This window comes from Coptis chinensis, chromosome 9 (genome assembly GCF_015680905.1).
Source record: "Coptis chinensis isolate HL-2020 chromosome 9, ASM1568090v1, whole genome shotgun sequence".
Lineage (NCBI taxonomy): Eukaryota > Viridiplantae > Streptophyta > Magnoliopsida > Ranunculales > Ranunculaceae > Coptis > Coptis chinensis.
This window is the reverse complement of record NC_141464.1, coordinates 77,535,037-77,607,125: the sequence shown is the minus strand read 5'-3', so window position 1 is coordinate 77,607,125 and position 72,089 is coordinate 77,535,037. Positions and strand designations below refer to the sequence as shown.

The following is a 72,089-nucleotide window of genomic DNA, read 5'->3' as shown; positions in this document are numbered from 1 at the left end:
TGACTTAGGGCTATCGTTGAGGGTTTTGTAAAAATTAGAAAGAGGAGTATATGTTTCTTCAGCCATTAATGCAGGTGTAGTGTGTGGTATTCTAGATAGGCATGTGCATTGACGTTTACGATAGATCACCTTAGACGGTTTTCTCATACCAGACCTTAATCTCATGCAAGGCTAAGTCCAATATGAAAGAAATATTAACAACAGTCAAACAACAACCTAATATACTAGAATTTAAACTCCTCTGACAGAAGAGACAAGGAGTGAAAGAAGGAGAACCTTAGTACCTCCTTGCTACACTTATGAATAGCGTCTTTGATACGAACCTACTTGTCTTGTGGATGCTTGGAATACTGAAGAAACAATAAATTCCAACGAAAACAAAGACCGATAGCTAACCTAGATAAAATTGAACTTTCTTCAGAGGGGTGCGGCGCGCTCTGTAATAGAGTAAGCAAGGGCGCGGGCGCGCTCAGAGTACTGTTTTGAAAAAAAAATCCCAGTAACAAGAGGGCGGGCGAGCTCAGAAAATAGAGTTAAAAGGGCACGGGCGCGCTCCGAGTACTGTTTCGGAAAAAAAAATTCAGTCGACTTCTAGGAGCAAAAATCTTGATTTTTTAGAAACAATCACACACGGTCAGATTCGAACCAAAGGGTGGGTGAGTGAATTGGGATAGTGTAGACGTGAAAAACTAAGGGAATTTAATTCTAAAACAACTAAGATGGCAGTGGCGCCATTTGATAATAGGAAAATAAATGCTTTATACTCCTACTTAACTAATTAAACTTAGGCAGAAGTAAAAACTATATTTTTGTTTATTGTATCAAAGTTTCTACTCTCAATTATCGTGTAATAAACTTAGAGTAAAGATTTTGTTCCACACCTAGTTACTTAGACGTAACAATTTCTTTAACTTAAACAATTCTACAATATCAATGAGAGCAATAATTCTAATAAAAATAATATGGTGAAAATAACTAATTAAGATGTTCTAAATTATACTATGGCAATTTAATGAGAAAATGTGAATGAGAAGAAGAGATTAGGGGGATTTGATTCCACTTTGATTAATTTTTAATATGCTAGCTTTAGAGTTGTTGTAACCCTAATCTTTATGTTTTCACATAAATGTTAGGTCTTTTTATCCCTAATTATTCATGGTATCTCTACCAACTAATAATTAGCATGTGAGGCAATTGAAACCCATTCTCATGGTGAATTAACTACCTTCTATAGTGGAATATCTTTTTTTTTTCCGAAAGTTTAGAGGTTATGGCAGACCTCAACCTGCATTAGAAGAACATCTCAAGTACATAGTTCCTTTTCTATCCTCCTCCACAATATTATGTAACTTTAGATCAAGAGGTGGAGTAAAAGAAATGACAAGCTCATCCCGAGATTTGTACAACTTTGAAAGATAGTCAGCTGCCTGATTACCCTCTCTATATACATGCTTAAAAGTGCATTTAACAAAAAGCCTTCTAAGAAAAGCTATTTAGGCCACAATGTTTGCACAGTACCATGGGATTTAGCCTGAATCTTGAATGCTATGGATAGCTCCTGAAGAGTCTGAGTTCACTTCTAACTTGGAGATACCTTGCACTATCGCAAGTTGAAGACCATTTGCTATTGCGAGAAGTTCCTGATATACAACTGACGTTTTAGGTGAGCTGCCAGCATACGCCAATTTAACATTCCCAAGAGTATCTCTGATGATCCCTCCAAAGCCATTGCCATTGTCTTGGATAGAGCCGTCCGTATTGAGCATGTATGCGTCTTCCTCTGGTGGTGTCCAAGCGATCTAGTTGGAGATTGGATCCTTGAAACTTAGTTTCAGCCCCAATCTTGCTGCCAATATTCTAAGAGATGCAGATTCCTTCATGTCAGTTAGATTCCGCTAAAGATATAGCTGCATATTGGACATAATCTTGATACTTAACTGCAGCGCCGAAACCTTTAGATTTTTTTTCTTTCTTTGATTTTGCTCACACCAGATTTCATGTACTGTAGCACAAATACATACCTTATAGATATCAACACTAGGGGAGTTGATTCTACATAGACGAAAGATCTTGTACCATTCTTCAGTAGATCCCTTTACATCCCCTCCAATCCCAAGTCTCCTCTTAACAGATTCCCATATATTCTTTGAGTATTGACAATCAAAGAATAAGTGCTTGGAGTGCTCTGTCGAAGCATTACAGAGACTGCATTCAGAGTGTTGCAGCACTTTCTTTTGGATTAGCCTATCTTGCGTAGGAAGGCAGTTTGAGAGTAACTGCCATAAAGTGAATGAATGTTTTGGTACAGAGAGCTTCCCCCACACCACTCTATACCATTTTACCTTTGTTCTCACTTTTCTTAAAGAGGTATCGACTTCACTGTGAAATCCCTAGTGGTACTAGGGGCCCATACCACTTCATCCTTCTCCAGATATCTGTTAACTTCAGTCCCCAGGATAATATTCTTAATGTGTCCATCTGGGAGAGAGGTAATAGCTGAGGACCATTCGCCTTGCTCCAAAACATCACTAACCTTTGCTACCTTGTTAAGATTAAAAAGATTTCTTGCTTCCGATATCTTCCATAGAGGTTTGCTTGAGCACCATAGGTCATGCCAGAACCATGTATTAGTGCCATCTGCAATAATATACTTAATATGATTCCTGGCTATATCTCTGTGCTGTAGGATTCCTCGCCAAACCCAAGAGCAGCTGGAAGGAATTCTCATAGTCCAGAAATAGTGCTTTTTAATCTGTTGGCTCCATGTCCAATTTTCCCACAAAAAGTCATCTTTCACTGCAATTCTAAAAACCAGGCCACAGTATGCAGCCTTATTCCATGTTCGTGCATCCGTCATGCCCAAACTACCCTGTTCCTTTGAGAATCTAAGAACTTCATGGCTTGCATGATGCATTTTGTTTGTCATGCTAGGCCCAAACCAAAGGAATCGATTGCAAATGTTGGAAACCTTGTCAAGCACTTTCTTTGGGAGGACAAAAGTTTTGGACCAATAAACTTGAAATGAGGAAAGAACTGATTGAATGAGTTCAAGTCTACCTACTTTTGACAAAGTTTTATTCTTCCAGTTTGAAATTCTGGAAGTTAAACTTTCCACCAATGGGAGACAATCTCTTATTCCAAGTCTTGATGACGTCAGGGGAAGCCCAAGATAGGAGATTGGGGGAGATATGAGAGAGATACCCAATGCATTTGCTAAGTCTTCACCAGCAGCTGAGGACATACAACCAACAAGTAAAGTGGATTTGGCCGAGTTTATATTCAGTCCTGTAACTTGAGAGAATTTCTGGAGTATCTCCTTCACAGCTAAAATGGAGTCCATGTCTCCTTTGCAGAAAAAGTAGGGCATCGTCCGCAAAAAACAGATGAGAGATACTTAGTTTTTTGCACTTAGAGTGGGGATGAATCTGCCCTGAGATGAGAGCTTGCCTTAGTAGTCCAGAGAGGATTTCCATTACAAGAACAAACAAGTATGGCTAGACAGGATCACCTTGTCTCAAACCTTTTTCACCTTCAAAGAAGCCTTCAGAGGTGCCATTTAACATAATGGAATATGTTGGAGAGCAGTAGCACATTGTAAGCCATTCTACGAAGAGAGGGGGGGGGGGGAACCAAAGCTGTGCAGAATCATTTCCATGGCCTTCCAATTAACAGAATCAAAAGCTTTCCTGATATCAATCTTGATAGCACAGTTTCTAGATCCATGTTTCCTTGAGTAACCTCGAATCAATTCATGGGCCAGAATGAGATTATCTTGGATGTTTCTGCCTAGTACAAAGGCAGACTGAGCTCCAGAGATTAAGAAAGTGATGCAGTCCTTCATCCTTCTTGTAAGAATCTTAGTAACACATTTATAAATAGTATTACAACAAGCAATAGGTCTGAATTCATCAACCTTAGAAGGGTTAAGAGATTTGGGTATTAAGCATAGTAAAGTAGAGTTTGTACCTCTCTGGATGGCTTTATGTGAAAAAATATGCTTAATTGCAAGAATGAAATCATTACCCACTATGTCCCAGGATTTCTTGAAGAATAAGGCATTAAACCCATCTGGACCAGGGGTTGTCCTCCATAAAGAAAAGAGCTTCCTTGATTTCCAAGTCTGTGATATCCTTCACCAGTTTGTTGGCCATATCTGAGGTTAACCCAGGGAGATCGAGCTGCTCTAAGAACTGAAGAGAGCATGTAGATAGAGAGGTTTCACCCAAGAGATTAGAATAATAAGATATAAATGCTTGGGCTACATTATCTTGACCTTCCTGCATATCTCCTTGTGCATCAATAATAGACCAAATGTTATTTTTGGTCTTCCTTTCTTTGATAGAGTTGTGAAAGAATGCATTGCATTTGTCCCCAAAAGATAGTCAATCAGTGTGGCTTCTTTGTAAAAGATCATATTCTTCCATGAGCATGAGAGAACAGAGCTCCGACCTCTTTACTCTTTCAAGATTAAAAAGATGAATGTCTAGAGGTTTCGAATGCAGCCTTTTTTGTATATCTTCAAGATTTGTTTTTGCAGTGTTCACCAAATTCTGAAGATCTGTGGAGGTAAGTCTCGGCCATCCTTTGAGAGCAACCTTTAGAATTTTGAGCTTCTTAGACAGCATGTAAGAGGGATTTCCTTGTTGTGGTATAGCCCAACATTTGCTAAGGGTTTCCTTGAATAAAGGATTAACCAGCCAGTAGTTGCAAAAATGAAACGAATGTCTGCAGATAATCTTGTTAGAGAGGGTTAACACAATCGGAGTGTGATCAGAGAGTCCCTGTGGTAAGAACTCAACTCCAGAGGAAGGGAACATAGCTACCCACATTGGGTTAATCAAGCACCTGTCTATCTTAGACCAGTTTCGAAATAAACCATCTCCATTGTTAGTCCAAGTAAAAAAACATCCACTCGAGCTATGATCATAAAGACTTACAGTGTTGAGACAGTGAGCAAAGGGAGTAGTTTCCCTAGGATGCACCAATTCTGAGCTGATCCTTCCATGAGAGTAAAGGACATTGTTAAAGTCGCCCATCACACACCAAGGGACAGTGACTGTTCCATGCAGATTGATGAGGTCTTGCTGATAAACGTAAAATTGAATAGTTTTACTAATGAATAAAGCTACGAGAACTCTAAATGCTAGTAAAACTAAGGCTGAACTATACTCGTGATTATCAAAGATTTCTACTCTCGATAATATTGAAATAGAGTTGGAATAGAAGATTCGTTCCACTCCTAGTTCTTTAGCACTCGTTGTTTTCGTGTTTTACTAATCTTACCAAAGTCAATGAGAGATTTACGAATTATACTACGATGCAACAAATTATACTAAGTCGATACTGGGATTCAACTACGAAATGCTATGGGTTGAATCTATGATAAGGAATTAGGGGGGATTGAGTCCACCTTAACTCGACTTAATTTACTAACGATGAATCGTCGTAATCCGAATTGAACTACTTTCGTAGAACAATTGGTTCTTCCTAATCCCTAGTTGTTCATGGTAATCTCTACCAACTAACATCTAGCATGTGAACGATCAAACCCATTCTCATGGTGAACTAATCGGTTCTAGAATGGAATGGAAATTACGACTACTCTACGCTAACACAAATCAAGCTTCATCAAGGCTTTTTCAACCCCCTATAATGGAGGTTTAGCCTAGAATCATCATACTATCATTTCCATATGAAATTAAACAAGTCATGGAATAAAGATTTGAACTTTGCTTATTTAAACTCAAATGGACATTAATCATGCAAGAATTTATTTAAACTAATAATGACAAATAATTGAATCTAAGAATTTAAGCTAATAATTAATAGAAAATGAAACTAATTTATCAATAACTAAATATTTTATTGATCTAACAAATGAATAACAATCATTCAATACTGAAATTAAAACAAGAATCAAAACTACATTATTAATTTAAAACTAGATCTAAAACTAAGGTTTAATGGCTACTTTTCTACCTAATCTATCTAATGCTTAAGAGTTAAGTCTTGTGTGTGTAAATGGAGGAGACCAGATCCAAATTTTCGTGCATGGGCTGAGGAGCCATGTTTTGGGCCGGAAAATCGATCCCAAAGCCTAATTTCTTCAGTCCACAGGGCCCGTTTTAGCTGGCTTTGACTTCAGTAGACTTTTCGTCCACTTATGCATCTCTGATTAGGTCAAGGCTTAGACTATTGGAAAGCTCTTTCTGAGCCTGTCGTTTTGACATAAGGTAGGCCCAATTCCGAGGCTTGAGTCCAAAGATATGGTCTTTGGAAGTTCTGCTGACTTGTGTACTGTTTCTGCCCGCGTTAACTTTTCAGCTTTTGATCGGGCTTTACAAAGGCTTTGTCTCCTTGAATCTTGGCCTTTAATCACAGAACTTTCTAGAAACCAACCTTTGCTCCTTTATCTCGCCAAAGTGGCATATTTCTGCACATAATTGACTTCAATGCCTGAAATACATAAAAACACGTAATCAGCATTAACTCTTATTTATTACTCGCATAATTGGTCTAAAAGTATGATTGTTAAGGGGTTAAAACTACAGTTTTTGACTCTTATCAAACCAACCCCAAACAGCATTTTGCTTGTCCTCAAGCAAATATGATAAATTAGAATAAGTGACAAAAAATGGAGTTCTAACTACTCTCGTTTCGCTGAGTGCGATTATATTGACCATATGCAATAAGGCCTTAAACCACTAGGAATTCCCTAGTGGACAAGTTATAGCCTCGTGAGAGTTTTCCAGTGAAGGTACTCACAAACTTCATCTATATTACGACGACTAAGAAATAAAACTATTGTTTCCTTATTCATGCTCCAACTTATCTATACATCTCACTAGCAATGAATACAGAATAATCAAGTTGAAACCTAAGCTAATATATACATAATAATCAATCATCTACGAATAAACATATATACAATGAGTAATACTATGAAATGCCTAGTAGGTCCGTTTCTGAAAACTCGGAATAGCGTCCTTAAGTAGGTCCTCACATAAATGTCAAGACAAAAACCACTCTGATTTTTCTGCTCAAGTTTTACTACTCCAGTGTGCAGTGGGCACATTTTACCTTACAACTTAATGACACACAAGGAAGCCGGAGTCGATCAAACACATCTGCCACTTACTATCACAATAACCTATTCCTAATTGAGCTAGAGGTCTTTATTAGGTGTTGCAGGGATTAGGAGATGGTTTAAGAAGGAAGGAAATGGATATTCAAAAAGGATAAGTCTGAGATAATAGAGTCTTCATATTATGTAACTAGAGAAAACCTTTTTCTTTACTTTTGCTTCTACACTTTGTTTCCATCCTTAGCCATATTTTTCTTTTTCCTTGGCTTTTGACTCATTTGATTCTATTTTTGGAGTTCTAACTCTTTATTATTATTATTTTATTTGGATGGAAACTTCCTTTTCTTATTTGAAGCGACTAACAATTCTTGATTTCAAAGGTCTTTCTCTTTTCTATTCTTCATCTCTATTCTCATACTCATTCAAAGAATGGGTAGGCTGATTTTTATTTTTATTTTTATTTTGTAACAGGTTAAAGGATTTGCGGTTTATGAAAGGCTAAAGAAAGGCTCAGAGGGGCAACTAGCGGAAAATAATTTCATATGATTTGAATTTATGGCTATATCGATCCAAAAAGGGACTAAATTCTCGCTTAGGATATGGTATAGTGATCAAGCAAGTGGACGTGTGATTTCTCTATCCGGATTTTACTTCTCCTTTGTGTCATTTCTCAAATGTTTCGCTCATATAATGCTTTAAGCTATATTCTCACAGGATTTGTAGAATAAGTACTCTAGCCTAGGTTTCAAAAACTTACTACCAACAATCATAGATACTCATGTAATATATTTATAGATAGATGCAAAGATTATTACCTACATATTAACCTAAGTTTCTAAAGACTATTCTAATGCAAAAGCTACGTGAGACTTCTAGATTATTAAGAGCATAGAGAAAGAAAACAATACCAATATTCCTAAGTGTATAGCATAACTTTTATTTGTATTTTTAATTTTTTTTTGAAATTTTTGAAATTTTAACTAGAAAATAAGTGCATATTATACATATATATATATCCTACAGATGCCTTAATTACATGTGTTTCTATGCCCCCCCCCCCCCAAACAATAAGCATGCTTTGTCCTCAAAGTATTTTAAATAAAGAGGGTAGGAAAATACCATTGAAACGCGTGAAATTCTGGAAATCTGCAAAACAAGGTTATAACATACTAATATAGAAAATAAAACTGACGCAACTCTATAGGAGTTCCACCCGTTATGGGGTTAGTACAAAATAACTTGCTTGGGACATAAGCAGACACTAACTGAAACTAAAAACTTACCTGCACTCCCACTTACTCTTCCTCATTATCATCTTTGAAGAGTTGAGGTTCCTTCACGCCCTACCATGCCATGAGAACTTGCCAAGCCAGACGTCGGGTGTCATCAACACGTGATAACCTGTCGAGTGTTACTATGTCAGATGGGGTGTAAGGAGCAACCAAATGAGGTTGCACTTGCCATCCCGGCCAAATCATAACTCAAAATGAGCGAACCACCCAATTGGTGGGTCTCATGACTTCTACCCTTTTCAATCCATGAACTGGGTACATAATTCAGGTAAACAGCCACATATGATGCGGCTAACCAAAACAGGCATAAGAAGATACTTATGCCTCATGCTGTGGGCTCTCTTAAGACTAGACACTAATACTCGGGGAATGTCATAGCGGCGACGTCCCTCAGCTAAAGCAGGGAAAATATCACCCGCGGTAGTATTTGCAGAGGTAAACTGCCACTCCCCTAAAATATTCATCATAATGAATAACATGGTTGTGCCTACATTCAGGGATAGGCTACCAAGGGCTATGCTATATCGCCCTTGGTCCATTACTTGAAATACTCCTCCCCCATAGTACGCATGAAAGTATGCATAGTCATAGAGGTAGGCATTATCGGTAATATATCCCCACGTTTGCATGGGGTCAGGCAAGGGCAATCCCGAAACTAATGCTACCACCGACTTACAGAAATCTAGTGGCGTGCCATCAATTACGATGGAGAATTTTTGTTCTTCATCTTGGCTATAATAGAAATTTACATGGTCATAGAAATAAGCAGTTAGCTGAGGTGAATATAAGTCGTCATCACTTACCAGTAGATGGTGTCATCCTAACTGCAAGATCCTATCACGGAACCAATGCCCGTAAGAGTCACTCCCCATCAAGCCTTTGAAAGATTGCTCGGGTATGACTGTAGGAGTTGTCACCTCAAAACTACTCTCTGGAACAGCTGCAACGATCCTGGAACAACCCTAAAAAAATTGGAAATTTTTGGTGCTCACCGGTCGGTAGCCAGTGAGTGCTTCGGCGACACGTGGAGGGGGTGCACTCAGCCTGAGCCTGTGGAGGCATGGGGTACGCTCTGATAATATTGGACTTACAGTGTTTGGGGGAGGGGCTCAACCTATGCCTGGGTAGGGGGCGGGGCGCGCTCTGTTGGAAAACTGGAATTCCAGAGGTATGGGCAGTCGTCGCTCAGATGTGGCTTGACAGGGCACAGGTCCCGCTCAGGTGTGGCTTGACAGGGAATGTCTAGGGTGCATGTAGCGCTCCACTGGGGCGCAGGTGCGCTCGGGGGTGTTGTATCGCGGAAGTGCGAAGGAAAAATAAGGGAAATTTGGGAGTGAAAAGTGAGAGATGAATGTGAGAGATGTGTGTGTGTTGTGTGGAGAATGAATGAAGTTTATATAGGGTTGGGTTTCCAAAACGAATCGGGAAATTTCCAAAACGTTTTAAGGCAATTGCCGGAAACAGAAATTTCCAAAACCGGAAACGGAAACAAACCATATTCTTAATTCTATAACAACCCTAATATCTTTTATACTGGATTTAGAATAGTAACTTCTAAATTCTCGTAGATTTCATCCTACCACCACATCTAATCATAGGTATTCCAATTACGGCAATATTCTCAACCCTCACTCCAAAACAACTTCTATAATAGATGATCATATAACAAATCATGCTAGATTAAATAATAGCACCCCCAAACAATTCGGGAAGGTGGGATTAATGATAAATAACAACGCACAATTTGAAAATAACCAAATTATATTAAAATTGAATTCAAACAACATAAAACGACCAAATTTAAATTTAACTACGGAATTAAAAATTAAACAACCGAACTAAAATAAAAAGCAAATACAATAAAACAACTCAACTCATAAGATCCTTAAACCACTCACTGCTGGTAGTGGAAGGGACATGCTCAGGAGATGACTCCTGAGCTCTCGATGGGCCAGAGCCATCCGTCCTGTGGCGACGACGCTCATGCCTCATAGACTGCTCTTCAGTAGAAGAACCCCCGTGGGGTGGGTTGCATCCAAACATATCTTCTCGGAACTTGCGCTGTGCTTCCATCTCACCCTTTATCTCCTTCCAACGGTCATCCTCGCGTTGGGCATGAGTCTTGAAGTTCCTATGGATGGTTGCTTGTCGAGTTCGTAGGTCTTCGCAAATAGTATTGAGGGAACGCATGCCACTATGAATCACAGTCATGCGTTCTGCATCCGACCTACACCTCTCCAAGGCATCGACATCAAAACATGCCGTGTCGTTCTCATCCTCCGAGTCGGCCTCTTCTTGCACCATGTCTTCAGGAAACGTCCAAACATTCTATACACAGTCTGTATATGCTACGACATTTGTATGCATCTTAACCATAGTACGCTCAGTCTTCGGAGTTGCTCTTAATTGCATCATGATCTTCGTTATCAAAATGGGGAGAGGTGCAATACTCTTCCCAACTCCCCTAATCATATCGATCAAAAACTCCAGAATACATAATTCATCCTTTTCTGCTGCTGGAGTATCCAAAGAACGTGAAGACAGTTTAAACTGATGTCACTTACCTTCTCATTTCCCGTGACATTCCTACCAATCCACTGAGCTACAGCCAGCTGGTTGGTTCTCAGCGACGACTGGCGAACACAATGCGAGCTCGCATTGTAGTTCCCTTCCATAACAGTCGCATTCATCAAGGGCTCGATCCCAGTAAATTGGGATTCCTGCAATGTGGCATCGAGATGGCGTCTAGGCGGAATCCCCAATATCTCAGCCAACAACCTCCTCGTCACTTCACTCCTCTTCCCGGCCAACTTCAGAAAAACTCAATTCCCATCCAACTCTCTCTTCCTATAGAAATCCTCAACCAAATCTGAGTGATAAAAATCCTCAATCGAGTACCACAACCTACTCCAGTCCCTCCTCATCATCTTGTCACCGTAAAACGGCGCGAAGAGGTCGGCCGTAAATGCTTGTTCCGGCAAAATCCTTCGTCTTTGAGCCATTGAGAGTTTGGAATGCTTTGGGGGTTTAAATGGAATGGGGGGATGGAGTTTGAGTCAACCCACAGTTTGATTTTCTTTGAATTTTCGGTGGTTTTTGGCGGTTTAAATTGGTGGGGATGGTGGTGGGTGTAGTTTGGAGAAGATTTGGGGTGGATTTAATTGATTGGCGTGGGTGTAATTAGGTTTCTTTTTCTTTTTCTTTTTTTTTTTATTTTTATTTTAGGTTAGGTTTTGAAGCTTAAAACTTTGTTAATGGCAGTTTTGGAGAATGAAACGCGACTGTTGGTTGAAGAAGGAGACGCACGTGAGTTGCACGTGCGCGCGAGATTGGGCCCAAGCCCACTTTGATTTTCCAATTTTTTTTTTTATATTTTGAGCAACTTCAAACTAAATTTGTCGCTTCGTTACCGGCCCGATTTTTGCGAATGAGATATGGAAATGACCAGGAGAGAATTTCCAATCCAATGATCCATAAAACACTCTATTCCGACAGTTGGTGACATATAAAAAGATGGAAAATGCCTCGAAGTGCGTGCATAACGTAAGTTATGCGAACGAATGAAATCTAATTTTATAGATAATGTCAACCCGAATCGGAATACGATTAAACGGCCTATACAACACCAATGGAAAGTTGAACAATCCAGGACGGAAAAATGGACACCCCACCCCCAAACAAATTTTTGACAACAGAGTTTAGAAAATTTGTTTTTAAAAGTGGGTCTTTTAAAGTCAGATTCCCGAGACTTCTTAAATTACTATGTTTGTGATTTTAATAATTTTTATTTTTTTATAAATAATATTTAATATAAGAAAAATAAGAAAGCAATAAATGCATAATTCACACCATAGAGGAACGAATATGACTCAAAAACCGAGAAAACATGCAAGAGTGAAAATCGTGAATTATGTTAAATGTGGACTTAGGATCCGGTACTTACAGCCACACACTCCATAGGGAGGGCCCAGTTACCTAAATGGTGCACTTATCAATATATGGAAATAAAAGGAAGCACACCAATGAAAAAGGTCAGTCCTCATAGACAGGGGACAATAGCTCGTGAAAATATTTTAACCGTTGGCCATTGACTTGAAAGGTACTGTTGTCCTTGGGATTTACCAAGGTGATTGCCCCGTAAAGGGTGACTTCAGTAACTAGAAAAGGACCAGACCAACGGGTTTTTAATTTCCCTGGGAAAATATGTAAACGGGAGTTGTAAAGCAAGACTTTTTGACCTACCACAAAATCTTTGCTCAAGATTTGCTTATCATGAACACGTTTCATGTTATCTTTATAATCCTTCACAAGATCATAAGAATCGCTATGGATTTCTTCAAGCTCATTCAATTGCAACTTGCGCTTGACACCCGCCTCGTCAAAATTGTAGTTAAGGCTTTTTATAGCCCACATAGCATGGTGCTCCAATTCAACGGGCAAATGACAAGGTTTCCCAAATACAAGTCTAAAGGGAGACATACCTATAGGAGTTTTGAAAGCAGTCCTATATGCCCATAAGGCATCAGATAGACGCTTTGACCAGTCTTTCCTATAAGGATTTACAGTTGTTTCTAAGATCTTTTTGATTTCCCTATTAGAAACTTCTACTTGTCTGCTAGTTTGTTGTGGATGATACGGAGTTGCTACCTTATGTGTAACTCCATACTTTTTCACGAGAGATGCAACAACTCTGTTGCAAAAATGTGTTCCACCATCACTAATGATGGCTTTGGGAATGCCAAATCGACAGAAAATATACTCTTTAACAAAAAACACAACTGTCTTATGGTCATTGCTACGGCAAGCCATGGCCTCTATCCATTTAGACACGTAGTCCACGGCAACTAGAATATATATAAAACCATGGGAAACTGGAGAAGGACCCATGAAATCAATGCCCCATACGTCAAAAATTTCTACCACCATGATTGGATTTAATGACATCATATTACGCTTCATGATTCACCCAAGTTGTTGGCAACAAATACACGTCTGCAATGCACTTGGGCATCTTTAAAGAGAGTAGGCCAATAAAACCAACATTGTAGAATTTTAGCAGTTGTTTTCATACCACTAAAATGGCCACCACACTCTTTGTCATGGCAGAATGAGAGAACCTCATTATATTCCCACTGGGGAATACAACGACGAATAATCTGATCCGCACAATACTTAAAAAGTAGGGCTCATCCCAGTAGTATAGCTTAACTCTGGCCAAGAACTTCTTACGTTCATTTCTTGACCAATCATAAGGAATAACATCAGACGCTAAATAATTCACAATGTCAGCATACCATGGTGTAGAAAAAATAGCATACAAATGCTCATCAGGAAAATAGTCCGATATGGACTCAGAATCACTATCATCTTCGTTTGTAAGTCTAGATAAGTGGTCGGCAACTACGTTTTCGACCCCTCTTTTGTCCTTTATTTCTAATGTGAACTCTTGCAGGAGAAGAATCCATCGGATTAATCTCTGCTTAGCATCCTTCTTTGCGAGAAGGTACATAAGGGCTGCATGGTTCGTGTAAACTAGAGTCTTAGAACCAACCAAATAAGGACGAAACTTATCTAAAGCATAAATGACAGCTAAGAATTCTTTTTCAATAGTTGTATAATTCCTTTGAGCATCGTTTAAAGTTTTACTAGCATAATAAATAACAGTGGACTTATTATCTAGTTTCTGTCCCAAGACAGCACCAACTGCATAGTCACTAGCATCACACATGAGTTCGAAAGGTTTAGACCAATCGGGAGGCTGTATAATGGGTGCAGAAGTTAAGGCAGCTTTTAAAGTTTCAAAAGCTTGTTTACAATTAAAATTAAAATCAAAGATGGCCTCCTTTAAAAGCAGATTAGTTAGAGGCCTAGCTATTTTAGAAAAATCTTTGATAAAGCGCCTATAAAAACCTGCATGGCCTAAAAAGGCTCTAATATCACGGACAGTCCGTGGTATAGGTAGAGTCGCTATCTTATCTAGTTTGGCCTTATCAACTTCTATGCCATCACTAGATACAATATGACCTAGTACTATGCCCTTTTTCACCATGAAATGAAATTTTTCCCAATTTAAAACCAGACTCTTCTCTTCACACCGTGTCAAAACCTTAGATAGGTTAGACAAGCAGTCAGTGAAAGAGTCTCCATAGATAGAAAAATCATTCATGAATACTTCCATGAAACGCTCTACCATGTCACTAAATATATGAAGCATACACCGCTGGAAGGTACCAGGAGCATTACAAATGCCAAAAGGTATTCGTTTATAGGCGTATGTTCCAAAAAGACATGTAAAGATAGTCTTGTGTTGGTCTTCAATATCAATAATAATTTGGAAATAGCTAGAGTAGCCATCCATAAAACAGTAAAAAGCATGACTAGCTAGACGTTCTAGCATCTTATCTATAAAGGGTAAAGGAAAATGATATTTTCGTGTCATGGCATTTAAATGTCTGTAATCAATACAGATCCTCCATTTCATAGGACCATGCGTGACAATATATTCACCCTTGGCATTACGTACCATGGTAATCCCTGATTTCTTAGGAACTACATGAATGGGACTTACCCATTTGCTATCAGAGATTGGGTATATGATACCCGCATTGAGTAACCGTAAGACTTCTTCCCTGACCACTTCTTTCATGGCAGGGTTCAAGCGACGCTAAGGTTTGCGAGAAGTCTTTGTGTTATCCTCAAAATGGATACGATGAGTGCACACATTAGGGTCAATTCCCTTAATGTCTGCTAGGGACCAACCAATCGCAGAACGATGTTCCCTAATCACCCTTATCAAACGTGTCTCTTCATCCTTAGATAACAGAGAAGATATAATAACTGAATGACTACCATCCGGATCAAGTTGAATATATTTTAACTCAGGAGGAAGAGGTTTAAGCACCGAGATGGTTGGAATGTCAATAAATGCTTCTGGAGGGTCCTCATCTTGAGTAATGAATATTTGCTTAGGCAGCAAGTCTTCAAACTCAGTAGATGGAGCAATAGAAAGGTCTACGATAGGTGTAGACTCAAAGATGGTGTTGACTTCCTCTAAGTAGGAGTCATCGACAAAATCTGAACTTCCAAAAGAAATGAATTGATGCATTTGGTTTTCTGGAAACGTGTTATTAAAATAATCTTGAGCTAAGCTCTTGATCATGCTAACCTCCCCATCTATAGTCGTATCAGGTAACTGTCTTGTCATTTTAAAAACATTTATCTCAATAGAAAGATGGCCAAAAGATAAGGACATCGAACCATCGCGGCAATTTATAAGCGCGTTGGCAGTTGCCAAGAAGGGACGCCCTAAGATGATCATAACAGAGTCGTTAACGACTTCCGTATCGAGGATAACAAAATCAACATGATAGTAGAAATCCTGGACCTTAACAAGCACGTTTTCAACCACACCCTTAGGATAGTTAATAGACCGATCCGCTAATTGCAACGTCATTTGAGTAGGTTGCATCTCTTGTAGACCTATTTGTTTGTATAAATAATATGGGAGTAAGTTAACACTTGCTCCCAGGTCTAATAAAGCGGTCGTCGTGTGGAAATTTCCTAAGGTGCATTGTACAGTAGGACGACCAGGGTCCTTGTACTTCACGATTCCATTATTTTCTGATAAGGTTGGGAACTGTTCAGTTAGAAAGGCGTCTTTAGGCATATTAGTCTTACACCTAGTAGTGCACAACTCTTTAAGAAACTTAGCGTGGTGAGGTAATTTTTTAATTGCTTCGAGAAAAGGTAGGTTTATTGTTAGATTTTTGAAAACTTTCCTAATCTCGTCATAGTTTGTATCCTTGTTTAACATAGCTAATTTCTGGGGAAATGGTGGTTTCTCTCTATATTTAGCGTATGGATCAACTTGATATCTAACCTTGGCTTTCTATTTCTTATGTTGTGGTTTAACTGGTACCTTTACAGGGGTAGGCTCTTCAGTTTCCATCTCGGTATCTAGTACAATCTCCGGTGTAGGGACAACTGGTGAGGTAACTATAGGCATAGTTACGTTGTTATCAACCACTCTCCCAGAATGGAGAGTGGTGATAGCATTTAGCTCACCTACATTTGCATTTTCCGTACTAGTGTTACCGTTCACCTCAAAGGCTGTGTTTGTTGTTTTAGGGTTAGTTATTGCTTGACTCCGGAAACACACCTTTGGGTTGTACTTTCTCTTGTGCTAATTGTTGTAAGGAAAGTTGGATGGCTTGTAAAATCTGTTGTTGGGATTGCATAAAGGTATCAAAACGATCCGGTTGTGGAGTGGTATTTATTACAGGTTGTGTGACAGAAACTATGTCACATTGATTATTTATGGGTGGGTTGTGATAGTTATTATTATTAACCGGAACGATACCTCAATTTGCATTATAATTATTATTGTTATAATTATTATAATTATCCTGACCTTGTCCTTGTCGTGGTGGAGCTTGGTTATAATTGTTTGCTTGCCTAACATTTTGATTATTAAACCCCGGAGGTGTTACTTGTTGATTATTTCTCCAACTGAAGTTGGGATGTTGTCTCCAAGGGCGTTAGGAATAGGATAACTATTAATTGAGCAAACGCTATCTTGTTGTGATGTTTGTTGCTCGTAAGCTAGAGGACAATAAGAGTCTGGATGTTCAGGACTCAAACAGAAATTACATGGATTGGAGTTGACATTCATGATGAGGATAGACTTTTGTTGAACAGAAATAGCCTCTACCTTTTTAGTGAGAGTTTCTATTAATTTTTTTAGTTCAGGATCGGGTTTCATCTCAAACATACCGGTGGCCTTAACTGTAACGCCCGTATTTAAAATACGTATTTATCTATTAATTTATTTATTTATTTATTTATTTAAAATTTGATTGGATTGGATTTGGGATATGTGGGCCTATTTTCTGGGCCCGAGTCTGTATTGGGCTTAGGTTTCAAACCCAAGTATATATTCATATTGTTCTAGAGAATAGGGTTTTTTGATAAAAAAAATAAAATAAAAATGGAGGCGGCTTGTTTGCTAGAGCATTGGAGCGCGACGATTCGGACTATGAGGGATTGTGCGAGCTAGCTTAGGATTGATTCTCGTGCAGTTTTATCCTATATTTCTTTTTCGCGATACAAGTGAGTAGTTTAGTTTTCTTCTTTTTCTCATCTATAGTCTATAGTGTCTATACAGAGATAACAATTTTACTAGAGTACAATGTTTCTGTAAAAAATTTCCTACTCTTCATCGTCTGTGATCATTCCGCTTGTTATTGTTAAAACCGGTTAGATTATTGGGCTATTGAAGCCCTTCATTAAAACTGTTGGAACGGTTCAAGCTTTGGAGCTTTATTAATGGAGGCGCGATCCCCATGAATTGTACTGCCCTTTATTATGTTGTTTGTTTTGATGAAATGATGTTGGGTTGTAGTAGGAGGTTGGAATGTTGAAACTGGAAAGGGCTGTCAAAGCTCGGAGAAACCATTAATGGCTTCGCCCTTGTCTGATGTTGTTTGATATCTTGTCGTTTGATTGTTAAATTGGTCAGCTTTAATGGGTTGTTGGTGATGGGGTAGCTCGGGTAGTGTGTGTGAGGGCGGGGCAGCTGTTAAAGCTTGAAGAACCATTAATGGAGGTCGAAAATTATAGATCTAGTTTGATGAAGTATAGGGATTGAATGATTTGGGGTTTTTGCTTTTGTTAAAGTTGGTTGGTTTTTTATTTGGGTCAAAACCGATATGATGAAGAAGGCGAAGTTGGTGGTGGCGGTAGCTGGTGGTGTGGTGGAGGAGGAAGAAGCGATGGAGAAGATTTTGTTGGTGGTTGGGCTGGGATTTGGGCTTTGGGCCAAAGCCTTTAGATTTTAGTTGTTGGGCCAGGTTATTTTGTTTTGTTTGGGTCGGACCAGTTTGGTTTGGTTCTATGGGCCAGTTTGATTTGTTTTCTTTGGGCCAAACCAATTAAAGTTTTGGGCCGGTTTCTATATTAGTGGTTAGGCCAAATTCTATTATTTAGTGTTGGGGCCAGTTTCATTTGTTTCCTTGGGCCCGGTTTTAGTTGTTTGTTTGGGCCAGTTTAGTTTAAAGTTGTTGGGCCGGTTTCTGGGTTGGCTTTTATGTTGGTTCCAACTAGCATTATTTGAATTCTTTGGTTGAGTCACAGGCTTGGCTAGTTGGGTCTGAACCATTACCTTAGTCATGAGCCCATGAGCCATGCACTTTTGACCTTAGCCATGAACCATGGCTATGACCCTGAACCTGTTGAACATGGAAACGACAGTTTGACTTTGAAAATGATGTGTGGACTTTGACAATGACGTGTTGACTTTGACTTTAATTTTGACCGTTGACTTTGACCGTTGACTGTGGAATGTTGACTTTTTTTTTTCTAGTTTTTCACATATTTAAGAATATGGACAAATGTAGTAATAAAAATGTTGTCGAAAATTGTATAACTTTGTTTGTCATTATCTAATTAAGATTTGACGTGAGTAGTGTGTAAAGAATATAAGATTGGCACGTAACAAGAGGAAAATTCTTATAAGACTTAGATATATACTTTTTTATGAGAATTAAACTACATACGGACTTAGATTCATGGACTTTAGTTTTAGGCTTTTGACGGTTGATCAGTTTGTCTTAACTTGTGATTTGGACTCGAATAATTATGCGTGATATTTGGACTTGAGTTATTCTTCTTTTTTTAAAGTCGTTTCATTCTGACATTGGTAGAATGGACATATATTTTGGTTTTTTATATACTATTTATATTGTGCACAAATGGAAATAATGCGTGCCTTTGATGGTGACTTAAGTTCACATAAATATATTGAACGAATATATTTCATGATTAATTATTATTATGAGTTGCTACTTAAATGAATTGTAGTATGTATGAAGGCTTGAGATATTTCATAAGGTGTAGTGCAATATATTATTGGCATGTGAAATAATAAGTTTCGAGATTTGATATAGAGATACTTGGATATCGTGCAATGAATAGTATTGGCACATGATAATGTGGATTGTATTATAACGAGAAACGTTGAGCTTCAGTACAATTAAGTATACTGGCATGGGATAGAATAAGAATTATTCTGAGATATAAAGGTATGACACCTGAATAAATTACGTAACGAAAATCCTAGAACCTAGCTACCACAACTCATGTGATTTGGCCCTAGTGATGGGCGTATGTGATATGATTGGCCCTTTTGGCATTTCAGTGAATCTGAATAGCCCTTTGGGCGAAAGTAATTTGATTGGCCCTTCTGGCGTTTTAGTAAATCTGAATGGCCCTTCTGGCGTAGTCGAATGGTGGCTTGATTATTCCGTCCGCAAAATTAGAGCGAGGCAGCGATATTTTTTATGTCATTATAATGGCAATTACTCACATAATGGCTTTTCGTGTGAGGGTTACGGTGTCGCGCATCCATTTCGAGGTAGTAGTTACTCCGCGGAGTGGTTCATTATGTGAGGGGAGGCATGTGGATGTACATGTTCGGCGTTGGGTAGCGATTGTGGTAGCCAGGGAAACTAGGTAAGACATAGATACGACGTGATTTTAGGGACACACAAAGAAAGCCTTAATTAATATAATTATGGTAATATGTTGGTTAATGAAATATCTTTAGATAGATGATTATATATGGTTTTGCAGAAGGGTAGGTCAAACTAATTACTTGTGCAGAGACGACCCACTCTGTAATTGAGCATGAAATGCGGTAAGTATAGAATATGTTTGGCTGGTTATTAGTTTAGTTAGAACCTAAGGCGCCTCGGTGGAGGAACTAAATGCCTTTGTATTATTGTTGGGAAGCTAAGGCGCCTCAGTGGAGGAACTACCTACCTTAATTATTGTACTTAAGGATGTCGTATTAGTTGTTGGAAGTTAAGGCGCCTCGGTGGAGGAACTAACTGCCTTATGGGTTGTGTATATATATGTATAAGTATATGTTGTATTTTAGAGCTACTCACACCAGTATTTTTATAATGTTGACCCGATTTGCATGTTTGCTTATCGGGTGTGTTCATTAAATGAACATAGTTGATAAGTCTTGACAGGTTTAGTGTTGAAGAAGATTGGTTACTGCTTGTAGTTTGCGTTAGCGTCGCATTTCAGGATAATGTTTTGTTTTCCCTTGAGGTGAAATAGATTTTCAGTTGAGACAATGTTATTTGTATTTCATTTGTAATTTTAAATAAAGAGTTATTGAAAAGAGATTTGTAACCTAATCTTATTTGGGAATTTTTGTAATTAAGAGGACTTTTGTTTAATGTTAAATTCTTATTGGTTTTTAATTATCCGCATATTTAAACTGTTTATGGGTTTTTTGGAAGTTGAGAGTGCGTCACACCTCGAAAATCGAAGAGTCGGGAACAAATATTGTTTTTTTCGAATTCTGTCGAAATTCGGGGTGTGACATTAACTGTTGTAGAAGAACTAGCGGAACAGGAGATATCGTCACTACCCCTTCCCCCAGTTGTTATTACGCTTAGTTTGATCTTCTAAAAATTTATACGCCTCTGAGGCTCCTTTACTTAGGAAACTACCCCCATTCATTATGTCAAGGACTTCTTTATGGTGGTGTAGAAGTCCTTTGAAAAAGGCACGAACTAATGTGTCTTTCGCTAGGTTATGGTGTGGACACTCTATAAGAAGATCGGTGAAATGATTCCAAGCCTCTGAAAATGATTCATGAAGATTCTGTCGAAAGAAATGAATCTTGGAAAGCATTTCATCTGTCTTCAGGGGTGGGTAAAAATGTTCCATAAATAATTGAACAAGCTTGGCCCACGAGTCCACGAATTTAAAGCAGGCAGTTAACCAAGGCGCTTTATCGGCTAAAGTGAAGGAAAATACCCTCAATTTAATTTGTTCAGCACCCATCGTAGGATGGTGGAATGTTGTAAGGACTTGTTCAATCCTACGCATGTGCTAATAAGGTTTTTCATGGTCTAAACCATGAAAAACGGGTAACAAATTAAATATATTTGGGGGGATTCGGAAATCCCCCACTGGGTCTGCTAAAACGATGCAAGATTTTGGGCTATCGTTCAAGGCTTTGTAAAAGTCAGAGAGATGAGACTCTCTTTCTTCAGCCATTACTTCAGGTGGTGTGTGTGGTATATTAGGTAGATGTGTAGTGGGTGGTATACTAGAAAGGCGTGTTTGTTGACGTTGCCGGTTGATTACGTTAGGTGTTTTTCTTAGACCTGACCTTAGTCTCATGCAAGGCTAAGACCAATCTTAACTAACACGACAACACTCCAAGCAATCCTGATATACTAGTATAAACCTCTAACAGAAAATGCGAAGAATGGAAAAAAAGAGTACCTGAATGCCTCCTTGCTTCACTTATAAATAGCGTCTTGTTTACGCGTGTTCAGTGTATATAACAAGTTAGAACACTGAAAATCTTGAAGAAATGGAAGTTTGAAACAAACATGTGGAAATAGGGCAAATCCAAGTGAGAGTAGGCACGGGTAGCGCTCAGGATAGGGCTATGGTGGGCGCAGGTCGCGCTCCGTGTATGCCTATGGTGGGCAGTCGCCTTCGGGGATAGAGCTATGGTGGTGGGCGGTTATTTCGGGATAATCATAGCTCCAGGCCTTTGGGGGATGGGCGCGCTCTAGAGAGGGGGAGGCGCGCTCTGCTCCAGTGTTTTAAGGGCGGGGTGCGCTCTAAGTTTGCTAGCCCAGGGAGTGGGTCGTGCTCCGTGTGAATTTTGCTCGGAAAATTTCCGTTCTGAAGTGGACAACCACAGTTAGAATCAAACAAGGGTGGGTGGGTGTAATGAGACTTTAGGAAGACTAATTATACTACGAAAACAATGCTAAAGGGAACTAAGATGGAAGCGGCGCCATTTGCAGGTCGTAAAATGAATAGTTTTACTAATGAATAAAGCTACGAGAACTCTAAACGCTAGTAAAACTAAGACTGAACTATACTCGTGATTATCAAAGATTTCTACTCTCGATACTATTGAAATAGAGTTGGAATAGAAGATTCGTTCCACTCCTAGTTCTTTAGCACTCGTTGTTTTCGTGTTTTACTAATCTTACCAAAGTCAATGAGAGATTTACGAATTATACTACGATGCAACAAATTATACTAAGTCGATACTGGGATTCAACTACGAAATGCTACGGGTTGAATTTATGATAAAGAATTAGGGGGGATTGAGTCCACCTTAACTCGACTTAATTTACTAACGACGAATCGTCGTAATCTGAATTGAACTGCTTTTGCAGAACAATTGGTTCTTCCTAATCCCTAGTTGTTCATGGTAATCTCTACCAACTAACATCTAGCATGTGAACGATCAAACCCATTCTCATGGTGAACTAATAGTTTCTAGAATGGAATGGAAATTACGACTACTCTACGCTAACACAAATCAAGCTTCATCAAGGCTTTTTCAACCCCCTCTAATGGAGGTTTAGCCTAGAATCATCATACTATCATTTCCATATGAAATTAAACACGTCATGGAATAAAGATTTGAACTTTGCTTATTTAAACTCAAATGGACATTAATCATGCAAGAATTTATTTAAACTAATAATGACAAATAATTGAATCTAAGAATTTAAGCTAATAATTAATGGAAAATGAAACTAATTTATCAAGAACTAAATATTTTATTGATCTAAAAATGAATAACAATCATTCAATACTAAAATTAAAACAAGAATCAAAACTACTTTATTAATTTAAAACTAGATCTAGAACTAAGGTTTAATAGCTACTTTTCTACCTAATCTATCTAATGCTTAAGAGTTAAGTCTTGTGTGTGTAAATGGAGGAGACCATATCCACATTTTCGTGCATGGGCTGAGGAGTCATGTTTTTGGGCCGGAAAATCGAGCCCAAAGCCTAATTTCTTCAGTCCACAGAGCCCGTTTCAGCTAGCTTTGATTTCAGTAGACTTTTCATCCACTTTTGCTCCTCTGATTGGGTCAAGGCTTGGACCATTGGAAATCTCTTTCCGAGCCGGTCGTTTTGACATAAGGTAGGCCTAATTCTGAGGCTTGAGTCCAAAGATATGGTCTTCGGAAGTTCTGCTGACTTGTGCACTATTTCTGCCCGCGTTGACTTTTCAGCTTTTGACCGGGCTTTACAAAGGCTTTGTCTCCTTGAATCTTAGCCTTTAATCACAGAACTTATTAGCAACCAACCCTTGCTCCTTTATCTCGCCAAAGTGGCATATTTCTGCACATAATTGACTTCAATGATTGAAATACATAAAAGCACGTAATCAGTATTAACTCTAATTTATTACTCGCATAATTGGTCTAAAAGTATGATTGTTAAGGGGTTAAAACTACAGTTTTGGGCTCTTATCACTTGCCAAAGAATCTGCCTCTCTACTCTTTTATTGCTTGCATAGATACTTGTAAGATGAAACACTTGTGAAGAAGCTAGTACCATGACTTGAGCATGAATAAATTGAGCACTTTCCAGAATTTTGGAAACATATAGCTGAGAAGGATCCCAAGATATCCAAATACGACCAGAACGATCACTAGAGTAATTTTTCTCAAAAGACCAAGCAGGGCAGCAGACATTGCTAATACCTTGAAATTTTTCTATTTTAACTTTTGTTTCAAGGATGCAAAAACAGGATAGATTATTTCGAGTTCTGAAAATATTTAAATCTCTTGCTTTTTTCAGATCATTTATTCCTCTAACATTGTATATACATATCTTCATAAAAAAAAAAAAAAAAAAAACTATCATTTTTGTTTGTTTTTGTTACCTGAGCCCTTTGGCCTTCCACTGTTTCTTTTGCCAGATTGTTGTAGCTTTTGAAGTTGCGCTCTAGTAGTAACCTATGATGGCATACGCAGAGGTGTAGCTAGGTTTGATACCATATTCTGATCATCAAATGGATCCTCCTGCTACTCAGAGATATCATCATCTACTATGCCTTCTTCTTCTAGTACAAGGGCTGCATATGTGTTATTCTCTAAATTGAAGTGGAATAACTCCTCTTCAGTCAAGATGTTATCATCATTACTTGCTAGCTCATTTTGATCTCGAGTTGTATTATAAATCACAACTTCAGTCAAGAGTGGAATATCTTACTATAACTATTCTATACTAACTCATCAAGTCTTCATCAAAGCTTTAATCAAACCTCTCTAATTGAGGTTTAGCTATGATTCATTAGACTATCATAATTATAAGAATAAGAATAAGACATCATAAAAACAATAACAATAACTTGACTTTTATTAATGGTGGCTAGGCTAAATAACATAAACTAGGTTTAGACTAAAGAAAACTAATGAAAGAAAGCTTAATTAACTAAGGGCTTATATTCTTAGAGTTGTGCCTTAGTCCTCTTTATATATGAGAGGGCTAGGTTTACAATTTTGTGCATGGGCTTTGGAGCTATGTTTTGGGCCATTAAATCAAGCCCAAAACCTAATTACTCAAGTCTAAAAAGAGTTTCTCTGCTGAAAATTACTGCAACAACTTTTTCGTCCACTTTTACTCCTCTTATTTGATCAAAGCCTGGACCATTAGAAAGCTCTTTCCGAGCTGGTCGTTTTGACATATAGTAGACCCAATTCTGAGGTCTGAGTCCAAAGATACGGCCTGCGGAAGTTCTGTTGACTTTTATGCTCTATTTTTGCCCACATTGACTTTGACTTTTCAGCTTTGATTGGGCTTTAAAAAAGTTTTTTCTCCTTGAAGCTTGGGTTTTAACCATAGAACTTCTTAGCAACCAACCTTTGCTCCTTTCTCTTGCAAAAGTGACATATTTCTTTACATATTTGACTCCAAGACCTGAAATACACAAAAGCACGTAAACAGTACTAACTCTTATTTATTATAAACATAATTGGTCTAAATATAATATTATTAAGGGGTTAAAACTACAATTTTGGGCTCTTATCAATTTTATGTATGAGCGGGTTGTTGTTTATGAATGTTTATGCATTATATGATTTCCTACAAAGGAATGTGTATGTGGTTTGTGTGATATGATGGATATGGTGGTGTGACATGAATGTTGATATATTTGTGATATCTTAAGTCAAATTATGTATATTGCTGTGAGAATGAAGTCGTAGATGTATGATTTAACTGTTTATGTTTGGGAAAACTAACTTTGTTTTGCAGGAGGGTAGGACTTATTAATCTTTTATGCAGAGACGTTGTCCTATCCTGATTTGACGTGCTTGATTAAAGGTAATGTATACAATCTTTATTTACTAGTTAGGAATTTTATTGGTGAGCTTACTTGGAAGAAATTGCACGCCGTTTTGGGAAACAAAACTATCTTGACTTCCAAGTTAAATGGTTGGCCGATAATATTATTATTTATTTATTTGAAAGTTGAAGGTAGTACTATTTTATATTTAGTCTTACTCATACCAGCAAATTGGCCCATGTTTGCTTTGTTTTGCAACGTGGGTGTTCTTAGGATTATAGCTGGTGGAGTGCAATGGATTGAGGACCCTTAATTTGGATTCTCTCCTAAAGTCTTTCTATTTTTCTGAAATGTATGGTTTTGAATTGAGACATGTAATAGAGTTCGTTAGCTACTCATTTAATTTAATAATGTGATTGAAGGGTTGTTCTTTTGGTTTTAAATTGATCTCAGATTTAATATCGTGTTTGATGATAGATTATTAGCATTTGTCACTTCACCCTAGGTTTTCAGATGATTGAATAGGGAAACATTTGAGATATTTATATATTAAATAATCTCTATTTGATTGTCTGGAAATTTTGGGGTGTGACAATGACCTACTCTTTCATGCTTGCCAAGATGCAAGAAAACTAACCAGATGAATTAATAGGCATAGAATGCAATGTACTATCACCTATTTTGCACTGCAGTACCTTACATATACTACTAGTACGTATTTGTGCACTTTAGGACTATGACTCATTTCCAGTCAGTTAACCGATCACATGGCAATCGAAGCCAAACACGTGCTCGCTCATTTGATTAGGTGGTACGAAGACATTGGTAATTTGCTACACAAGCTTAAATCAATGCACGCAGAAACGTTTGAAACGTTTGACTTTAACTTCCTCCATCCCTTTTCTCTTGTCGATCTTCTACAACACCTCCATTAACTACACCCATCTAAGAAAACCAAAATGATGAAGAGATAATTGGTAACTAATTTCAGACTGGGATTAGTCTATGTATTGATCTTGGCTATAGGAGGATTATAGTGGCATCTGACTCACTAAGAGCTATCCAAATTCTTAAAGATATCGAGAATTCACCATAGCAGTGCTGGAATCTGGTGGCTACCATTAGAAGACTTATGCTTTCCTTGGTTGATGTCCTTTTGATCCATGTATTCAGAGAAGAAAATAGAGCTGCAGATCACCTTGCAAAACTCTCGTTAGGTGAAAATATGGAACATGTTTTTTTATCCCTCCTTTATATATTAAGTTGAATTCTATAGTACAGATGGGGATCTGCAAAATCCCAGCATCTTTAAAAAAAAAAATGGTAACTAATTTCTCTAATTAAAGAGCTTGATCAAATTCTCTCAAACCCATTTCAACTCCTTAACTACGAAAGTGATCACGTTAATTATTTCGTTAGTCAATCATGCATTTATTTCTTTTAGTTTATCAAGATCACGTTTTGGATATGTTGGTGGCTAAAGTCGGTGGTGGTAGATAGGAAGAAGATGGAGAAGATGAAGCTATGATTAAACAATGACCTTTACAGTATTATTATTATTATTATATGGTTTAGATTAGATTTTGGTCTGTGATGAGATAGGATCTTAACCATTTAACCATTAAATGGGGCAAATTAAATGGGACTGTGTAGATTTAATCTTGTTAGGTGATGATGTGTTTTGAGCAAGGCAAGAAATATCGCCGAAATATTGGAAATATCATCAATATATTTTGGTTTTTGGGTACCCGACATGGAAAAATTCAATATATCTCCACCAAATATTGAAGTCCTTTTTTGTTGATATATATATCGCCTTTTCCAATATATATTGTTTAACTATTTGACCAATATCACCAATATATATAATGATATTTTGAATGTTTGCCAAAAAAAGATATATATTTCTGATATTTCCGATATATACCCCGATATCCTACCTTGGTTTTGAGCTTGTATGGCTATACAACCAATGAATATATGCCACTTTAGCATAGAACTTGACACATGTGAGCACGTCAGCACTAATTGAATGGAAATTGTGCCATGGTTTCTGAAATCTCTATCTCTGCTACTTATAAGTGGCGTGACCTAGCTAGCCATATTGAGTTATCTATCGGTTTTAACAACCCCTTCTTTTACCGGCCTACACGTGTTCTCATTAGCTGATGAACCGGTATCGGTTCTAACACTTTGTATATTTGCTATGCTAGGTATCTGTTGTAACACTTTGTTTTTTTGTCCGTTCTAAAATTTTGTTTTTATTCGGGCAACAAACCATAAAAGCGTGTCTGTTTCAAGAATTAAAAACTGAAACTAGAAATTTGTTTTCTTTTCTTTTCGTAGCTAAGGTCCCCACGCATGTATAAATTTGTGCGTAACACGTGCACCATTCTAGTAAAAATAAGGTTTAGATTACTATTTGTACCCTAAACCCTAACAAACAAAATAACTTTAGATTACTATTTGAAATGAAAGCAACAAGTGTAGCATATAGTTTTTTTAAAAAAAAAAAAAGTGTACCATACATTCACGTCAATGTTTGATCCTTTTTTAATTTTTTTTAGAGCAAAATATACGACGAAGCACTGCCATGCATTAGATTGAAGTTTAATTTGTCCAGGGGCTTCTAAAGCAACATCAACGATTATTCTTATGAGAAATGGTTGGTTTGATGCTCAATTCGATCCTTGAGAATAGTAGAAAGCTTCAATTGAAAACTGATTTTAATACTTTTCATCTAATTTTCGAAGATTACATCATGTTTTTGTGCTTCTAATTCACAGGTAAATTTTGATTTCTTTTTTGTTTTTGAGTTTCAATTTTGTTTCCCCTTATGTAATTGTAAGACACCAATCTATCTCTATTTTTTGAGAATTTTTATTTTTTGAGAGTTTTTTGTTATGTTTGGTTATTTTAGTGAAGGGGTGATTTACATGTGTATTCAAGTGAGTTTAGAACATGGGCCGGTTGGAATGGGGCCTCGGAATTGATTGTATACTAATGTTATCAAATGTATTCTCTTCAGTGTACCGAAACTTTTTTAGTTTTACATTGTACATTTTACCATTTGACAAATGAATTTCCTCTAACGCCCACTGAAGCAGCAACGGTCGCAAATGTTACGTGAGCAACCATAAGAATGTATCCTATTTGTGAGCATCAAATTTGAAATCCAATATCATTCATTGCACCGTCAACGCCTTCTCAAATTGCATCTATTATAGGTTCAACAGGTTTTGTTAAAGGGTTGATTTTGTTAGGAATATACAACTTAATTGTACTTACTCTTTACCAATTACCAAACTATACAAACTTTTTGTCTTGTACGTATCTTGTACTTCTTAGTTAAATCCGAGCCTAGTGTAGATACACTATGTCCTTAAGACAGATTTTCTTCTATAGAAAGCAAGCACTTCAATTCTACAGAATCGGCGAACACAACATAGTATTTGACTAAGAACAGAGGGAGAAGAGAAAGATCAGAACTCTGTGTGATCTAGTGTGTCTTTCTCTCCAAATTCATCTACTATTTATAGGTGAGTGGTGCCTCTTCGAAACAACAAAGTGACTCTTAGAAAAAAGTAAGCAACTCTTTGAAAAGTCACATGTTTCGAAAGGACACACCATTTCGGCATAAAGCACTGTTCGAACCAGTGCCTATTTCGAAAGGTCACACATTTTGGCATTATGCACTGTTATGAACCAATGCACATTTCGAAAGGTCGCACCTTTTCGACATAATGCATTGTTTCGAACCAGTGCACCCTTTCAAAAAGGTTTTTCTCACTTTACGTGCTGTTTCAAGAGAAACCCATTTCATCTCAGTGGGGTAACTTGGGAGACAAATTACTCATTCATATCTCAATGGATTTCTGCAAATCCATTTTTCTAACAATCCCCCACATGAATGAAAATTTGGCTTCTTCTATCATAAACATCGGATTTCTGTTCTTTTACAAATGAAAAGATACCACATCAGGTCAAGTAGCATGGGAGGCCTTGAACTTGCCTTAGTGAAAGACGATCGGATTTAATTGGACGATCAGTAGACTTCAATTAATGTCCTTGAACTGTCAGCCATTTGTATAAACCTAGACAATCATCTTCACGCAGTACCTTCTCGAATATTGTTGGTTATCACGTTTGTGTTCATTTTTGCCTTGAACACTTCTTGGTTTCAGAGAGTGCTTTTGAGACATTTTTCTTAAAATTCTCATAGAAGCGGCCCCACTTCACACTCACATAGGTGATTTCTATAAAGAGTATCCTGCAATACTCCACTTGGATAACATAACTTTCCAAGATATAATAAATCATTAAAAGCTTGACTTATCCTGGGTCTCACGGCAGATATGCATTGTCTTATATAGGAATGGGTTAGAGTATATTATTACTTTCCAGTGCTAATTGAGTCACAGACATAATTCAGCTGGTCCTTTAAACCTAGATCTTGGGATCTCCAGTCAACTAGGCTGGTTTTTCCATTATGAGGAACTCTTGGTTGATTATCTCAAAGGCTTTAAGCCCATTCCCCTTGATAATATTTCCACTTACTCTCTTGTTAAACCTTTTGTAAGCGGATCTGCAATGTTATCTTTTGACCTTACATATATAGTCGATTGAGATAACTCCATTTGAGAGCAATTGTCTAACGGGTTTATGTCTACGACGTATGTGTCGAGACTTCTCGTTATACATGCTACTATGTGCTCTACCAATAGCAGATTTGTTGTCACAGTGTATACACACTACTGGCACAGATTTAGCCAAATTTAGAATATCCTCTAAGAAATTTCGAAGCCACTCTGCTTCTTCTCCAGCCTTGTCCAATGCTATGAATTCTGATTCCATAGTGGACCTCGCTATGCACGTTTGTTTTGAGGATTTCCAAGAAACAGCTGCACCTCCAAGTGTAAAGACATATCCACTTGTGAACTTTGATTCTTTAGTGTTAGATATCCAATTAGTAACGCAGTACCCTTCTGGAATGGCTGGATATCTTGTGTAGTTCAGACCAAAATTCTGAGTATACTTTAAGTATCCCAAAACTCTCAGTATGGCAGTCCAATGATCTCTGCTAGGATTACTCGTATATCAACTTAGTTTGCTCCTAGAGTATGCTATGTCAGGCCTTGTACAGTTCATGACATATATTGAACTACCAAGTATACGAGAGTACTCTAGTTGAGATATGCTATCTCTAGTATTTTTGGCTAAATGAAGATTTACGTCAAATGGTGATCTTTTTGGTGTGATGTTATATTTCTAGAACTTTTCAAGAATCTTCTCAATGTAATGAGATTGTGATAGAACAAATCCTTTCTCTGTCCTAGAAATCTTAATTCCTAGGATAATATCAGCGACACCTAAATCTTTCATGTCAAACTTACTAGACAACATTTGTTTGGTAGATTTTATGACATCCATATTACTATCCAAAATTAGCATATCGTCTACATAAAGACAAACAATGACACATCCCTTTTGAGTGCTTTTGACATAGACACACTTGTCACACTCGTTTATTTTGAAACCGTTTGACAACATTGCATTGTCAAATTTTTCATGTCATTGCTTAGGTGCTTGCTTTAATCCATATAAAGATTTAACAAGCTTGCAAACTTTCCTTTCTTGTCCAGGAGCAATAAACCCTTCAGGTTGTTCCATGTATATTTCTTCATCTAACTCACCATTCAAGAATGTCGTCTTTACATCCATTTGATGTATCTCAAATCCATGTATTGATGTTATTGTTATTAGCATCCTTATGGAAGTTATTCTTGTAACTGGAGAGTAAGTGTCAAAATAATCAAATCCTTCCTTTTGTCTAAAGCCTTTGACCACAAGTCTAGCTTTATACTTGTCGATTGATCCATCAGTCTTAAATTTCTTTGTGAATATCCACTTATATCCCAAAGTCTTGGAACCTGATAGTAAATCCACCAATTCCCATGTATGAGTTTGAATTATGGATTCAATCTCGCTATTTATTGCTTCTCTCCAATAAGTAGCTTCTGGAGATAACATTGCCTCCTTGAACGTTTGAGGATTATTTTCCAACAAGTATGTTAGAAAATCAGGTCCAAAAAACGTTGACGTCCTTGACCTTTTGCTACGTCTAGGTTCCTCCTCAATTTCGCTTTGTGTAGGATGGTTACTAGTTGTAGCATCTAAAGTTCTCTTTGTTGAACTTGGCTCTATACACATGTTATACGGAAACGTATTTTCAAAGAATGAAGCATTCCTTGACTCAATAATCATATTAACATGTATATCTTGAATCTCTGATTTATGAACCAGAAAATGATATGCACTATTATTGTTTGCATATCCAATGAATACACAATCAATAGTCTTGGGTCCTATCTTCACCTTCTTAGGTTTAGGGACTTCCACTTTAGCATGACACCCCCATACTTTTAAGAATTCGTAGGAAGTCTGATGACCTTTCCACAATTTGTATGGTGTTTTAAGCGACTTCTTGTTAGGAATCTTGTTGAGAATGTAATTGGCGGAAAGCAAAGCTCCCCCCACACACACACACACACACACACAAATTCAGGGGGTAAACCAGAACTTAACAACATAGCATTCATCATCTCTTTTAGAGTTTGGTTTTTGTGCTCTGCAATTAATACCATTTGATTGAGGTGAATAAGGATCGAAGTCGTAGTTTGATGAATGATTCCATGTTTAGAACAGAAATCTTCAAAAGGTGATTCATATTCACCCCCTCTATCGCTTCTTATAGCCTTAATCTTTTTGGTTAGTTGATTTTTCAACTTCACTTTTATAGTGTTTGAACACTTCAATTACCTCATCTTTACTTCTCAACAAGTAAACATAACTATATCTAGTGTTATCGTCAATAAAAGTAATGAAATATTTTTTACCACCTCTAGTTTGCACGTACTTAAGATCACATATATCTGTGTGTATTAAGTCTAGAGGTTCAGTACTTCTTTCAATGGAATGAAAGGATGATTTGGTCAACTTGGATTCTACACAAGTTTTACATTTATAGTGTGGGTCTATTTTTATCTTTGGTATATAGTCCAAATTAATTAATCTACGTAAAGTGTCATAATTAACATGTCCTAATCTACCATGCCATACATGTGAAGACTTAATCAAGTAAACAGAAAATTCAACTTTATTGGCGCTCTTTGGCGCAATAGTAAAACAAGACATCCTAAAGAGCCCATCCTGAAGATAACCCTTACCCACGAATACATCATTCTTAGTTAGTACAAATTTATCAGAAACAAAGACTAACATAAAGCCATTCTTGCTCAGCAGCGACCCAGAAACCAAGTTCTTACGAATGTCAGGCACATAGAGCACCTCATTCAGAGTTAGTTCCTTCCCATAAGTCAACCTCATCACCACCTTTCCTTTGCCTTCAACCTTGGACGTAGAAGAGTTTCCCATAAAGAGTTGTTCTTCCTTTTCCACAACATGATAAGTGGTGAACATCGACTTGTTGGAGCATATGTGGCGAGTAGCACCAGTATCCACCCACCATTCCCTTTCATTTCCAATCATGAGACATTCAAAAACCACAGCAGATAGGTTCATGTTATTAACATTGTCAGAAAGCGGTCCATTGTCACATTTGCTTAAGTCTTTTGCTTCTTGTACTTCTTTAGCTTGCGACATTCACTTACCTTATGTCCAGCCTTCCCACAGTTGTAGCACTTGCCCTTGAACTTAGTAGGCGTACTACTCTCTTCGCCTTGAGCTTTGTCTTGGCGCTTCCTCTTTCCCTTAGCACTTGATCCTTCCACAACATTGGCCTTTGCCACCATGGGATCCTTGCCCTTCTTCTCAAATAGACGGTTATCTTCCTCTGTCCTTAGACGGACAATCAGTTCTTCAAGATTCATATCTTTGCATTTATGCTTAAGATAGTTTTTAAAATCCTTCCAAGATGGTGGCAATTTCTCAATCATAGATTCATAGCAGCCACTTGGAAATATTCTCCTAGGGTCATTCCTTTAGCAATGACATCATGGAGCATTACTTGAAGTTCTTGGATCTTGCTTATGACGGTCTTACTATCCGTCATTTTAAAATCAAGAAATCTGCCAACTATGAATTTCTTCATGCCAACGTCTTCACTCTTGTATTTCTTGTCCAATGAATCCCAAAGTTCCTTAGCAGTCTTGAACACACTATACACATTATATAATAAGTCAGCCAACCCGCTAAGGACATAATTTTTACACAAGAAATCAGCATGAAACCAAGCATCCTTGGCCAAAACCTTATCTTTGTCGGTTTCATCAGGAGCCTTATCCCACAGAAACCTTGCCAAGTTAAGGGTGGTCAAATAGAAAGGCATCTTCTGTTACCAGTGCTTGAAATCAGTTCCATTGAACTTTTCAGGCTTCTCCCCATGAGGAACAGAATGGGGAACAGCAGTCGGAACAGTAACAGCAAGTGTAACTGGTGGTGTTGCCATATTCTGAAATACAACCATACTTTGTTATTCCTTTAAACCAAAAATGAAAAGAAAATAGAAACAAATTCTGTTCGGTAAAGAAGAAGAAGGAAAAGAAATCTGTCTTAAGTTGTTAGGAATATACAACTTAATTGTACTTACTCTTTACCAATTACCAAACTATACAAACCTTTTGTCTTGTACGTATCTTGTACTTCTTAGTTAAATCCGAGCCTAGTGTAGATACACTATGTCATTAAGACAGATTTTCCCCCTCACGGTGCTTGAAGGTTGATGGGAAATTGTCTCCCAAGATAGAACGGATTTCCTTCTATAGAAAGCTAGCACTTTAATTCTATAGAATCAGCGAACACAACATAGAATTTGACTAAGAACAGAGGGAGAAGAGAAATATCATAACTCTGTATGATCTGGTGCGCCTTTCTCTCCAAATTATCCACTATTTATAGGTGAGTGGTGCCTCTTCGAAATAACAAAGTGACTCTTGGAAAAAATTAAGCAACTCTTTGAAAAGTCACATGTTTCGAAAGGACACACCATTTGGTATAAAGCACTGTTTTGAACCAGTGCATATTTCAAAAGGTCACAACTTTTCGGCATTATGCACTGTTTCAAACCAATGCACATTTCAAAAGGTCGCACCTTTTCGACATAATTCACTATTTCGAACCAGTGCACCCTTTCGAAAAGGTTTTTCTCGCTTTACGTACTATTTCAAGAGAAACCCATTTCATCTCAAATGGGGTAACTTGGGAGACAAATTACTCATTCATATCTCAATAGATTTGTGCAAATCTATTTTTCTAACAGATTTTGTACATGGTAATGGATGATTTAGTCATGATCCCTATATCTACAGTCTCTACCATTAACAAGTTCAATGTTGAGAGTGTGCTCTCTCTTGAGTAAAAGGTTGTGGAGATAGGAATGGCTGGGGTACGTAGTATAATTAGCTCTTCCCAAATTTTTTTGTTTCATCTTTGCTTGTTTACTAAGTGTTGATAGAATATTTTGACTTTGATGCTTGATTAAATATTCTCAAAACTTAAACATCCTTTGAAAGCCTGATCTTGAACGAAGTTGCAGATTTCAAATGGTTAAGTACTTGATGAACAATGGAACAAAAATGAACTATAGTGTATACGTTCTCTATGTAGTTACATGATACATGACCGTTTTTATTTTATTTTTTTCCTATTTTGTAACATGGATCTTAAAGTATGTGCAACATTCTATAAGCTACTACACATGAGCAGGTAGTAAAACATTAAAAGTATTGTACATTACCATATTTATGATCAGGTAGTCCCCATCCACCAAAAGCTATGGGATCCTTGCTTCAGTTGTGGTTTTAGTAGGTTGATTTGTTTTCTTAATTGTTTACTTCTCTTGCTTGTGTTGTAAAAACTTTGATGATTATATATCGAATGCTATTGGTGTTATTTGAAATTCAGTTTGGTATTAAAAGCTTAAGATAATTTCATTTACGCTTGCCCAGTTAGTTACTAACATGGGCGATGTGGATTCTAAAAATACACTAAACAAGTGCTAGCAATGTCTTGGTTTCATTTTTTCCCAGTTGTATGTGTTTGTTGACCAAATGAAATTGCAATCTAATATGAGGTACTCTTATTCTTTCATTCATAGTAGGGTCATGTTATTATGTTCTAACACGCCGCATGCAACTTGTGCCCTAGCAATATCTGGATGTTGGTTTTAAATTATGCATAGTTTCAAGAACTTGGAATTGCCAAACCCTCAAAAAGATACTCGACTACATAAATTTTGAGTTGAATAGTAAAAAAGTTATGGCATCTTGAAATTAAGAAAGTAACAATGTACAACAGTTTCTCTCATGCCCCGTGTATGAACGTAAAAGTACAAAACTATTTCTCTGTCCCGTGTATGAAAATGCGGAAATAGTTGAATGTGTAAGACTAAAGTTCTTTTGAATCTGAGTGTACGTGCAACACAATTAATTCGCTCTTATGGGACTCGGTGCAAAGTATGTTTGGTTAAGGTTCACAGAAACAGACTATTTGTAGAAAGAAGTACTTTTATGTTCTTTTTATTTAGTGTGTATTCAGGAGAATGATATTAGTTATCTTGATCTGACAAGAGCAGCCAGGATCTTTGCCTTTTTGTCTGGTCCTCCTGAGTTTGGAGCTGGGCAACTAGACGAAAAGGTATGTGAACAATATGCTATCAAGGGGGACGATGCATATCGCACTTTGCTTCCTGAGAAGACACCTTTCTACGAAGATCTGGTAATTTTTGTCCAGAGAAACTGACCTACTTTTTGCACAAACACATTTTTGCATTTTAGAAGTTTAAACAATATTTAACTTTTTTCAGGCTACCGTGACTATCCAAGCAGGTGTTTGTGTGGATATATTTGCTGTTACAAATGAATATACCGACTTCGCATCTCTCAAGTTTCTTAGCATTGAGCGTGGAGGGTCATTGTTTTTGTATGCAAGCGTCGATGATTCAACACTTCCTCAGGGCATGTAAGTCTTAACAATGCTTGGTCCAACAAATTTCAATGGTGTTTTTCCTGTGTAGGTTTTATAAATATATCAAATTGAAATGGATAAGGTCATGGATGGGGATTGGGAGTGGGGGTTTTTTTTTTTTGGCTACGTAAGTGCCTATTCTATTAATGAAGGAAAATGCAAAAAGTGCAAGGAGAAAGGAAAAGAAAAAATGTAGGTAGCAGAAACTATGACAAGTCATAAATTTTCAACTAGCAAATGTACCGTCTCAAATGTATATTTTGCATGATTGGCTCAAGGGATGCAATGAATGTGTTAAAACACTATTGCTTATACCATACGTGTTAACAACAATAGAATGGAACAATGATGAGGTTTTTCAATTCGTACAAATTAGTGTGAAGCAAAATATATATTGTACTTTGATGGCATTATGACTAGCTTCACACACTTTGCACTGAGATAAGTACATATTGATAATTATGTGTTGTTTCTCCTCAGGAGCTAAGGTCGTGATCTTCTTGATTTGCTAATATTGTGTAGAAATTGCACTATTTTATAATGTAGATTATTTCACTATTGAGATTGAAACTCGGTGCATCATAGTTAAGACCAAAATTATTTTATTAGCTGTAATTACAATATTTATAAGAGATTTGATGGTTTCTTATTTAGGTCCAATACCATTATTTGAGTGTCGTACATGCCCTATTTGGCATATCTCATCTTTGGTTGCATTCAAGAAAAATGCTCACAACATAATCAGCAGCATACATCTTTGATCGGTTAGGAATTATATATTATTTTTATTTTCCTAAAATGAGTGTTTCCGATTTATAGGATCGAAGTTGTAATGGAATTTAAAGATTTCTATCACTATTGCATAGGTTTGTACGTTGGTATTTTTTCTTCTTTTCTTACGATAGTATTCTGCATGTAGGATTAGTTCTTGCTTTCGTGAAAAGTATGCTTAATTGTTGACTATGATTGTTGTATGATTTAATCAGTTAAAAACTTAAAACCCTTGACCCTCACGTCCATTCCATTTGGACTACTGTTTTAGTCAACGAGAATGTTGCTGCATTATATTTAAAGGCTCGAAAATGAATGTATCCTTCTGTTTGTATTACCTTTTTTAAAATCCTCAATTTGTTATTTACTGATTTACTTCTTTGTCTATGTACTCACATGCCGCTATTAACATGAAAACATGCATGTCATTGAACTTCTTCATATTTGATTTAGGTATTATTTGAATTATAAATATCTACTTATGACAGCAGGTGCCTATGGCCCAAAGTTCATATTGTAATAATGTGCTTCTATTGAATTAAATATTTGTATCACAACCAGCCTTATGACAGAGCCTGGTTGGTGTAGCTAGCTTTGAATTTTAGGTCATAGTACTACACGCAACAGTACGTTTTTAAACTCTCAAGCAAAATAAAAAGAAAATAGCTTATAAGGGCATCTCCAATGGGGGGTGTAAACCATATAGAGTGGAAATTTTACACCCCAAATATAAAAAAAAACTCTCTCCAATGGGGGTGCTATACCGTAGGTAATAGTGTATTAGCTAATAGAGAAGGTGGGGAATTTCCCCTCTTGCTATTAGTTAATAAAAAGCTCAGGCGACACTCGAACTGACGTCTGAGTGAAATAATTTTCGGACGTCACTTGGAGTAACGTCCCTTTCTAATTCTAAAGTAATTTTTTAACTCGGACGTCACTCCAAGTGACGTCCCAATTTAAATTAAAGAGGGACGTCACTCCAAGTGATGTCCGAGTTTAAAATCTATTTTTTTTTTACACTCTTCTATTGGAGAGTATAGAGTGTGGATATTTATAAGTTATACAATAATATACAATTAGAGGTGTAAAATCCTAATGGCACCTACGTGGAGCCTAGGTGGAGGTGTAATTTTACACCCCCCATTGGAGATGCCCTAACAAGCTTTATGAGTCTGGAATCACATCGGGGGGAATGACGGATGCAATAGCCTTCTGAAGAAACCTGCAAGTCATTTGCACATTTAGTTGCATGTTCACATTATTTACATGGTAGTCTAATTGGCTTATATACTTGCAGGTGGTGAATAAGAACAAACAAACAAACAAAGGGACCAACAAAGAGAAGAGAAAATGCACCAATAGGTTATGGAGTGACGTGGGACTGGCGACACATACTTACGTCTTTATAGTGTGAAGCTCCCCAGTCAAGAAAGAGGAAGGTGGAAGTCAAGCAATACATCTCTGAGTGTGTACATTATTGTTCCATTTGGGACTAATGGTTCATCTAATGGACTTAGCACAAGTGCTACTGTTATTAGACCACCAAGTGTTCCTACAACTTCATCACATGACAAAGGAAGGACTTCATCTGTTTGTTTTTTGAGCATATATGCTCTGTGTTTTGTATTCGTTGTTGTAAGTTGTGTATTGATTGTTGAAATGGTGATATGTTAGGGAAAACAAATATTTTGCTTTTTTGTTTTTTGTTCGATAATCAAAATGATTGAAGAAAGCCTGGACGAACAAATATTTTGCTTTAAAATGGTGATTGTTTTTGTTCTCTTTTACCATGTTTGGTTATAAAATTGGCAAAAGCACATATGCATACAGTGTTTATGCTTTTCTTTCTCAATAACTCCCTGTTGGTTTACAAACAATCAAGTTTCTTAAAGACTGATTCTATTTTGCCCCAAAGGGCGTGCGTGCTATTTTGCGTAAATAACAAGGACAAGGGAAAAGCGGTTCACATTAGACTTTAACCAGAAGATTATCAATTTTGACAGAAAACATTTCCAAATCCTCAAAACTCATAAAAGAGGCGTTGATTTCAATGTGGTGTACACTTATATATGAGATAATGAGCATCATCTAAGAACAAATATTAAACGTCTTCATAGAATCTTACACAGTTGCAGAAAGGTTTCTTTGAATCAGAAAACACAAAGTATACAATCACTGAACATAAAAGTCACAAGAGCTATACAAAAAATAGCAGCAACACAACTCCATTGATCTGAAAATGCTCCTAACTCATTGTGCTAGAAAGCTTCACCATTTTAAAGGGTCGAGAAATCCCATGAATCACAAACTCCTTGGACAACAGGATATCCGGTGCAGTAATCCATTGATACCAAGTACCCCCTTGGCATTATAATCCTCTGTTACTTCCAGGTCATCCCCATTAAATAATGTCCTTAAAGAAGCTTTCGCAGGCACAGAAACAAGTTCTCTGTACTCATATCTTTCAGGCAATATATGCAACCTCACTAGTCTCTCCAACATCGGCGAAGGCGAAGCAATGTAAGCGAAATCCAAAGGGGCGAAAATTGTAACAGAACTCAAATCGGTGTAATCAATAAGAATCCTATCAAGAACCGACCGCAACCCAATCGCACACGAAACATACCCATTCGAGCTCAACTGCCTTATAACTCGATTCCACATGTTTCTTGCTTGTGTTTCATTGGCATTTACACTCATATTCTGTCCACAAACATGCGATTTAATGAAACCCCAATCTTGTTTTTGCTCCAATGTATGATTAATTGAAAAGAACGGCGCGACAACCCCATGAATCGAATATAGCCCATGACTGAATATATCAGGATGAGAAATCAGAACTCCATTGATTTCAACCAATCTTTCTTGATTGACAATCTTTGTGATAGAAAGATTCTTTCCATTAGGCAATGTAGGAACACAACTACCTTGGGGTTGTTTCAAAAGATCATCTAAAGAAAGCGTAATAGAAGAGGTATGATACCAAAGAAGATCTCTCATTAACAATGGAGGAAGAGAGATGTTAGAAATAGCTGTATCTTGAATAGCGAAAATGGTCGATGAAGAAGCTGGAAGGAAAAGTTCTGGTGAGATTTGTAGAAGTGTAGACATGAAATGAAAACCAGAGTTACGGAGTGATCGAGAAGTGTTTGTCGAGAGTTGATGGGTTATTAAAGAATCTTGGTTTGAAGGGAAAGGTGTTTGAGGTTTGGTGTTCGAGTGAGTTGTTGTTGTGATTGCTACAATGGCAAGTACGATTGAAACTGTTATGTAGATTGGTGCATGCCACCAGTGTGAACATGATGACGCCATTGTTGTTGGTTCTTGGGAACAAGAGGAAGAAGCAGAATGAGAGGAGAAGTAAAATTTTCAAGTTATTGTTTCTTGGGAGGGAAAGAAACGAGGTGTATTAGAGAATGAACAGCGGGAGATGAAGGTTTTTACACTCTGCTTGGAATGCACGTGTCAGAGCAAGTGCTATGATATGACCATTTTTCTTGTCATTAATTCAAAGTGTTTTAAGCAAATTTTGTAGAGGATCCAAAAAAAAACTATTAGAAGCATATGAACATTTAAACTATCCAAGTGCTAATCAAATTTATTTTGTGTGGAGGTACGCGAAAGCAGGGTATATATATGATATATTAGAAAGGCAGAATGTATTGTAGTATTATACCATAGGGAACCCAGAAAGTGTGAAGGAATGAAAAAAGACAATTGATCTTTATGCCCCTTTAAAATGGTATAAATTCTGAAGTCGTTTTCCGGAATCTAGACAAACCTATGCAAACTCTGCTTTTACGGAATTGCTTTGTTATCTGCGTGGTCCTCCATTGCACAAAGACTCCTTTAGTCGCCAGAAACGTGTTACAAAATAGCTATACACACTTTTTCACAAAGCAAATATGACTGGTTCACCCTACCACTTCAGCAAAGTCACATCGAGGGGAAGAAACCAAACAACTAAAAAGCCGTGCATCCTTGTTGGAAGGAACTAATAAGTTTTTCTAAAGTTCCAGTAACGCTGGTTGACTGCTTGGCAAAAAGAGCATGGGTACCACGAAGTTGCATTATTGTCCCTATAAGCAAAATGAGTACGCCTCCACGTCGTTCAGCCATTCAGCACATTAAGTCTAGGGTCTAGCTGTTTTTCCAGGGCCTGGGCTACCACGAGGATATCTTCATAGGGATGAGTGTGCCGATGCCGTTGGATCCGAGATCCAACAGTCTGAAGAGAGAGAATGTGAATTTGTTTTTGATTTTCGGACCGAGATCCAACGATATCGGATGAGATCCAACGATATCGGATGTCGTCACTATGAGGATATCCTCGGAGTAGACAAACTCGTTTTTCCAGTCCAACATTCAGGTAGATAGCTCTGGTAAAGTGCAAATCAGCATACATAAAGTCCAGTGCAGCGTGAGTTTTGGAGTGCCATTGAGGAACCGCCGGGTCGAAGGAGTCATTTCAAACAAATTTTCCACTTAAGGATGTCACCTTCCTCAACCAAAATTCTCTGTAAGAATATGTAATGCTTAACAAAATCTTTCCCGAGTGTCAATCTTTTTTAACTTAACGTACAAAAAGGAGAACTAATGGGCTATTTGTTTTTTTGGGTTAAGTTATAAGAGCATCTCGAATGGGGAATGTAAAATTACACCTCCACCTAGGCTCCACGTAGGTGCCATTAAGATTTTACACCTCTAATTGTATACTATTATATAGCTTATAAATATCCATACTCTATACTCTCCAATGGATAAGTGTAAAAAACAAATAGATTTTAAACTCGGACGTCACTTTAAAGTGACGTCCCTCTTTAATTTAAACTGGGAAGTCACTTTAAGTGACGTCCGAGTTAAAAAATTACTTTAGAATTAGAAAGGGACGTTACTCCAAGTGACGTCCAAAAATTATTTCACTCAGACGTCAGTTCAAGTGTCGCCCAGGCTTTTTATTAACTAATAGCGAGAGGGGAAATTCTTCACCCTCTCTATTAGCTAATACACTATTACCTACGGTATAACACCCCCATTGGAAAGAGTTTTTTTATATTTGGGGTGTAAAATTTTCACTCTATACGGTTTACACCCCCTATTAGAGATGCCCTAAGAGGGTCTTATAAGACCATGTGTTATAAGATGGTCTTATAAAGTGGTTTGTTTTTCATTTTAAGCTCCTCTTATAAGCACTTGTAAAAATAGAAAAAACAAATACATGATATCCTATAGATGGTTATTTGACAAATATAATCCTGCTTTACATCACATTTAATTTAAATAGATTAATTTAAAACAAGCGTATAGTTTGATTTTCGATTTCAAATCAATTTTGATAATTAAAATATCAATTTTAAGAAACTACTTTAACTGGCGGTAGTGGTGGTGGTGGTAGTGGTCTTAATAGCACGGTGGTGGTGGTAGTGGAGATGATGATATTAGTCTTAATAGCACAGTGATAGTGGTGGTAGTAAAAGTGGTGAATGTCTTAATATCACGGTGGTGGTGGTGGTGGTGGTGATAGTCTTAATAGTACATTGGTAGTGGTGGTGGTGGTGGTGGTAGTGGAGGTGATGATATTGGTCTTAATAGCACGGTAGTAGTGATGGTGGTAGTGAAAGTGGTAGTGGTTTTAATAGCACGGTGATAGTGGTGGTGATAGTTAAGGGTGGAATTTGAGCCGAGGACTCGGAGCTCGACTTGGGCTTGGCTCGAGCTCGCTCGTTTACTATATGAGCCGAGCTCGAGCTCAAATTAAAGCTCATGTAACAAATGAGTTTGATGAAGCTCGGCCGTTTAGCTCAAATAGCATATTTATAGTGTAAAATAACCGAGGGCTCGGAGCTCGACTTGGGCTTGGCTCATTTAAGCTCGGCTCGAGCTCACTCGTTTAATATATGAGCTGAGCTCGAGCTCAATTTAAAGCTCGTGTAATTAGCGAGCCGAGCTTGAGCAAGGTAAAACTCGGCTTGTTTAGCTCGAATTTCACCCTTAGTGATAGTCTTAATAGTACGGTTGTAGTAGTGGTGGAAGTGATGGTGGTGGTGGTAGTGGTGGTGGTGGTGGTAGCCGGTGGTGGCTAGGGCAATGGAGTTATTTAGAGAAGAAGATAATAAAAAAGAAATAAGAGAGAAATGAGGTTAGGGGTATATGGACGGGGGTGTTTGAGTCATTTTTCAAGTTATAAGATTTATAGAATTGAAATAGATCCAATTTTGGTACTTATAGAATTGGAGCCTCTTATAAGACATTTCTAGTAGAATGCCTATTATAAAAGGCAAAAAACAAACCAAAAAAATGTCCAAAATCATTGGGACACATCTTATAAGAGGTTATAAGACCTCAAGGTATTATAAGAGTAAGAGGCAAAAACAAATGGCCCTAAGAGTGCAATTTCGTGAAAACGAAAATGGTATTTTAACACGTTATCATCAACACGAGTGCATCTCGGTATCTCGGCATCATTTAGACATTTAGTTATCTCTTGATATTACCCAGAGGGCCAGAGTGAGGTGAGAGATGATAGGAGTTGCATCCCGTCCCATGCCTCCCATCACTAAAAGTTGCACTACATAAAATTTATTCTTCTTTAAGTTTGATTAATATGTAAAGTTGTATGCAACTTATAAATCCACATTTTCACACTCAAACTGGGGGCCCAGCTATTTTTAATAATTTAGAATGGAATGTTGTCGTGTTGCCTCGCTCTTACTATAAGGCTACTTGTTCCTTTAGCTTGCAAGATCAGAAGATATCCTTAGAGCTAGCTAGAGTAATGGAAAGTTCACTTCTCTGGTTTCTACTTATTCACTTACTACAAATGTCACTGTGTTCAGATGCCCAAATTTATACTTCTCAACCTCCATCGAGTTCCATTAGTAGTGCCCAGAGTCCTATGGCTCAACCTGCTCCTTGGAGTTCCAATGCTGGAAGTCCAGTTACTCAACCTCCTTTGAATGCCAGTGCCCCAACTCAAAAGATTCAACCTGTCTTGCCAGAAATAGAAGGTACCTAAATTAGTTTTGTACAATCATGTGTCCTGTGTTATATATACTAGCTACTGTGCACGTGGTATCCACGTAGGATCCACATAATTTTTTTTTTAAATTTATAAACATTAAATTATTATTTTACCTCTTGAAAGTTAAAAAAATAATAAAAAAGTGAAATGACCAAAATACTCCTACGTCCACACACATTCACTGTTCACTCGACCCCTCGTTTTTATATATATATGTTTGTCTCCATAGATCAAAAATTTAGTGAACTGATCAAAGGTGATAAAGAAGGAAAATTATATTTGAGAATTTGCCATTAATAAAGGTTGAGGTCCCCTAAACCCTTGGTCTTTTCAAAAAACAAAAATAAAAATAAAAATAAAAATAAAAATAAATATATATATATATATATATATATATGTGTGTGTGTGTGTGTGTGTGTGTGTGTGTGTGTTTCTAGTAAAGTGTACCGCGTATATATGTTTGTTATGTCCAATCACCGTATCATTATTAGCCTATATGCACGCTCGAAGAGGTTATTTTCATATCAAACCCTTTGGAAATTCCTTAGAAATAGAAAACATTTTGTACGTTTTTAAAAAAAAAATAAGGGTTGGTATTTATGTTTCGTAATCACAAACGTATCCAACTATATTGTATTATTCATATTTAATGTTATGGTTTAAAATAAATAATTAAGAAATCGAGTTAAGTTTCAAAAAAAAAAAAAAAAATGAATTGAGTTCATTTTCAGAAACTGATCATTTTTAATGATATCACTTACTGTGAGTGATGTCGATTAAAAATGAGTGATAAATTTGCAGATAATCCAGTTATAAATTTTGTATTCACAATTTCAAATAATCCAATTTAATTCATTAATATATTTTTAGACGTTCACCTAAATTTGGACATATTAACCTTAGTTATAAATTTTGGGTTCAAACATTTCAATTTAATTCATTATAAATTTTTGGATATAGATCGATTCACTTAAATTTGGATATATTACTTGTGAAACTAGTATATATGCACACGCGATGCGTGTATCTTTTGTAGTTTTGCCTAGTTGTATTTGTTATACTAGCCAATATGCCGGCCAGGCCGGCTTACTACATTAATAGTTGATTTGCTCCAGAGTCCAGACTATTATAAGTGTATATTGTGCTATTATTTTGATGATGAACTGATTAAGTACTCAATGTTTTAAGAGAAAAAGTTCAAGTCTATAATTCAAGTGTATTGGACTTTAAAATTAGTTTGGGCTTTTTAGTTAAATGTTGGTCTTTATAATTGCTTGGGGAAAGAATAGGACATCTGAAGACATCATTTTTTTTGGGCAAACACAAATGCTTTTAGAGAGAAAAACATGTATTGCCAAATTACACCACTTGTCGAGTGTGCTGTTGCACTTCTTGTTTTAGGGTTATTTTTGGAATCCCTAATATAGCAAAAGCTCATTTTTAGTTAACCCAAAAGGGACAAACCAAGATTAAAGATTCTCCCTTTTGACCCACATTAAAATGGTTACTGTTTTAAAGCTGGATATATAATTAAAATAGTTGAGTTACCAACTAATAGAGAAGAAGATATAGTGAGATCAAGTAGACATATATATCTTCTCTAAATATTGAGTACATCTTTGTGTGATAATTTTTCCTAATCTAGAAACACAAATATTTTGTTGATGATCAAAGAACAATGAAAAGTATTGGATCAAGAAGAAGAGATGTGGTAGATGATGAGTTGAACCACGTTCTTTAATGGCTGCCTACGTATCCTGTGAATAGGAATCAAACTCAAAGCGTAGTTCAATTATTCTTTTTATAAGAATAGATGAGGGTTCCCAATTAGTGTTTAATTAGGAGACCGTCTCTTGTTAAGTCTCATCTTGACTCTTCTAGAAGCCTCATGTTTCCCAAGTCAAATAGGTCTCTTTTATTGACTTAAACAACAGAAAAACATGTTTACGTTCGGAGTAGTAGTTAGAGCTCCGAGCCTAGTAGTTGAGCTCCGGATTTGGAGTTCATAGTTAGGAGTTGGTTATACAAACCTACTACTCCAACTAGTTCCAAAGCCCACGAACCTCCTTCGAACCTACCGGAGTTGGAGTTCATAGTTAGGAGTTGGTTATACGAACCTACTACTCCAACTAGTTCCAAAGCCCACGAACCTGTTTCAAACCTAGTAGTTGAGTTCCGGATTTGGAGTTCATAGTTAAGAGTTGGTTATATGAACCAACTACTCCAACTAGTTCCAAAGCCCACGAACCTCCTCTTCTTGTCTCACTTCCGAACCTAGGAAGTAAGAGGATTTGGACTTGAAGTGTGTTCTGGTACTTTGTACCCACACAAAGACCATATCCGAGCCTTAAGAAGATGCTGCCACGTGTTACATATATATTTGCTAAAATATGCATACACAATCTTGATAATTCCATCTCCATGTTGTCCTTGGCTTTTAATTCATTTTAGCTCTTCCAATGGACATTTGCATGACAAAAGCTTCAAGTCTCTGTTTGTATAATTCTAACACCTTACATATATAGTTCTAAATTCTTAATCTACAAACTCGAAGTGCAAAAAGAATACTCTCTCATTAAATAATATTGACCAATAAAATATGTATTGAGCCATACAAATAGTATGGGTGACGATTGCGCCATGGTGTGATCAAACTTCACTTAAGCGACTATCCAAAAATTATAGGTATGAGTAATCGATCTTCCAAATCCTAATGTCGAGGCGTTTTCTAAAACGTTTGTCTGGGATTCCGTAGGAACTCCATAGTTAAGCGTACTCAGGCGGGAGTAGTCCAAGGATGTGTCACACCCCAAATTTTCAGAAAATTAAAATAGAGAATTACCCAAAATATAATTATCTCAGTCGGCACCCTATTCCATCTTTTGAAAACCCAGGATGAAACAAAACCCTAATAACCCATTACCAAACACAATATAGAAAAATGAGATCAAATTAAAACCGAAAGATCAACTCTTCATTCACAAATAAAAAAAATTACTAACCAACTCTATTACATCTGTTTCAAATCCAAACTTTCTACTTTAGAAAACTTAAACCAGTAAGGCTCCAAAAGCAAATCCAAATCAAACGTCGTCATCCACTGCATTCAATCATCAATGTTTCCAAGAACACACCCACGTTGCAAAAAAAAGCAAACATGGGTTAGCAAATTGAATTTGTTGGTATGAGTAAGACTAAATATAAAAACAATATGTTCAATAGTTCAAATAAAGGAATATACTATTACAATCATTTCAACTTGGAAGACAAGTTAGTCCCATTTTCTTAAAACGGCATGTAGTTTCTTCCCAAGTAAGATTTCACCCCCAATATACAATTCCAAGAATCTCATATAACAGTACTCATCATTCCCACTTTCCAAAATAACTCACAACATAAATACCACTTATATTCCACTTATTAAATGCACATATGATAACCTAATTAAATATGAGTTTGATACATACACCTTACCTTTAAGCCAACACATCGTCTTAAGGTAGGATATTTACATCCCTGCATAAAAGATTAATAGATCCTATCCTCCTACAAAATAGAGTTAGACATCATAATAAAATGATTTATCTCAGCCAGTCAAATTTTCATTCATAATCAAACATCATTTAAGACTTTTAAGTCTAATTGATACAACCTGGTTCGTCCCGCATATTCAGGGAATACCACTTATCATAATACATATATCAAGATTCAAGGGTAGTCATTCACATGACATCATTACGTCATAAAGTTTCTGCATGCTTAACCATATATCTTAGACTATCACAAGTCATTAATATTTTTGTAATAACATATCAAATTATAGTCATTTCGCAATCACATAAAATATCACAAGCATTCACTAATATTATTCACAGTCACACTTCACATCCATAATATCACACAAATTCTTATATTTTTAGTTGATTCAATTCCACAATGTATCTTGTTTATTAATCACTTATTTACTGACCTCACCTTTAGTTTCTACTCCACGATTTGCACTTCACACATTTGCCAAATCACACATACATGTGTGCCTTTCTCACACCGAGTACAACTACAAGACATATGTCCTAAGCGGTGATCGGATATTGCCTCCAGGAACATATTTACATCTTGTAAACTCGTAACTTGTGAGTCACAACCATCTCTAGGCTTTCCATGCGCATAATCACATCTTCTTATGGGCATTCAATATCTCAAGTCATTCACGGCACATTCAATGAATACCTTGGGTCATTCCTGCCACATTCAAGGAATACCCATCATACACTAACAGGTCATTTATTGCACATTCAATGAATTCTTGGGTCATTCCCACCACATTCAAGGAATACCCATCATAACACTAACGGTCATTCACAGCACATTCAATGAATACCTTCCTATCACATGACATCTCAAGTCATAATATATCATTACTAAATCCTGAGGTGTGGAGAGATCTAAAGGTGTGGTCGGCTCGTTGAAAATCTTATTCCCAGCTCACTTATCATTGTACTAGCATTAATCATGCACCACAATTGATCACACGTGCAGAAAGTTATTTTCACGCATAAATGCAAATCAATCACATATTTAAATATCATTGAATGCAACACGAATGATCATCAATCAAATACAATTCAAACAGCCACAATCACGTACACAATTAAATACTAACATTATACACATATAGTTATCACAAAAACTAATATATAATATATAATATAGTGACTTCACCTGTACATAAGGTTGCCTACGTATCCAATCTTTCAATATTAGAATCAAGCCTTACGTAGCTCTTAACCAATAAATATCAACATCCTTGTATGTACATTTAAGGAAAACAACAATTTATACTATATAAAATCACATACAGTAAGTTTCAAATACTCCCACAATCATATACGTAAAGTTTCATACCCAGAGATACACTATGAACCTTTAAATCTAAAAACTCACAAATAGATATTTCTCTACTTTTGATTAAAAAAAAACGATCTTATAAACCATGTCGGTTCCAAATAAAACCACAACCTAAAAGTAGGCTACAAACACTATATAAAACACCCAAGAAGAGTTTAAGAGACTCTTAGTTCATTACTAGACATATTTCCCAAAATAGGTTCATGCACATAAAGGATAATACGGTAGGTTTTCTAGCTAACTTGTCAATGCTATAGTTTTTCCTACAATCATCCAAATGACATGTAACTTAATTATTTAGAAACTAGGGTATGTAGACCTACTTTTTCATGTAGAACTCGAAGTCCCAACCTCAGCCAATCTATAAGAAAACTTAGGTTGAAAACAATAAAAATCCTAATTTTCGGCAAACTAGATTTCTGATGGACTATCTTCCAAATGACACAACTCTTTCCATAGGTATCCAAATGCATCGAGGCTTTTTGCGTTGAAAAGCTAACACACAAGATTAGCTTAAAATTAAAGTCAGGGAAAAACTAGGCTTGAACATAAGCAATGGTTATGCATATCACCAATAGTTATAACCGGGCCTTAATGAAAATAAATCAAACTCTGACATATACTTCAATTCAATCAGTGACTAACTATTTACCCACTTCCATAGTTATATTTCCATGAAGACACATATCACTAGATAACCTTGGCGCCAGTAGCTATAATCAAATTAACATTTCTTAGCAATTTAGTCATGCAGAAAATTAAACTATAGAGTAAATGTCGTCAGTAGCACAAACACAAAACTTATATATATATATATATATATATATATATATATATATATATATATATATATATAAACTTCAAACCAATCAAAGTCCTGTAGACCATCAGTAGTTATATCCAGACCACTACAATTGAAAATCTCATCTTCTGACAACCAAAGTACTTTAAGGCTAAGTCCAATGGTTTGGTGCAGCAAAACACCAAACCACAATAGCACAGTGGATACCGTTACTGGGATAGCGAAATCAAACCCAATGGTTTGGTTTTCACCCTTGATGATATCTTGGCGTGCAGCAATAATATCCACTTTTGTTATTTAAAAGGGTAGGATAGAATGGCAATTACATAAATTAAGTTATTAAAAAAGCAAAAAAATAGGAATCAATTCTAACCGCTATTGGGAGTGGCGAGTGGAAAATAATAATTGAATTCTAACCGCCATTGAGAGTGGCATGTAGGTTATTAATTGAATTAAATCAAATTTCTAACCGCCACTAGCTATGGCGTGCAGAGTTATTTGGATTTTTTTTGCTAGGCCGCCACTGGCTATGGCGTACAGAGCATACGCTATAACGTTAAAATTGACTGCATAAATAGAGAAATTTATAAAGATAGCATTGGCGGTATAACGTTTTAACGTACCATTGCATCACATTTTACGTGAAATTTGGTGTTTTGCCGCACCATTGGACTTAGCCTAAGTCAATTTAAAACAAATGGTTTGGCACTAAGTAAATATACTCATCACAACATGAAATCATCATAAAATAAAAAGAAGCATAGCGTTTGTAGCTACCCTTACATTAGACAAATTCCAAAATCAATAACTTAACCGCCTACTACCATATTTAAGAATTTGGGAAGTTCATTAAAACAACTGATAACTCACATACCGCATGCAACCATATATATAGCAAAAAGACTCTTGAACATCAAACATCAGTAACACAAAACCCAAACTTCTCGTACATTTATATAGCTATCTATATGTTACTTCAAGCTATTCAAGACTTTCACACTATTACCATCAAACATCTACGCATACTCAAGAAACCCATCATTCAAAACTAAATCTTGGTGTCAATATATCATGCATCGCTTTAAACAACTTAATATATATTCATCTTATAGTTCCAAATAAACTAACTTAAACCATTAACTAATAAAATCAGTTGGTAATCCATTAAGTTTTAAAAAGAATAAAATTTAGACTACTCACCGGAATTAATCGAAAAGCGAAAACGTTTGCTTACGTAACAAAACTCGAAATCTGGCGAACTCGAAAATCGATTACGCGTTGAGAAGGTTGTCTTCTTCCTTCGGCTCCTTTCTCTCTTTCCTCCTCGCTACAAAAAGGTTTGCTCTCTCTCTCTCTCTCTATGTACTCTCTCTATTTTCTCTCACACACATCTCTTTTCTTTTTCTTTTGGTTATCATTTTTTCTTTTAAAAAAAAACGCCCCTAAAAATAGGAAAGAGGGGTTGGTAAAACCAAAACCCCACTTCCAAGTTTTTCTCTTTCTATATTTATCACTATCATTATCTTTGCTTTAAATTTTCTTTTTTTGTTAATATTTTATTTCTATGCACTAATAAATAGGAAGGAAAAATATAGGTGTTATAGGATGGGTGACCACCTGGCCGCGGGAAGTTGTTGACTGGAGTTCGAAAACCCTACACTGTCGGATGTTTGCAGTGGTTAAGTAGGGACTCTATTGTCTCACTCTCGTCGTGGTAGGATGGGTTGGGTCGTTACAATGATTTTTCAATTGTTTACAATCCCGTAGTGTAACCTGTTTAATTTGTGTCCAATCAATTGTAAAACTAACGTTAGAAGCCATTATTAGTGCGTTACGATACCAGTAAGAGTAAATGTTAATTATTAGGAAAAAATAACGGGTGTTTTAGGATTTGATCATACTATTAGTTGGTTTATTAGGCTTTGGTCCTGAAAAACTTAAATATTAGTCTTTAGTCCTACTTCCGGTACTTGACCGTTAGTCAACTCAGTTGACCGGCAGTCTGTATGAAAAAAACAACCATCAATCCAATTCTCTTTGTTGCTATTTGCTAACAGAGCTCCCAAATTTCAATAGTCGCAAATCCTAACCTCGCCACCATCGTACCACCATCAAATATTGTATGTAAACTTGAATTTAATAATATCGTATCAAATGGGTTTATGTAGAGCAATAGACCAAATATAATATAACACTTAATACTCAAACCAATGAAACAGAGAATCACTATTTTAAATAAGTTTATTGACTCAAAATTGTCTTTTTCATTACAATAAATCCTTATAGGCTACAAAACTTAGCCACAAAGTTCCAAAATATGTCATTGTTGTGAGAGCCTGTACTATTACTCTTATAGTATTATTCGAGGAGTCGATAAGCTAATTCCTAGCGATGTTTTTTCCCGGGTTGCCCGCCCAAACTACAGGCTATAGATACTACCTATAACAAAACTTCGTAAAAAAGTATTTATATAAATCTATGGAGATAGAATTGGGTCTCAACCAGACCCCAATAAGCATGTACATACATTGAATGTGCATGCATAGCCCATTAGGTAATGCCCATTAATTGTTGTGCATATTGAATGTGCACACTGAATGCGCACACTTCACTAGGTATGCGCACAGATTGTGCATACCTATTTTAGGTAGGCACACAAATTGTTGTGCATATTCCATAATAGGACATGCTTTGTTGAGATTCGTATAATCGATACAAACTCGTAACTTGTCATTTTTTATATTTAGGCATTGTGAATACATTCGATAGCCATTTTGGATAAGTCACAAGCCTTATGAAAATTAACGGACAACAAAAGGTTGAGTTCTTCTTTCACCTTCAACTTTCTATCTGGGGCCATCCTTTGTGGTTTCTATCTAATCGGCTTTGCATTGGGATCAACACCGAGTTTGTGACAAGCCACATAGAAGGATCTATACTGGGCATTTGTTCTACTCGTGATCGCCAAGCAAAAGCATGACTATTTTTCTTTAATAACAAAATAAGCTTTTGTTTTTCTGTTTCTAGAAGTTAGGCCGAAATAAAAGTTATCTCTTTTCAGGGAGTATGCCAATTCGAAATTCTTAAAGTAGATCGACGGTCGAGTGTCCTCCAACACTTTGGTGCAAAGGTGGTATGTTAGTAATGTTGCGTGCAACTTGATGCTGAAGAGGAGCAAGAGGGGGTAGTCTGTTGTCGCTAGGTTGACCATGAACATCATGTTCTTGATGATCGTCAGTAAGTGCATCTTAAACGTGAGCTATTATTTGCCATAACTTTCGTGGAATACGATCGTGGGTATTGAATAAGAACCGCAGATGGTGCAAATTATGTTTCGACCAAATATGATCCAATCACTAAATGGTTACGGAAGATATGAATAATGTAGAAATGTGGTGAGAAAAATGATAGTGATCGAAAAAATGATGAGATTGTACCTTTTGGTTGCCTACGTACCAAAATTATAGATATGATCAAGTCTCAAGATTGTAGTTTTTTATGAAAAATAGTTTGATATTTATACGTGTAGAGTAGAGATTTCTTGTAGCTCAAGTATTTATAAATGAACATGACTATTAATTGATGATTATCTCTTTGCTAAGAAACGAATTGGTAGGAGAGACCTTACCAATGGACATTTGCCACGTAGGTGGGGGTCAATACACTAAGCACAAAGATTGTGCATACCTATTTCAGGCATTCAAACTGATTGTTGTGCATACCTAGGGGTGACTTCAGATCGGATCGGATAAGATATAGGGCTTTTGGAAAATTTTCAAATTTTTTTTGGATAACAATTTTTTTTTCCGAATTCGAAAAGTTTGGAAAATCGGAAAATTTTCGAAAATTTCAGAATCCGCAAAACACGGTAGTAAATCAGAAATTTAAATTATATAATCGAATTCTCTTTTAGGATAACCATTTTTTTTTTTCTAGTTAATACATTCATTTAGCAATCATTTGAAAATGTATTAATTCAGTAAACAACTTAAACCTTTTAACACGTTCATTTAGTGAGTTTTTTCTTCATGTTAATGTATTAATTCAATAGGAAGATGGGAGAAATTGAGACATGTACTAGAATATGTACTAAATGTGAATACCAAATAAGCCGGTTCATTTTGGCCTGGTCGGGTCGAGATGTATTTTATGTTAATTTTTTATTTTTTTTTATTTTACGTACAACCCATATTACTGAGTTTTTGACAAAGTTTAAACTGTTCTTTGTGATCAATTACTGCAGTCGACGCTCTGAATGAAATTGTCTCCAAATCGGCATTTAGGCTGGAGAGATTGTACACTAACCAGTTATGTGGTGATCGTGACCAAAAGGAAGTGAGATGTAACTGTAGCTTCGATGGTGGAACCGTTTGTCACGTGACAAAGCTGTATGATCTTTATCCCACAATCTACTTATTTTGTCTTTATTTAAAACACAGGCTTACATTCTTTCAACTTAAACAGGGATGAATCTAGTAAAATCCATTGTCCTCATGACCTCGTCCTAATCTTCTGGGGAGAGAATTGTTGTGTTGTTTAACACTTCAACTTTCTTTTGTAGATTGATATATGCCAAGGATTTATCTGGTATAATCTCTCCGACAGTGGGAAATCTTACGTACCTTGAAGAACTGTAAGAGTTTCTCCTTAACTATTACAAGTGTTTGTGCATGTTTCAAAAGGATACCTTAAATTTTTGTTGGTTTAGTTAATTGATCATGACCATAGAATGCTTAGGGATAACATAGTGCAGTTGTTGTTTATCTAAATTGATGCATCCCACATTTGTACGTTGTTGATTGAGATTTTCATGGCTTAAGTGTCTGTGTTTGAGAAGCGACAGAAGATAATGGTAGAAGTGTCTATGTTTAGTTTTAATTGGATGTGCGGTAATTTTAATGTCTTTCTTGTTTCCAACAAAGAAAAAGTAAGGACATATTCAAGTACAAACCCTCTTTAGCAAAAAAAAAAAAGTCTAATATAACAGTAAGAACCTAATAACAGCCTTGAAATCCTGGTCCTGCAGCTGCTGGTAGTATCCTAAAGAATGACATGGCAGAATTTGTTTTTGGAAATTCTGAACCTACCCAAGAATTTACAACAAGTTTTGCATAGTTTACTGAGCTAAGGCTTGGCTTAGAACATGCTCACACTTGTGTTATTTAAATTTGGGTTGAAGTAGATTCCCAAGTTGTCTTCAATGCAATACTACAATGCACCAAAAAGCAGGTGTTGGCAAGTTATAAAACAACACTGCTTGAGCACATCACTTTGGAGACAATTTGAAGGCATTATGCTATCATGGAATTATTATGGCGCGAATGAATCTGCTGATGCATTTGCAAATCACAAAGTCCAACAAGCAACAAATGCAGATTGGATGACAAATCCAACCCCTCATCGACCAATTAATGTATATTTTTTTTGGCGACTTACTTATTAAGCCTAGAAGTGTCTAGAATACCAGTTTATGAGTTCAAATAGTTTTAGAATGTTGCCATTGTTTTATAGACAAATTAGCAAACTGTTTTTCATTGTTATAGGAGAATCTGATATTGTGAAGGAGTTATCTATACAAAGGACTCCTATAACGAAAGTTACAATTGGCATTTTCATTATTTATTAAACTTTATATTAGTTGCTCTCAAATGTATCTCCTCAATTCCTATTCTAATGAACTTTTTCTATTACTTCCACAACTTCAATTGGTACCAGTCAGTTTCTGATGGGTTCAGGGGTTAATATCCAATTCCGAGTTGAAGAACGTTCTTAGGACGTAAATACAGGTTTCTATGCTTTCAGAGTTGCTCTGAATCTAAGCTGTTTTGAAACATTTGTGTCCCACAATACTAGTATACTATCTTTCTGCAGTAAAGAAAGCAACAAGACGACAAAGATAAGAGTTGTGCAAATAATTTGCTCGACTCCAAGGCACCAACCTTAGGGCAACCTCTTTTGAGGTTTGATTTTGTTTTTGTTTTTGTTTTTTTTTTGTCCACGTTTTTCATCTTCTATCCTCGTCACCGTATTACCAATGATCCTTGCCCACCACCATTGTTTTCATTACATGACCTTTCAACCACTGCTTATAAAACAATAATATAAGAAAGTATGGCAGATTGTACTTCTTACTCAAACCCACAACAACTTCATGCTCGAATTGTTGACACTAAGAAAAGAATTTGTGAACTACAAGAACAGCTTGAAAATATCAGTTCTTTGTATTTTCCGCTATGAAAGAGCTTATTGATTACAATATTCTTTTCCGCTATGAAAGAGCTTATTGTGATTGTTGTTACAAGTTGTCTCTTTTACATGCCCACTCATCAGAAGTACTTTCAAACACTTCAAGAGTAAGAATTTCATCATCATGTTGACGCAAGGGTTGCACAACTTATTGCTGAAGAACATAATAGTCGACTACAATGAGAAAAAGATAGAAGACAATCATAAGAGCTCCTAGAACGAAAGTATGAAGACAATCATAAGATTAGGAAATTGTTTTTCATAGTTTTTGATTGATGTATGAAGGAATTATCAATATAAGAGCTCCTAGTACGAAAGTCACAGTTAATTTCTCCAGTATTATTGACTCAAAATTTATAAAGTTATTAAGAAAATTGTTAGGAAGATCAAACACTTATAACTGCAACCATGCACCCCATACGTTAACATTCTTCTTTTTTCTTGGGACTTAGCATGAAGTAACTAATGGATAACAATGTTGTTTTTTTTGTTTAAACAGTGACTTGTCAATTAATCTGCTTCATGGCTCGATACCAAGCACTTTGGGAAACTTGTTGAAACTTCGTCATTTGTAATTCTTGCTTCCAAACTTCTACTAGCCCTTTGTTGTTTGTTGTTATTTGTTTTTTTTTTTTTCTTTTGTTTTTATTTATTTATTTATATTATTTTTTAAATGAAACTTGAAATTAACGAATTTGCTTTATTTTACAGGGATCTCTCTAAGAATCAATTGAATGGAGTTGTGCCATGGAGTTTGGGTAATTTGAAATCCTTGACACATATGTAAGTCTTCTGTTAACTTGTGCCACTGCAAAGAATACATGTAATTGGAGAACTTACTCATAAAATCTTAGGAGAAAATGCCCCAAGGAGTAGGGATAGTAATTTGACAACTGAAAAAATCTTCTCTCAGCAAATACAGTACATTAACCTGTCCTTTTGCTGCCACAGCCATCTGGAATACAACTTCCTTGAAGATGAAATGCCATCAACCTTGGGTACTTTGTACAATCTTACCCTGCTGTAAGTAGCATCCATCTTAGTTCCTTGATTTGATTTTTTATTTTATGAGAAAACTTGGTTGTGAGCAGTGGTGGAGCCAGAAAATAATGTGAGGGTGACCAAGATGAGTTCTAATGGGAAAAAATAGTGTCTAAATTTGGTACATCATTTATGAGTTCTAGTGGAAAAAATGCACAACTACACAGTCAAACTGAAGAAATTTATGATCTTATGGTCTAAAGGGACGGAGAGAAGATGATCAATGAGTGATAACTGATAAGATGCAAACTAGAAAACATCTTGTTTCCTCAAGAGTCCAAGTGTAATGTTTACACTTCTTTTACATATATTTTGATATAGTGCACCAACAACCCATTGTTTTATATAACCAGTGAATGACTAAAAGCAAAATAGTAGATATCTACTGCTTCGCATGCTTATCATGTAAAACTAAAACTAAAAAGAATCTAAAGGTAGTAAAGCCTTGGGATTTCTTTTACTTAAATCCTAGATTAAATAGACTAAAAAAAAACATTACAAAGTGTTATCTATAGTAGCAAACATTAACTACCAACTAAGTTCTTGTAATACTAGTTTCATTTTTGCCGAGAGTTCAGGGTGTGCAGCTATTGACCCTTGCACACCCTTGGCTCCGCCCTTGGTTGTGAGTTTGAATAATTTGGACGTGATTCTTTCCAGGGATTTATCATATAACAAGTTAAATGGAAGCATCCCTAAGGAATTAGGCGACCTCTCCCAACTTAAATGGCTGTGAGTCCAATCCATGAATTCCTTGCACTTCACCTTCTTTATTCCCCTTTATTGAATTTGTTGCTTTGATTCCAATGCTAGGGTCTTGGAAGGAAATCAACTCTCTGGTGACCTTCCTACAGAATTAGGAGAGGCAAAAAATCTTATTACAATGTGAGTTTTTATGTATATATATATTTTACTCTCTGCTAACCTTCCTCAAGAATTAGGGGAGGGATTCATATATAACACTTTTTATACAACAGTTTATACAACACCTTTTTATAAGTTGAACTAAGGTCTAATACTTTGTGGGTATGATCTTATCAATATAGAGATCATATCCACAAAATTTCATGTCATTCCAAAATCTCTTACTCCTTCAAAACTTGATTTGAAAATGTGATTTATTTTAACGGTCAGGATTTAAAATATTTCAATCCTATTTTGGCATCTTTAGAAATTTCCAAATGAGCTCAATTTTTGCAAGGATGTTCTCCATGGTAGGAAGATGACATCCACAAAAAATCAAATTGTAAGTAAATTTGTAGAGTGAGATGGAGGCCATTTTATAAACTATTGTATAAAAAGTGTTGTATATTAATCCTGGCCCATAAATATATAGGAGGGATAGAGCCACCCCATCAACTTACAAATTAAATTAAGACCTAATTTTTTGTGGATATGATCTTCTCACAATGGATAGCATGCCCACAAAATTTAATTATATTTGAATATGTTTAACCTTGCGAAAACTAGTGTTCAATTTTGAACGTTATCAAACGGTTCAAAATTTTCCGATTTCATAATAACATTTGATTAGGTTAGACATATTTGAATGAACCGAAATTTTGTGGGCATGTTATTCATGGTGAGGAGATCATATCTAGAAAATATCAGTCCTTAATTCAACTGGTAGGAGAGATATGGCTTTGTACGTTCTCTCTCTCTCTATATATATATTTCGATACCATTTCCAAATTGCTTTACTTTTATTTGTAACTTTTATACGTTTGTTTTAATCACAATGGCAGGCGGCTATCGGGGAACAGTATCACTGGGGAATTGCCACGGAGTTTTAAAAACCTGACGATATTGGAGGACTTGTAATTGTTTGACCGTTTAGTTAATTGGCTGGGATACTTTAGATAGTCTGAAACTAAAAGGAGAAACATGTTCTTTTGCTTGCAGTAGGGTAAGGGGGACCCTTTTATCTGGCAAGATACCTGACTTCATCGCTGATTGGTCAAATCTTAAAATATTGTGAGCATCCATTTTGCCTTATATATTTACGTGCTCACCCTGTTACAATTAGTCATTAGACATCTTAAAGTGTTACCATTCGATATTTTGGTGATAGACGTCTCATGGGAAGTAATTTTGAAGGGCCTTTGCCATCTGGTATTCTTGCTCTTAGTGGTCTAAAAGAGTTGTAAGTACCTGTCAACTTCAAGCTTAGAGTACTGTTATCTTCTTTATAATGGCTATTAATCATTTCTGATTGTTGTTGTTTTCTCCAGGTGGGTTAGTGATCTAGTTATCACTACGAATTTCTCTTTCCCATCAATGTCACAATTAACTGCTATGACTTCATTGTTAGTGTTCAACATACTTGCTTACACCTGTTCAGTTTGCGATTAGGCCCAATTTTATTTATTTTACAATGGGAATAGAATCAATAGATATAAGGACAACTTGTTGTAAATATGTGAGTACATCTGTACATCTCATACTTAAGCAATGAACTTGCACAATGAGTTAAGTGCTATTTCTTTGTCCGGTAGATCATCATCACAAGAAGAAAGGAAAATTCAGCTCATTTGAAAACTTATAACTTACTCTCTGTTACAAGGTGTAGGGAAAAAAAAAAAAATGAATGGTCCACCATATCTCAGCTTTTGCTCATCTTTTGACAAATCTAGAAATTTCCAAATATACTGTTCTTTGTGAGTATGATCTCCATGGCGAGGACATAATCTCAAAAAAGAAACAGAACATATGCCAAATCAGTGTTCTAAAACACGGCCTAGCAGCTTGGTGGTGCCTAGCCGACTCGCCTAGGCCTAAAATCGGTTAGAAAAACTGTGGGTCAATTTGTCGAGTCTAGGCGGGCCGATTAGTCGGGCTAGGCAATAGACATACTAATTGACCTCTAGGCAGTCTAGTCGTCCTCAAATTTAGTTTTTGGAAAATGTTAACTTATCCAAAAGAAAAGGCCCAAGAGGGCTTAAGATTTGTATAAAAGGGAAAGACTAAATCCCATTATGATCTAAAGGAGAAAAACCCACTCTGTTCATCAAAATTGAATCTAGCCTCATGTTATAACTCTGGAGTAAGATTTACACCAAAAAATAGAGACACCCTATTAAACATGACCTGATTTCCGTAAATGTTTTCGCTAATACTTTTGAGTTGTATCTCCTGTTCATGCAGAATATTGAGGAACTGCTCTATTGATGATAAAATCCCAGAATCTATCAGTAACTTGTCCCTAATTGACCTGTAAGTTATGATCAACGGTTCCTGCTGTTTCATTTTGCCTTTCCGTAAGATGTTGGGTTCCAGTTCAGAACTTTTGAACTTCTTAAATATTGAAATAATGTTTCTCTATTATTTCATATCATCATTAAAGTACCTTATTAGTTGATCTTCATTTGGGAGCACTCTAGATAAAGGTGATAAATGTTCAGTTATCAGTTATCTTTTGTACTGATTATGACATGGTGCATTTATAGGCACCTTTGCCATTTATTTTGTCTAGTCACGTAAGACTCCTACGTCACACAGTTTTCAGAAGAGAAGATAGATTTCTGTCTAGTATTCAATTTCCCAGAGGCTCGTTACCTGAGAAATATTTTTCTACCTATCCTTCAAACAAATAATAATACGGTGCAAACGAACATGATTGTCAAAACCTGAAGAGAAGATAGATTTCTGTCTAGTATTCAATTTCCCAGAGGCTCGTTACCTGAGAAATATTTTTCTACCTATCCTTAAAACAAATAATAATACGGTGCAAACGAACATGATTGTCAAAACCTGATAAATCAGCATAATGACTATTCAGAAACGTTTCGAACATGACCTTTAGCTCTCTGATCCTACTAATCATGACATGAAGGTTGTAACACGGCCCTTACTACAAGCTCTGTAGAGGCACTGAATTTCTAGTTTCCAAGTTGTTAGAATGTCTAATTTCGAGAAGAACTTCTTGCATATTGCTTCTTTATGTAGCTGGAATTTCGATCAAGTATAACTGTCAATGCAATGTTATAATCTTTCACTCTTTTTTGTTTTTTTTTAACTTGCTGATTATTGTTATTATATTACTATTACTATTATTATTATTATTATTATTATTAGTAGTAGTAGTAGTAGTAGTAGTAGTAGTAGTAGTTTTTTTTTTCATGATTTGGCATTTCTTTGATTTATAAAATTTCAACTCTTTGGACATTGATTATCCATGTTGATCATTCTTGTATTATCTTGCAGTGACTTGAGTTTTAACAAATTGAATGGTGAAATCCCAACCTTTCGAAACCTAAAATCATTGTAAGTACTCTTCTTTTATAAAATCTTACCTTACCATTTTTTCTATATTTTACTCTGTTTCATTTTTGGACAATTGATATACATTTAAGGTAAAATTGATGTATTGTAAGTTAAAGGTGATAAAACTAGACCTTTCCTTTCAGGTGTCTTACAAGAAATAGATTCAATGGATCGATTCCTAATTGGATCCAAAATTCGGTGGAAATGTGAGTCTACAAATCTGCAATCGATGTTAAATTTGTGTTGTAACTATGAATAAGAATCAATTAAATTATGTTTACACTTTTTTCCTTCGAGAGCTTGTGTTGTTTCCTCAAGATTGATGCTATGGTCTTTCTTTGCCCAAAAGTGATTGTAGTTAATATAACTCCACATTATTTGGCTTTTTACACATCTCAAAAAACTTTTGGAATATGGAATGGCTTAAGATCTTAATGCATATGACTTACTTTTCTTTTTCTTTATCTTCATGTTTTTTCTTTTTTTTCATCATGGTTTTCATGATCATGGGTTTGCCTAGAGGGTGGGTTCCCAATGTATGTATCTTGCTAGAATGGGCAAACCGGCAAACACGTATATGCATCTTACACGGAATAGTTCTTTGAAGATTTTGTCAAATAGTTCTAAATGAATAGGTGCTCTTGTTCACGCATGACACGTCTTCAAATTTTTGTTTTTCAGGGACTTTTCATACAATAATTTCACAAATGCCACAGTTCTGCAGCAAAACAAGACTTTAGTGTGAGAGCATCAAACATCATTTTCTACTATTGGATTTATATTTTGTGTTATAGTATTTACTTGATATGCGTAAATGTCAAATATTATTGTAGGAACTCTTTCGATTGTTGCAGTTCCAAATCAAATACGTAAGCTTTACTTGTTTACAATTTCATCTTCAGTGTTAAGGATATATCATAACTAATTTTCAATTAAACATGGTCTACTTTTGTAGGACTTCTATAATGCAACTCATGAATGACCAATGCCCCCATGGAAAATCAAATTGTAAGTTTTTTTCTAGGCCTTTGACATTGTTTTATGTTGAGCATTACATTTATTTGGATGAATCCAGTCATTCGATAGTTGTGAGTCTGACAAAGTTAAAGTAGAACCCTTATTATAATTATAATTGTTTCTCTCTTCTTTTGATGATGTGAACTATCAAATATATGGAAAATCTACTGTGTTACGAGATGGTCCCTAATCTTAAAGTGTCTCTGATTCCTTTCCAACCAAATGCCCCGAGTATTGCAACCGATTGGACCACATCAACAAGTGATCAAACACAGACTTAGAAAACACACAAGAAGAAGAGACGGAATGAAGAAAATAACCCCATATGGCATAGGTGCAGGGACAACGAATCTATGTGTGAGCAATAGATTCTCCGCACAAATGACACAACAAACAAAAGGTTAACAATGATTGTTTTCCTTTTCCGAAGGTTAAGGGTTAAGCAGACCCTTAGCCTGTATTAATTCCTAAAAGTTCAATTGACAGTCTAGAGGAGGTATAAAGTACTTGCAAGACTAAACAAGAGGGTAAAGACTCTAAGCGATCAGACACTTATTAGCTTCTCAATACACATGTTTGAAGCTTTTGCTCTTGAAACTTGAAGCCATATGCCTAATGCCAGCTACTAAAATGACACAGTACCATGGACGCTTCTCCACATCTTTGATGGCCATAATTGCTCTCGTAGAATCTTATTCTACCTCGACATGAGTTGCTTGCATATTCATAAAACCTAGTAATCCTGCTTGAATGCGTATGCCATTTCTGTATATTGACGTAGCTAGCCTCTGCTGATTTTCTGGGGATTTTATGTATACGGAAATGACATGCGCAATCCTGCCTACCTACATAATCCCCAGAAAATCAGCTCTGCTGAACATTTCTAACCCTACCAAAAGTTGAGTTCAAGTTTGAAATTTATCTAACAGTCCAGAATTTTAACACACTTTTGACAAGACTAGACACATCCAATTGAGCTGATTTTTGGTGGAGATGCTATCCATGGTAGGGAGGTCATCTCTACCAAAAATTAACTCTTAGTGCAATGTGCAAGTTTGCTTTTCGATTGCGTATGTCATTTATGTATGTTGATGTAGCCTGCCCTATATATATACTTGCACTTCCTTCGATTGATTAACAATATCAGATTGAATATTGCTTCATTTGCCCACTTACTGTTTGGCCTTTTGGGTTTGTGGGGATGGAATCTGGGCTACAATCCAAGTAGTCATATCTTTAAAAACAAAGAGAAATTGGTTATTACAAAGTTCCTATTTAGTAAATAGGAAACGCCATATTGATTTCAATATTGTTGAAAACAACATGGGTTGGCTGGCCGTTTAACTTAACAAGCCGTTTAACTTAACAAAGTCAAATTCAAATCCCTAAAATTGCCAAACAAGAGAGCACTAACAGGTTTAACTACAAATTAAAAAACATTGTAATAAGTAAAGGTGGTAAGAAAAATATTTTGTGCGTACTTCCATATAGATGTTTATAGTAAGCAAATTAGTGCATACTTGTCCTTATTAATAATAAAATTTCAGAACTAGGTATTTTTGAGTAATTAATACGAGCTCGGTTGTCCTTATTAAAATATGAAAACGGACCGGGACTTTCCGGTAATTAAAACTGAAGTAAGATCCCACCCTTTTCTTGTTTTAAGTATTTTCTCTACATGAGGATTTGGGGTTAAGTAGAATGTCATTGCCCTCTTTTGGATTTTTGAACCAAAGGAACACCAACTTTCCCCCAAATCTTTCATGTCAAACTTTGGTGAGCAGAAGAGAATGAAAATTACCTGGACTAAGCTAAGAGAAATTTGAGTCTTGAGAACAGGAACAAGAAACTAAGATAAACTAGAACAAGTAAATCACAAGATAGTTGAAACTTTAGTGATGACTTGATACAATTTGGTCCATGCCTTTATACATGTGAGCAACACTAACAAAAAACTAAAACATCAAGACTTGTCTCCTTTGAAATACACTGTCTAAAATACAAACTTTCCTCAGGCAAAGAAAAACTATTAGTGTTACAACGCGTGCTAAAAAGAATAGAAAGCTCAAAGCTTAGAAACTAACTTTCCTGTAATCAAAACAGAATTTACTTTCCCAAATACCTCTCGAAGTATAAATATTTCAAAAACCTCGCAGAAAGTTGAAAATTATATAAAAGAAACTATTTTCCTTTGGATAATGCATAGCATGGTGTTCTACATCAAACTAAGAGGACAAAGACTTTGTAGATTTCTCCCAGACAGGCTAAATTTGTGCTAAAAGTAAGCATATCATCATTATCATCTAGGATGTGTCAAAGAACTCAAGATTGTTCTTACTTGCTTGAGGCTGGTCTGGACCTGTGCCCGTGTGAGTTTCTAGTTGTTTTGAGTTCTATCAGTAACATCGACGTCCATTTTGAGTAAGCGAGTGACCCAAACAGACGCCTTCATGTGTCCAAGTTTCAAGCCTTTTGTGCTCTTCCTTTTTTTACACAGAAAACAGACGGGCGGCAGTACTGGCATGCTGGTCAATAGTTACAGACATGTTTCCTTTGAAAAACAAAAACGAAAATGAAAACAAAATTTGTCAGTATTTATGTGAGCTCTTTTTTTGGTTCATGCTAGTCCTGTGTGAATGTTACTTACTTTTCATGAGAAGTCGTGAACGTAGTGATTTTACAAAAGCGAAATGATGAGAGACGGATCAGATCCACTTTGTTAGCAAGTTTTTTCTAAAGAAGAATATTAGAAACTACTGTTGTACTTCTAGAATACTGGTTACAGATGTGGCTTAAATACCCAAGACTAAAGTTTAAAAAGAAAGGACGAGACTCTCCTTTTCATTTCTTCTTCTCTCATAGCAGTGACCACAACAGTTCCAGATATATGTCCTTCTGTTTGAAAATAAATTCATAGTTGCGTCTTCCTTGTGGGAAACTGTTAAGTACATTTTGAGTAGTACAAGTTGTGCGTCATCTTTGAAGATAGAAGTCTCGCATTGTGCTTGTACTAATAGATAAGATTTAGTATTTATTTACTTGACATGAGTTAACGCCGAGAATGTTTCTTGTAGACTCTTATAAAAAAAAAATTGTTTCTTGTAGACTCTTCCTTGTATCTAAACTGCGGAGGAGAAGGTACACATATCAACGGGGACGACTACGATGAAGACAGCAGTACATTACCATTCAAAGTAAGTCAAAAAGGAAATTGGGCCTATACCAGCTCAGGAGACTTCATTACATCTATTGCCAATCCTCGGAATAACACAGTGCACAGTACATGTGGAATTTCTGTGCCGGCTGCACCTTTATACTCCACAGCTCGCATATCTGCTCTTTCGCTTGATTACTATGGTCTTTGTTTCCGAAATGGCATTTACAATGTGACACTTCACTTCGCTGAAATAGTATATGCAGATGATGATGATTATAGCAGTCTGGGTAAACGTATATTCGACATTTATGTCCAGGTAATTTGAGATCGATAAATAAATACAGTAATCCTTCCACGAGTTCTTCATCATATAAATTTTCATTACAGGGGAGAGAGTAAAGAAAGACTTCAATGTAAAAGCTGAGGCAAATGGCCCGAAAAAACCAGTGACTAGAAACTTCACGGCAAATGTGACGAACAATCTTCTACATATTCAGTTCTACTGGGCCGGAAAAGGTATTACATTGGGACTTTATGGACCTCTGATATCGGCTATTTCTGTCACCTCAGGTCTGGGCATACAAAATTTCTCTAACTTTATTATTTCTCATTTTACCAACTCTCATTGATGCTCCCCAATAGGATTTACTTGCTATTGTTTTTTCCCTTTAAACAAGAGCAAAAACCGGGCAGAAAATTATCTTCTTTTACCATAGCTATCATCACAGTAGCTTCTTCATTAGCCATTATCCTCGTGAGTTTGGCTATCATTTGGAAACTGGGTTTGCTTGGACACAAAGATTTACGTGGTAAGAGTTGTTCAACTTCCCAATAGAATGAGTGTTCTTTTGACTTTTAGCCAACCAGAGCATTTATCCAAAATGTTTTGCTATAGATTTTCCCAAAATGCACTTTCAAAGAATTTTTCATTGCTTGATATCTATCTTCAAACTTCTCTCTTGAAACAGGACTTGAAGGTGAAGCCCTTAAGAAGAAATATACCTTTCAGAATATTGTTGATGCTACTCAAAACTTTAGTTCCAAAAAGGAGATTGGATGTGGGGGTTCAGCAACAGTTTACAAGGTCTATATATTTTACAGTACACAAGTAATTTTCCTTTCTTTTAACTTTTTTCTGAGAAACAGTCACATGTATGTAGGCTGATATGCAAGATGGGAGTGTATTAGCAGTTAAGAAGCTTCCAGCGCGCTCAATTAAAGGTCACCACGAATTCGTTACTGAAGTACGTACACTTGAGGCCTTGAAAGGTGAAAATCTTGTCCAACTTTTGGGATGGTATACGGGAGATGAACAACTTTTGCTAATATACCAATACATGGAAAACAATTCCCTTTACCATGCTTTATTTGGTAAGCAACCATTGTAGTTTTGTGACATTGTGTTATATTATTCTTTCTCTTCTCTTCTTTCCATGAATTCTAGCTAAGAATGGATGGTGCAATAATGCAGAATTGACACTGGAACTTGGTTGGGCAACCAGATATAAAATCTGCGAGCAAATAGCAGATGGTTTGGTTTACCTCCATTCACAAGCACAGATTATCCATAGGGATATCAAGACCAGCAATATCTTACTTGATAAAGATTTCAATGCAAAGATATCTGATTTTGGATTGGCCAAGTTTTTTAATGAAGAACAAAACAATGTCTCAACCAAATTACGCGGAACACAGTAAGTCATCATTCTCTATTGAGACTTCAGTTTTCTCTCAATTATAGCCCAGTAAAGAATGATTGTTTTTATAAAAAAAAAAACATTTGTTCCAATCCCTGATGCAAGTCTGACTAATGATGATTATGCCTGTTTATGAATACTAATATTCTTGTGGGGTATACATAAAATATTGCAAGCTGTACATGGAAATATATAGGTAATAAACGTGTGCAAAATGTGAAGACATTGCAATTCATTATGGAAATACATCTATGATTTTACACTGCCCTGCAGACGTGGTGATCTGTGATAAACAAGATTGGAGCCAAAAGCTGTAAGTGATTCTTGTGGAGCTCGCTAGTGAAGTTGGCAGTATGATCTAAGAGAAGCTATAAAACGAACCAAATGAGTGCCGGAGGCAACCCACTCACGAACAAAATGAATAGTCCAGCTCAATTTGCTTTTTTACGAACGTGAAAAACTGGATTTGGTGCCATATAGAGATATACATGGTGCTGAGAACCATCAGCCTTGCGCTTAAACTTGAATTCCAATTTGCAGCCAACGTTGTTTTAGAAAAGGTTGCTGGCACAAGTGAACATATATGATTGTTTAGTAAGTCACTGAACTCTTCTGTCACAGTTGCTCGCCACTCAGGATGTTTACATCTCTGAGAGTAACAAGTGGGCGGGCTCAATGAGAACTCTGGAGATCTGTGGCAGTTTAGCACTAGATTTTGAGTCTCGCGTGTCTAACATTTCACCATCGAGGCATCTAGAAAGTGAATCGCATTCCATGATTATGATATCTATCTAGTATGCCTTAGGGATGAGAAAATGCACTGTCGCGTCTCTGTGCTGGAAAGTACACAAAGTAGCAACCTGAAGGCGAGTACCAGAATGATGCGGACCAGCGGGATAAGTATTTGGAAAAGCAGAGGGAGCCATACAACCAGTTTGTTAATATTCTAATAAAATGGAAAGGATCATTTGTAGCCATTATAGGAATAGAGAGGATTCTCGAACAGACAAAACAGCTGTAGCCAAAGCACTAGGAGTTGTAAGAGGCAAAGCAATTTGTGAATTTTCTTTAACAGAATGATGATCATCTTGAGCCATTAAAGGAGCAGATGGCGGGAATGAATGGGACCATTGATAGGTATGACCAGAAATGTGTCAGTATGCCTCTAGCTTGTAATATGGAGGGGGTAGTGCATTTAATAGGCCCACAACAGGTGTTGAAACCACAAGAAGTATAAACTGATGAACACTGCGGGTGTTAGGAAAAAAGAAAGGGGAAATGTCGACTCATCAAATCTAATTTTTCTAGTGATGTAGACCTTAATAGAAATTGGTTCAAGGCACTTGTATCGTCTTTGTTACGAACTGCAAGGTGAAAATGCGCCCTCAACTGATCAAGTTGTCGTTTAAGCAACATAGTTTCCAAGGTGTGAATACATGTGTAAAAAATATGTCCAAAACAGTGTAAGCTGGAGTATTGCACGAAGAGAAGAGAAAATGGAGATGACTACAAAAGAGTTGTAGGATGGTGTATATGAGATAAATCATTGTTGAGATGGCTTCAAGCAAAAGACAGAGACGGGGGCTAGCAGTAACAAATGAGGAGAGTGCCATAACTGCATAACAGTAATATGGAGATGGTTGAGTTCAGCAAGACGAATACTGTGATGAATACCCAATTGCATTCAAGGATAGGAGACTGGAGTGTGAACGTACTCTGCCACCACCACTTTGAAAGAATTGGATTGAAGAAGCAAACCTGCTACTGAGAAATCAGAAATGTTTGGAAGTAAGCAAGGATAGACATAAACGATATAGGATATCTCGTGTAATGCGTGTAGTCAACAATAAAGAGAACATAGTACCAGAAGTCAGAGCAGGAGAGAACAGGAGACATAAAAATCAGAAGGAATAACATGACAGGGAGCAGAAGGATTGATGGAATTAGTAATATTAATTATTTGGTAACTTAGTCTAATTAGTAACTGGTATTCTAGTAGGATTTATTTTAGTTGTTGGTTTCTAATTAGGATTCCTTGGAGCTCAAGGATTGAACTGTATAAATAGGACCTTTGGTCTCGAAAATTAGTTGGTTGATTTGTTAAGAATATAGTAATGATTTTCAGGATAAAAGTGTGTTGATTTTAGGTTTTACTGAAATCCCCTTTTTCCATCAAATTATGGTTAGAATTAGCCTTAATTTATCAATGGTGTGTTGATTAAAGTTGCTTCCGCCTTCAATTCACATCAGGGATAATGATGAGTGGAGGAGAATGTCAACTGAGTAGATTTGCTTAAGGTACAACCTAGGCACAAGGAGCTGAGGAATTGGACATAGACCATTATGGATAAGACCACAGATTAGTAGGTCACCAGTTCTAATTTCAAACGCAGACAATAGGCACGGGGCAAAAGAAATACAAGCACCATTATCCTAGCTTGGTAAACTTGGCCACTAAAAAACGATTTTGTGCATAGATGGCATACAAAACACATTCTTGGTGTTGATTGTACAAACTGGGAAGGATATATAGGTTACAAGTTTGCATAAGGGACGTAGATACCCAATAAGACTTGGTCAAAGCTAGGATGGAGTCAGCTTTGCTAGTCATAATGTGAGTAGCCTCCATATCAAGATGCTACCTAGATTCATGTGGTCGAGAATGTGCGAAGGGGTGACAAGAGAGTGAATACATCAATGGAGAGAGAAATCGAAGCTGCGTTGGCAAGGAGGCAGTAACCGTTTGAGAAGAAATATTAGCGGCGACAGCATAAAAAACAAATAAAAAATTAAATCAAACAGTAGGGCTAAAACCTAGTGCTCTCATGTAAAATCTAGAGAAATGGATAATTTTATTCTTCCTACTGGTATATGTAAAATATTGCGAGCAAAGTATGGCAAAATATATGTATGAAACATGTGCAAAGTGAACCAACATTACAATGAAATTATCGAAATGCAGCTTTGATTTTATAATGCCAATTCGTTTAATTTGACGTTTTCAAACTGTGTGTCTTATGTAGTCCCCAAAGCTAATTTACCTGATAAACTTGTTTCTTTGCAGTGGGTATATGGCACCCGAATATGCTACACGAGGTGTGCTGTCTGTAAAAACGGATGTTTACAGCTATGGAGTTGTCATCTTGGAAATTGTCACTGGGAAGAGCAATGCACTTTACAATTCAAGTCAAGAGAGTGAATTCCTTCTGGATGAGGTACTATATTCTCAACCTAAACCTTCAATATCAAACTAATTTAATACAAAACCAGATCATTTGCAGCCCCCGAAGGAGGGTTGTGAACACCCCTCCAATGAACACCCAACATAAGCATGGGATAGTTGGTGCCTTCTAAATGCTTTAGTGTTTGTTGATCTTTAGGAAACCTATAAAACAAATTGCTTGAGGAGGGTTTGAAACCATCCTCCCTGGTTCTGGAAGAGTTATCACTTTTCTATTGTCCTTCAAGAATTGACCCAAAATCATACCAGTGATGCCCCATAAGAAGCTCTCAGAAAGCTTTGTGGATATAAACCTTCAAGTCCAAATTTCTTTGGTCAATTATCAGATTTGGTTCCACAAATGTGGTGTTTGAACACGTATTCCATGATTGTTAGGAACCACTAATGAAATTGTTTTATCTTGTCAAACCATAGGCCTATGTTTTACAGAGTGAAGGGAATATCTTGGATCTGATAGATGAAAGTGTTAAACACAAAGCAGATTATTCTGTGAAAGAAGCAAGCACAGTACTGAAACTGGCAATGTTGTGCACGAACTTGTCTGCGACTCTCAGGCCAACCATGTCCCAAGTGTTAAGCGTTCTTAAAGGTGAAAAAATTATAGAAGAAATTTCTGCTGCCAAACAACTCGTCCATACTAATGACTTGAAGCACTGCAAGAGCTGTGTTTGCACTCTATTCTGAAACACCTGGCACTTCCAGAGCTGGTACATAAAATGCGTGACAGTTGCATCAACTTTCTTAGTTTGTTTATGTTATGGTTTAGTGAAGCATGGGACTTTGTAAACCAGTAGGTATAAGACACAGTAAAGTTAGATCTTTTTGTTTTAGTGTTTTTTCGGTCATGAATATATTTGTATTAATCTGTTCAACCCTATACCATTTCTCTTGTGCACTGTGCGAACAGGGGAAGTATTTGCGTGGAAAATGGGTCTGGACCGGAAAAATTCTTGAAAGTTTTTTGTAGTGGCTATGGAAAGTTTGACCCAAAATTTTCTTTTTTAGGGTGTGTTTGTTTCTGAAGCAAATGAGCTGGCAAATTGATTTATCAAAAGATTTCAGATTTTGCTTATTTGCTCACTAAGGAGAAATTCAATTAGCAGACACATGTATTTACCTTTACCTACCAGTGTGGAGAATCAATTGCCAAGGGTTTGGCAAGAAAATCATATAGCCAACAGTTCAGTAGCCGGGGCCGGGAGAATAGTTTTTCTTTCAACTTTTATAAATTTTAGCTACTAGGATTTTTATACCGTGACATGTATGCAAATTATATACAATTGGGTCTCAAGTACAGGTAGTGTGGCTGGAGATCCCCACCATAAAATTGCGCTGAAAAAGCTTTCAAAGCCCGTACCTCACTGACATTAGTTGAATGGTTGAACGAAGTCTTCGCTTTCCAAAAGTTCTTAAAACCACATTATTTTTACCT

At 36.5% G+C, this 72,089-nt stretch overlaps 1 protein-coding gene, 1 long non-coding RNA gene and 1 pseudogene across 7 annotated transcripts; 1 reads left to right on the top strand and 2 right to left on the bottom strand.

Annotated features, from left to right (window-relative positions):
- Positions 1-39,281: 39,281 nt before the first annotated feature.
- On the bottom strand, positions 39,282-40,850 carry LOC147478272 (fasciclin-like arabinogalactan protein 21; annotated as a pseudogene).
- A 3,137-nt stretch (positions 40,851-43,987) lies between these two features.
- Positions 43,988-71,534, top strand: LOC147478270 (putative LRR receptor-like serine/threonine-protein kinase At1g53440). 6 transcript variants are annotated; one of them, XM_086584936.1, is made up of 26 exons: positions 43,988-44,271; positions 54,239-54,383; positions 54,557-54,628; positions 56,741-56,812; positions 56,953-57,024; positions 57,193-57,264; positions 57,943-58,014; positions 58,096-58,167; positions 59,028-59,099; positions 59,185-59,256; positions 59,354-59,425; positions 59,514-59,588; positions 60,427-60,495; positions 61,486-61,545; positions 61,689-61,751; positions 62,227-62,286; positions 62,379-62,414; positions 62,501-62,553; positions 65,668-66,036; positions 66,107-66,235; positions 66,397-66,528; positions 66,688-66,803; positions 66,880-67,090; positions 67,191-67,413; positions 70,481-70,631; positions 71,072-71,534. In XM_086584936.1, exons 1-26 carry the CDS (start codon positions 44,040-44,042, stop codon positions 71,339-71,341), a joined length of 3,042 nt encoding a protein of 1,013 aa, XP_086441062.1. In that variant the 5' UTR covers positions 43,988-44,039; the 3' UTR covers positions 71,342-71,534. The 6 variants fall into 6 exon arrangements, with proteins under 6 accessions (XP_086441062.1, XP_086441066.1, XP_086441061.1 ...); XM_086584935.1 differs by having other exon boundaries at positions 43,990-44,271; positions 66,107-66,289; XM_086584941.1 differs by lacking the exon at positions 43,988-44,271 and adding an exon at positions 53,075-53,232 and having other exon boundaries at positions 66,107-66,289.
- LOC147478271 (uncharacterized) lies at positions 44,006-51,326 on the bottom strand. Its single transcript, XR_015209551.1, has 2 exons — positions 51,196-51,326; positions 44,006-47,831 (listed from the first exon to the last, which is right to left on the bottom strand). It is a non-coding gene; the product is annotated as an uncharacterized LOC147478271 (long non-coding RNA).
- Positions 71,535-72,089: the final 555 nt, after the last annotated feature.

Excerpts from the sequence above, each read along its gene's own strand:
- LOC147478270 (XM_086584935.1), top strand. The coding sequence starts at position 44,040 with ATGGAAAGTTCACTTCTCTGGTTTCTACTTATTCACTTACTACAAATG. Across the intron at positions 58,015-58,095 it reads CTCTCCCAACTTAAATGGCT|GGTCTTGGAAGGAAATCAAC; the intron begins GTGAGTCCAATC and ends TTCCAATGCTAG. Across the intron at positions 67,414-70,480 it reads ACCAAATTACGCGGAACACA|TGGGTATATGGCACCCGAAT; the intron begins GTAAGTCATCAT and ends GTTTCTTTGCAG.